Source organism: Panthera pardus, unplaced genomic scaffold (genome assembly GCF_024362965.1).
Source record: "Panthera pardus isolate Hobbes unplaced genomic scaffold, ASM2436296v1 HiC_scaffold_11, whole genome shotgun sequence".
NCBI lineage: Eukaryota > Metazoa > Chordata > Mammalia > Carnivora > Felidae > Panthera > Panthera pardus.
Window position 1 is genome coordinate 83,521,590 of NW_026526666.1, and position 70,448 is coordinate 83,592,037.

Below are 70,448 nucleotides of genomic sequence, written 5' to 3' on the forward strand. Positions count from 1 at the left end.
ACCAGATGGACTCTGTTTATTTAGGGCCCTGGCTCCCTTGTGCCGGCTGTTCTTTGCCAAGCCGGCTGCCTATCAGAACGCTCTTGGTGGCTAATTAGGCAGGCTTCCTCCCGGCGTGCCAGGAGACTAGAGTGTGAGCTCGGGCTCCCAGAGAGCCCATCCAGCAGGTAGCGGGCACACATCCAGAGTAGCTGCTCCTTACCCCCACGGGGCCGTGGGTGCCACCCAGAAGCACCCAAGGCGGGCCCACGGGTGGGTCATCCCCTTCCTTTAACCTGGCAGCTGCTTTTCCTGACGCTTTTCATGGCAACCTAGGGGCATTCCCAGGGTGCCTGAGTGGCCATGAATCTGAGCTCCCCGAAAGTCTGAAGGGACCCCTCAAAGTGGAGAACTTGCCCTGTCAGCACAGGGCGAGGTTTCCCTGTCTGCAAAGTGGGTATGATCACCCCGACGCCCCGGGGACGATGGGGCGCAGCTGGTGCCCGTCCTGGCCGTGGCCCCTTTGGGACACACCCCCGCAGGTGAGGCCTCTCGTGTGCCCATCAGGCTTTGCACATGCTGCCTTGGTCACACGCCCTACAAGCAGGCAGACAGGGTGGGAAGCTTCTATCTGAGGGCACATCCAGCGTGGCCACAGGTCAGCATTATGTCCCCCACTGTGTCCCCAAGGGAGCCTAAATGCAAACAGAGTTCAAAGCACCTTCTTCTGCTCCCCATCCTGTGTCCTCAGCTCAAAGCTGGGCCCCACCATCTCAAATGCTCTCCAGACATGGGCACCAGCCTTGACCTTCCCTCTTCCTCTGCATCCAAGCCCTGGGGGTCCTGCTTCCCAAAATGCGTCTTGAATCTACCCAGCCCCGTGGCCACCGCCTGAGTGCATGCCCAAAGCCTGCCTCCCCTGGACCACGGCTGAGTCAGCCTGGGTCTGGGCCCTGCGCCCACAGTGGACTCCCATCCCCCACCACAAGCGGCGCCCTAAGCCAGGCCTGTCCCGAGTGCCAGGTGCACAACAGTGATTGTATGTCAACCCCCTACCTTCAAGGGCCTGTCCCAGCCTCTAAAATCATGCCCCTGATCCTCTCACCTTGTCAGGCAGACAAGATAAGCTAGATAAGACAAGAGAGACGACCTCAGACTCCGGCCAGGCCCGTCGGAGTCCAACCCCAGCTCTGCCCTCCACCCGATCGTGACTTTGGGCAAGTGATCTGCCTGCTCCGAGACTCAGGACTAATCATCACACGACACCTGCCGCCCGGGGCCCATGGGAGAGTCGCAGATACGACCCTGAACTCCTCTCAATTACAGGGGAACGTGCCTGCTACCCACGCAGTCCTGAGACACCGAAGTTCCTGCTCGGGGACCCGGATCTGATTTTGCCGACTCTCCTTCCCTCTGAGAGACAGCCTGTGCGGGCGGTCCTCACCTGCCCAGCCTGCACGCAGCCCGCTCTTTCCTGGGGCTGGCTCCCTTCCGGGCATCCAGCTCAAACGGGCCCCCGCAGTGGGTCCCAACTCAGCCCTGTCAAAGGACCCCTGTGTGAGCCTCAAACGGGCCATTGATAGGGCCGTAGTGAGCGCTGCCCAGTGGATGGTGCACTGGCTTGGCTTGGCCAGGCCACTCGACTTCCCCAAACCCAGCTATTTCCTGTTTCTCGGGCCAGCCTCCTCTCGGCTGCCTGGCCACAGGGCACAATCCCACCATACAGCTCAGCCTGCTTCTTGGCTTCAGGCCAGGAGGGATGGGAGGTGGGAGGGTGTCGCTTCAGCCGGTCTTCCGGACACACGGCCACGGCCCCCTCTTGGTGTCCTCTTGGTGAGGATACAAGGCTGGAGACAAGACCAATCCCCTTCCCCCTGAGAACTCTGTCCCCAGGGCTCATTTGATGGGGGCTTCTGGGAAGCTCCTTTACAGGGATCGTCTCGAGAAGCAAGAGCTCACACATGCTGGGGCCTCAGACCTTCTTAATAGCCCCCAGCGTAGTAGAGAACAAAGGCACGTGGTCCAATCTTTGGCTGCTTTGTGGCCTCGAGAAAGCCACCGGATGTCTCTGGACCTCCATTCCTTCGTGTGCGAACGGGAGCTTGCTACCCATCTGTCGGAGCCTGCGTTGTCAGTTCCTTGGGGATCCGACAAAGAGCAGGAAACACCACGAAGAGGGGCGCCCGCGTGGCTCAGTCGGTTGAGCGTCCGACGCTTGATTTGGGCCCAGGGCATGATCGCACAGTCGTGAGATCGAGCCCTGCTTCGGGCTCCACAGTGTACGTGGAGCCTGCTTCAGATTCTCCCTCTCTCTCTCTGCCCCTCCCCTGCTTGCACCAATGCGCTCTCTCTCTCAAAAAAAAACCCACAAATAATAATAATAATAATAATAATAATATTTAAAAAATGAAGAAATGTCCTGAGAAAAGCTGACACCTCCTTCATCAGCCTTCTTGTGGCTCCCTGCACCTGCTCTCATCCTTCCTAGAGCCCAAACCCGACCCCGCAACACCCCTGTCCAAACCCTCCAGGGACTCCCTCGTCCCAGTATCAGCCCCCGCTCCTTGTGCAACATTCAAGGCTCGATCAGCACCGGTGACCAAGCCCAACTCAGGCTGCCCCAGGCTCTCTATTGACTTCACTCTCAGGCAGGCCCTCCGCAGCTCAGCCTCAGAGGATAAAGGCCAGAGGTAGAGAGAGAGAGACAGAGAGAGATCATTGAAAAATTTGATTCCTAGGTCCGACCATGCCCGAAGCCAGAAATCGCTGCACTTGTCGTTTATGTGAGCCAAGAAATATCACAACCACCTTTTTTTCTTTTTTTTTCTTAAGTCGGTTCGCTAAGGTTTCTGTTCCTTGCGACCATCTCCTTCCTGCAAATACCCTTCTTGGCTAAAGTGAGCCAGGGTGGGCTTGCGGCCAAAGGACCCTAACGACTGCCGAGGGTCTTCACGATCCAGGCCCACGACCTGGCCAGGCTCCCCATCCCCACGTGCAGCCACGCCAGCCCACCCACCCCTCCCCTCCCCACCTCTGCGGGGGCCCTCCACATCCTTCCCCTCTTTGTTTACTGCTGCCTGCCCGTCTTTCCAATCCCGCTGGGCGAGAGGTCCTCCAAGAAGCCTTCGCTGACTGTAGGGGTCTCTGGGACTCCCCCCATCGTGGTGTTGGCCGTGGGCTATTATAATCATCATGGATCTGTCTTCCCCCACCCCAGACTGTGGGTCACTGGAGGCAAGTCCGACCCATTGCGCTCACCCCCGGTTCTCAGCACAGGATCTGACTCCAAGTAGGCACTCTCTAGGTGAGTGGAGTTCACACCTTACCTGGGGAGACATCAGGGTACTTATGCGGTCCATGACTTGTGATCAGAAACAGTGCAGGGTCAAGAACTCCCAGCCCTTGCCTACACCACATTTTAACGAATCACATCAGGGGGACCTGGGTGGCTCAGTCGGTTGAGCGTCGGACCTCGGCTCAGGTCATGATCTCGCGGTTCATGAGTTCGAGCCCCACGCAGGGCTCGCTGCTATCAGCACGGAGCCTGCTTCGGATCCCCCGTCTGTCTCTCTCTCTCTCTCTCTCCCTCCCCCGCTTGTGCTCTCTCGCTCTCCCTCTCTCTCTCTCAAAAATAAATAAACATAAAAAAAAAAAAAAGAATCAGGTCAGCCAAAGAGAAGCGTGATGCTGCTTTATTGAAATTTCTTCCCCGTCACACACAAAGCAATTACCCAAGGGGGTGCTGGCAGGGAACCTCTTGCACAGCCCTCTGCCTCTGTATCCCCCTCTCAGACCCCAGAGAATGTGCCTCCATGGCCCTGTCTCCGCCTTGGGGTCAGCGTCCTCAGAACCCCGGAAACAGGAAAAAGAGGGGGTGTTGGGACCAAAACCTTCCCTTCTGCCATCACCAACACGAGCGCCCGTGGCAGGGTCTGGGCCCACAAAGAGTCTGCCTGCCTAACCTGCGGATTCAGTCCAGCCAACGGACCCGCCTGGCGTCAGGGCTAAATTTCTGCTTAAGCACAAGCACTGGGCAGGACGGAGTCCCCTGTGCCGGGACTGGTGACGGACGGGCCAGCCTGCGGAACGGACTGGCAGTCGCTGCGTGACTATAGTGACCACGTGCGGCCAGCTGCTGGTGACGACAACTCTTCGGCAAAACCATCGTGTGTCGGGACGGTTCCGTGACGAGACAACCGTTATTTCCTGGAAGTAGCTGCTGGGTGACGTCTGGCAAGTGCCTGAATGTTCATCTGCACTAACAATCGCTCAGCCGCCCAGAGGCGCCCAAGGGACCAGCGTGGGCGACCAGTTGCCGGGGGCGATTGCATGGCATAGTTTGGGGGCTAATTTGATTTTTAGCATTGTTATTATTGAATGCTGTCCCTAGTTTAAAACTGACTGATGGGCGGCGGACCGTAATTGTTGAAACAAGCCGTCTGAAGAAATCGGAACGCTGTGCTTGGTGGAGGTGGAGGGGGGGGACCAAGAGGCGATGACTGAGCGGCATTGTTTGTTGTGTGAACGAACAACGGCCTGAAAGCCAACGCGACGGCTGTTGCTGTCTGGACAAACCACCTCCCTGCACGGGGAAGCGTATTTTGATTTGACAGCCACGTGGCGAAAGCGGTCAAGTTGCAAGTTGTTTAACCAAACCCCCCCGAACTTAGAATGACGAACAGGTGAGACAGGTGCTGGAGATGGAAACGAGCCAAGGTTCATTGGACTGAATTTCTGAGGGACTCCGGGACCCACTCCGCCGACAGCGTTGACCCAGTCGTGAGCATCTCCCAGGCCCCACGGGAAAAGCAGGCCAGCGAGGGGGACACAAGCCGGTTTGTCCTGAAGTCAGCCAGGCGGCTCACCCCGGGGCCGCAGGGGCCACCAAAGCGAAGAAGCGGCTTGCGAGACAGCTCCGCCCCTCCCAGCACCAGGGCTGGGCCTGGCGGGCGTCACACCTCCGAGTAGGGGGGTGGTGCCGGGTCCCCGTCCGGGGTCTTGTATGGCAGAGACACGGCTTCCTCATAGGATGGCAGGACCGCCTGGGAGCGACAGAGAGATAAGGGCTGACGATTGGCCAGAAGGAACCAGGATGCCAACCTGGAGTCAAGGGGTTCCAACCCCCACCTCTGGCAAAATGGATGACGGTGACCAGCACCTTGCCCACCCAGGACCTTGGGTACTTACTATGCTTGACACTGCATGCACGAGACAGGGGCAGTGTCTATCCCTGTAGGGGACAGACTGGCCTCTGCCTGTTCAGCTTCAAACCCCCTTGTTTTGATAACCATGCACCATTTTCCCTGGGAAAACGCTCTCGGTCCACATGCTTTCAGAAGAATTGGCCCCACCCCTCAGATCCAAGGACATGCGCCCTGGGTGCGGCCACGCAAAGTAGAATCTCCTCCCCCCTGGCTAGCATCATTGGTTTGGGGATAGGCTTGCGACCCAAGCTGGTCCATCAGGCGTGCTCCTGGGACTTTCTGCTGGGGTTGCTGAGAGGGTGGGATGTCAACCTAGGGATTTTGGCAGCCATTTTGCCACCACAAGGAAAGGGCTACCTGAAAACGTAGCCAACACTGAGGAGAGGACAGTCCAGAGACGGAGAGAATGAGATCTCACCAGATGTCACAACTCAGCCAGCCTGAGCCAGACTTACGCTGGACGCTCAAGTCCTGGGAGCCAATAAATTCCCTGTTATCACTTGAGTCAGACCGAGTTGATTTCTGCCATTGGCGACCAACAGACTCTTGGCTAATACAACCCCCATTTTACAGAGGAGGAAAGTGGCCCCAGACGTTTAGACCAGCTGCACTTTGCCCATCACATCTCCAATCAGCCGCTTCTAAGACCGCCTCAACCCTCTGCCCAGAAGGCCCCTTCCCCTTTCCCAGCTAACTTGCATCAACTGACAGTCTAAGACTTGGTCAAGTGTCACCTCTTCCAGGAAGTCTTCCCTGATACCCCAGAGGAGACCAGGTACCTCCTCTATGCTCCCATTCCCCCCCCCAACGCTACGCCCCGAGTTGCAATCAGATCTCTGAATCTGGATTCACTCTGGGCTATGCACTCCCCCAGCACAGGGTGGCGTCTTAAGTCCTCTCTGCACCCCCAGGGTTGGATATAAGGCCACCAAAGAGTCAGAGGCAGAAAATATTGAATGCATGCATGAATGAGTAACATCCTAGACTATCAGGGCCAAAAGAGATCTTCCCATTTCTTCTGGTCCAATCATCTCACAGTGGAGAAACTGAACCCCGGGGAGGGAGAGAGGCTTGCCCCAAATGACACAACGTATGGCAGGGCTGGGACCTGACCCCCCCACCCCACAACCACCACCACCAGGCTCACCTTCTGGAGCGTCTTGGAGCCGCTCCTCTCCTCGGCTGAGTTCATGTACTTCATGAAGTTGTAGCATCTCCACACGCACTTGAACATGTAGACCTGGAAACAGGCCTGGGTCAGGCTACGCTTTGCCGGCCCTTCTTCTCGCTGACCCAGCACGCCTGGGACGGATGCTGGGCACTCCCCGGGGAGCCCCAGCTCAGCCCAGAAGGCAGCAACCGGCCACTGCTGCTCACGCCCTGGTTCCGGTTGAGGGGTGCCTCCCCGGCCAGCCCCAAGCGTTCCACACACTGTCCTTTTCACTGCCCCCACAGACCTAGCGCAGAAGGGGGCTTCTGGGGGCTTCTGGGTCCCCCTCCAGTCTCCCTGGCAATGGTCCCACAAATCAGTCTTCTCCACCCCCCGAGCTGGGAAACTCCCCACCTCCTGAGACGACCCCGTCCTTCTTGAGACAGAGCCCGTGGTGGGAAACCTTTTCTCCCAAAGTGCTTAGGATATGTCATTCGTTAAAGCAGATTACAAAACCGTGTATGCAACAGCATCCTGCGTTTATAAGGGCAGAAAAAACTATATCTACAGATGTATACATCTGGCAGATGACGTCAGCAACTGTTTTCTCTTAGCAGTTGATGTAAGAAGGGGGGGGGGGGATTTTCCAAGGTGGGGAGTGAAGCCCCCAAGGGCCTGTTCAAGAAACAATAGCCAGTAGGTCTCTCTCTACCCCTAAACCACCCCCAAGGAAGGAGAGTGGGTCCCGTCTCAGGAAGCTCTCTTGTTTTACGGAACCCCACGATGAGGACTTAGAGGTCGCAGGAATAAATAAAATGAATTCTAAAAGAATGAAGTAGGAGGGGCCTGGGGAAACCAAGCAGGTGGAGGGTGGCCAGTGAGGCAGCGTGTGGGACGCAGAGAGAGCTCCCACCCAAGGGGGTAAAGAAGAGGAGGGGAGATGGGGGGAGGGGGGTACAGGGCAGTGTGGTGGCCTTGATGTATGACGTCAACCCCCGCGCTGGTTCCCCCAAGCCTTCCGGAAGGTTCTCGCTGCACCTCACTAAAGCCCTTGCACTGGGTTCGCCCTTAGAGGGAAGGTTCGAAGGAGTGAAGTTCCATTTCCAGGCTGGCATTAGATGACAACAGAGATTGCTCAGGGCTTCCAACTGAGGGAGGCAGTGACGTCCGGTGACAGCCACCCACATGGAAAGACGGGAAGGAAATACACCCAGATATCCGGACGTGGTCCCTGGGCGGTGGTGGGTGGTGAGTTGACTGCCTCCTTTCTGCTCATCTTGTCACAGTCAGAAAAGAACCCTCTTTAAAGCCCCGTCTTCTGCCGAGTCGACATCAGCCTCCCTGCGGCTTTGGGACACGGGTTCCAGCGCTGGCCTCTGGAATCCCCATGAGGGTCCTTCAGGTATTTGAAGACAGGGATCATGTCCCCCTTGACTCATCTCTCTTCTCAGCTGAATTGCCCTGGTCTCCCTGACTCCCTCAGATGGCAGAGTTTTCTTACCTCCCCACCCTCCTGGTCATGCTGCTATGGACACACTCCAGTCTGTCCTGTCTCTCTAGGAAGTCTCTAGAGTTCTTATCTCTCTAAGAACTCTAAGGTCTAAGGGACCCGACGAGGGACTCTATCCTCTGGACCGGACCACCTCCGAGAAGAATAAAACCACTCCCCTCCCTCCCTGTCATCACCCAACCTCTAGTAACATGACCTCAGGACCCACCTACATTTTGGTGCTTGAATCACAGAAAACTGTGACGGGGCGAAGCAATATTAATTACGTCCCTTTCACAGATGAGACCCAAGGCCCAGAGAGAAGTGGCTCGAACACCAGCTACACAGCTAGCAAGGGGAGAGCTGGGACTCACATCCAAGACTTTCTGAATCTGATTCCAGACCGAACAACTCCTCCTTCCCTGGATCAGGGTCTTTCCAGGTTACAGGTTAAGTCCTTGACACCTGAACACGGGGGGGGGGGGGGGGGGGGGGTCTTCACAGATCCCCTCCGTCTCAATGGGATGTCCCTGGGGATCCTAAGTGGGGTCCAAGGAGCTGGTGTGGGAGGGCTGGAGTAAGGAGCCAAGAGCAGGGAGGACAGCAGCGGCTCCCCACGCTTCCCAGAGCCGGGGGGGCAGGGCCTCTCACCTTCAGGATGAGGACAGTGATGAAGGCGATGGAGAAAATGATCATCATCTTGATGAACTGGCTGTGAGCCATACCCTCCTGGCTGGGGAGATAGTTCTGCAAGAGATTTGGGGGCCACGTCAGCGCCTCTGCCCGCAAGGGACTCTTCCACACGTGGAGGAATGACACAGGCGTGGCACAGCCATCATCCTGCCCGACCCCTGCCAGGGGTGCGACCTACCATCAGCCCCAGGCGACAGGCGAGCTCAGCAAGCCCGCCCACTTGGCTCTTTCCTGGCTGGAGCACCCGGCCCCCAGCTGCGGTGGGGCCACGCCGATGCCCTTCTCCAGAGGACGGGCTCCCGGACGAGGGCTCTGGGAGGTACGCCCCAGCCACACCAGTAAGCCGTGTCGGGAGTGGGTCCTCCAGATCTAGTCAAGCCCTTGGCGTCCGCGGCCCCCTCCCCACCTCAGGTGTAACCTCACGAGAGACCCTGAGTGTGAACGACCCAGCTGAGCCGCTCCCAAATTCCCGGCCCTCGGACCCAGCGTGAGACAGCAACGGTTAGCCATTCCGCGTCACTAGGTTTGGGGATAATTTGTCAGACCGCTAGAGACAACGGGTATTATTTCTGCGGTGCAATTCACACAGCAGGGCTCCCCCTGGGATCGAGCGGGGCCGCCCCCCAAGTCGCGCGTCCTCCCGGCTTCTCCCTTTGCCTCCCCGGCTTCTCTGACTCCTTTTCAAGCGACGTCCTGAGAGCTCTCCTTCGAGAAATCACCCCCACCAAGAGTCCTCCTCCCAGGCCCCGCTTAGGAAGGGGGCCCAGCCTGAGCACCGAGGCACAGAGAGGGGAAGCAGTTTGCAGAGCCGGTGATGGGCGCCGCCCCCTAGCCCAGACTCACCATGTGGTTCATGGCCTTGAAGTTGAGATAGGTGGGGACTTCCATGTAGGAGCTGCAGAGTGTCAGGACGCTCAGGCAGAAATCCAGCAACTGCAGGGTCATCAGGGGGACCTTGGGGGCGCCCTTGGGAGGGCAAGGGCGGGAGGAAGGAAGCAAACCGGCAGTGAGGCCCTAACCCAGAGGTCCCGGGGCTGTGGGGCACACGGTGCTCCCTCAGCCCGAGAGACACTCAGCCAAGGATGCTGACGACTGTCCAGCCCACAGCACCCAGAAAGAAACGGACGCCCGTTTCTCAGACATTCCCGCCAAGGGCTGGTGGCAGGCCCCGGGGGGGCTCCCGCGGCCCAGCCCGGGTCCAGCAACTCAGTCTCTTCCAGGACAACAGTTAGGGAAAGTCTGAAGGTGACTTTTGGGGCGCCGAGTCAGGGACCGGCACCCTCTGTCACAGGCATTGGCCCTCATCGTTGGCGTGAATCGTCTTTAACCTCCTTCCTTCCGCTAGGTCACGAAGGAGGGACAGAGCAGGGGCTGGGGACTGAAATGGCCATGCGCCCTTCCCTGTGGTATAGCATCACGTGTGGCTGGCATTTGATTGCCCGCAAGGCGCTGAGTGCCCCGGATACACCTCCCTCCCTGAATGCCCATAACTCTGTTGATGATGTGCCATCATGCATTTTCCAGAGGAGGAGGCTTGGGGTGATCCGACGGGGCTCGGGCTCATCACCCAGGGAGGGGCCCCGGGGACTCCCACCCTCGCCAGCCTGAGCCCCTACCACCTCCCCCAGGCAAGGGGGGTGGTTGTGGGACGTGGGTCAGGGTTGGGTACTCACAACCCTGCTGCTCCGGGAGGCAAACTTGAGGTAGGAGGGCAGCTCGATGTAGGAGCCCAGCAGAGTGAGCAAGCACAGGAGGAAGTCCATGATTTGCAGGGACAGGAAGGGCAGCAGGTACTTCTCCCGGTTCTGGAAGACAGGCCCGGCACGGTCAGGGTGTCCTGTGCAGCCCGACGCCCCCAGGGACCCCCTGCCCTCACCGGCAGCTCCCTCCCCCGGGGAGTATGGCCCTCTCCCAAATCATCCCCTCCTGGCTCAGCTGAGGTCGTTCCTCGTGGACCCACACCCCGGAGTGAGATTCTGGGGATGGGGAGAAGGTAAGACCCAGGCCCTGAATGCAAGGCGTCTCGATGTCCCAGGAGACACAGGGAACAGTCCCCACCTACAGAGATAAGCGCCCCAGGGCCTTCGGGGGCAGGGTCTGACTCAATGTGTTCTCAAGAACCCAGCAAGGAAGGGCTTTGTGCCCATTTCACAGATGAGAAGGGATCAGAGAGGACTTCCTAGAGGTGGGGACACTGAGGCTAGATCTGGAAAGAACCACAAGGGGGATGGGAGGAGACAGGAGGCAGAAGGGCCGAACAAAGGTCTGGTGGTGGGGAAAAGTCTGCACTGGCTTAAATGGTGGGACCCTTCCCTAGGTGACCACTCCCAGGGGGTCCAGTCACGGTCAGAGGCCCTGGGAGGCTGAGGCCAAAGTCCCTCTCCTTCAAACTGAGGGGGCCAGTATGAGTGCATTCGAACCCGCTGTTGGGGACAAAATCGCAGAAGGGGTGGTTTTGTGGTTTCTCGGGTGGCTGTCTAAGATCACTCAGGAGGCCACCAAAACAACCCAGACTCCATCTCAGAACCTTCCAGACGCCCCGATCCAGTTTTCTAGCTGGACCACTTGCACCCCGCGACCTGCCCTGCCGAGGATAAAATCACTCCCTGGGGTACCGGGCTTCCGAAAGAGCGGCATTGGCTCAGGGAGTGAATGGTGGCAGTTCAGGCAAAGTGGAGGCATTCCAAAGCAGCCCCAAACCATCCACTGCCCCACCGCTGCTGGCCTGTGAGTCCCGGGCCACCGGCTCCCCAGGACACCCTTGCTGGGTTCTGCTCTGGTGCCTGTGTAGTGAGGCCCTGGCTTCCTGCCCCCTGGGGGCCGAGGGACAGACTGGTTCCTCTTCACAGGAGGCTGAGGCCCAGTCTCTCTCTCTCTCCCTCTCTCTCTCTCTCTCTCTCTCTCTCCTGCTAGCTGGGTGAAACAGAGCCAGAGGCGTCTACACCCCACCCCACCCCGCCTCTGTTCTGGTTCCTCTCACTGATGACAAAACCCGCTGCTTTCTCCTCTGTCCCCAGGCCTCAAAATGACCCTTCTCTTTCCCCTGTCAAAACTCCCTGCTTGCATTGGCAGCTTACGAGCATGTGGGTCACCAGCTAGTACAACCAAAGCATCCGTGTGCAAACCCCCACCCATGGAGCGTGCATTTTAACGGGGAACCAAGGCCTCCATCCTGACGAGTCTGGTACAGAAACGAGACTTTCCAAACGGCCAGGAAGCATGGCGATCTCTAGGGTGCAGGGGCGGGGAGGGGGGGAGTCTCCCAAAATACCCACCTCCCACCCTGTTGGCAGCCAGTGCTGCCCACTCAGTGGGTGTGAACAGGAAGGGGGGCAGGAGGGCATCTGGGGTTCCTTGCCAGGCCCCAGGTCCCGACCCCCGTCCCCTCCCCCCACCAAGCCCTCACCTTGACCACTCCGATCAGCAGACTCAAGCTGATGACAAAGAGCATGGTGATGAGCAGGAAGCTGGAGATCAGGTTGGCTGAAAGGCAAGGGAAAGCAGTGAGCAGCCCAGAGGTGCCCCCAGGAACCCCATGCAGGTTTCAGGGACCACATTTCAGGAGCCACTGGTGTGGTGGCTATGACAGTGAAGGAGCAAGCCCAGGCCCTGGCCTCCTGCAGTTCTCAGTCTTGGGGACTACTAAGGCAGCAAACAGAACATTTCGGGTAACACAGGATGCAGGGTGGGAGGGTGGCCCGAGTCTGCCACCCTCGGGCCCAGGGCGAGGTCAGGGAAGCTTTCTGAGAAGGTGGCTTGTGAGTGGAGTGACCAGGAGTCCAAGGAGCTGAGACGGGGCTGAGCTCGGTGTGGCCAGCACCACCAGAGCAGGGAGCAAAGGGACGCTGCAAGGTGTAGCCGGAGAGGTTCGCCGGGGCTGGATCCCACCATGGGGAGGTTCTAGTTTATTCCAGGGTCGTGGGCAGCCATTGACAGAGGGAGGCAGGAGAGTCCTGCCATCACCTCCCTGAGCTGGTTAGGTTCGCGAAGCACCAGCCTCTCTGCTCTCCCACCTAGAGACTTGGGTAGGGACAGATCTCCCTTTGCCGATGAGAGATCTGAGGCTCAGAAGGGAAGGGGCAGGGCCTCAAACCCCAGCCCGTCTACCTGCCGCCAGGGCCCCTCCCCCTCCCGGGTCCCCTGGACCTACCGAGCCTGAGGTAGCCATTCTGCCAGACCCTGCAGGAGGCCTTGCCGTGGGCCACCTCCACGGAGTGCTCGATGAACAGCAAAACACTCATGATCTGCGGGCAGACAGAGCGACCATCAGTGAGGCCCGCACACCCCCACCCCTGCTCCCGCCCACCCTGGTGGCAGGCAGTCAGGGGCCTGGGAGGAGGCTCCTGGAGAAGACGGAAGGCCAGGTCCATGGAGCATCCTGGATGAAAGTGTGGCCTAAACAGATAAGACGGCTCAAGCCCATAGTCCTCCTCCTTCCTTTTCCCAGCTGTGTGAGCTTGGGCTAGTTACACAGCCTCTCTGTGTCTCAATTTCCCATCTGTAAAATAAGGATAGCACTAGTAGCTACCTAAGGTTATCATGAGGAATAAGTCAGAGCATCCCAGGAGAGCACTTAGAACCATGCCTGGTTCTTGATAAAACAATAACTATGACTATTGAAGGTCAAGGTTGTTGGCGGGGGCGGGGGGGAGGCTCTGAGGGCTCCCGCCAGTGACTGGCCCCTCTTCTGCACCTTCTTTTATAACAGGCTCTGGGCCTTATGGGATCTTAGTCATGTCATCTGAGCATCATAAAGCTTCAAGCTCTTGGAATTCTCAACACAGGCCTGGGAGCACCTGATCCATGAATCCCTGGGGAGCCTTGTCAATACCAATCCCCAGGTGCCCTCAATTTCTCCATCTGCAAACTGGGGATAATAATGCCTGCTTCATACAGTTGTAGTGGAGCCAGATGGAATAATTCACTTGAAGCACCTATGCTTGCTATTATTATTGCTATTATTCCCACTGGACTGAAGGTTCCAGGCAGGGAAGGCTTGTGTCTCTCTTGCTCACTGCTCTAGCTATTGTATTGGATGGATGGATGGATGGATGGATGGATGATGGGTGGATGGGTGGATGGATGGATGATGGATGGATAGATGGATGATGGATGGATGGATGGATGGATGGATGGATGATGGATAGATGGATGGATGATGGATGGATGGATAGATGGATGGATGGATGGATGGATGGATGATGGATGGATGATGGATGGATGGATGGATGATGGATGGATGGATGGATAGATGGATGATGGATAGATGGATGGATAATGGATAGATGATCGATAGATGGATGGATAATGGATAGATGATCGATGGATGGATAGATGGATGGATGATGGATGGATGATGGACAGACGGATGGATGATGGATGGATGGATAGATGGATGGATGGATGGATGGATGATGGATGGATGGATGGATGATGGATGGATGATGGATGGATGATGGATGGTTAGATGGATGGATAGATGGATAGATGGATGGATGGATGGATGGATGGATGGATGATGGATAGATGGATGGATGATGGATGGATGGATGATGGATGGATAGATGGATGATGGATGGATGGATGGATGGATGGATGATGGATAGATGGATGGATGATGGATGGATGGATGGATGGATGGATGGAGGGATACATGGATGGATAGATGAATGATGGATAGATGGATGGATAATGGATAGATGATCGATGGATGGATGGATAGATGGATGGATGATGGATGGATGATGGACGGATGGATGGATGGATAGATGGATGGATAGATGGGTGGATGGATGGATGAATGATGGATAGATGGATGGATGATGGATAGATGGATGGATGGATGATGGATAGATGGATGATGGATAGATGGATGGATGATGGATGGATAGATGGATGGATGGATAGATGGATGGATGATGGATGGATGGATAGATGGATGGATGGATGGATGGATGATGGATGGATGGATGGATGGATAGATGGATGGATGGATGATGGATAGATGGATGGATGGATGCATGGATAGATGGATGGATAGATGGCTGATGGATGGATGGATGGATGGATGATGGATAGATGGATGGATGATGGATGGATAGATGGATAGATGGATGGATGGATGGATGGATAGATGGATGGATGATGGATGGATGATGGATAGATGGATGGATGATGGATGGATGATGGATGGATGGATGGATAGATTGATGGATGATGGACGGATGGGTGGATGGATAGATGGATGGATGATGGATGGATGTTGGATGGATAGATGGATGATGGATGGATGGATGATGGATAGATGGATGATGGATAGATGGATGGACAGACAGATGGACAGACAGACGAATGAACAAACCCCATCCAAATCTTATGGGCCTGAGTGTTGTGGCCCTGGTGACAGTTGAAGTCCAGCCACAAAACTGCAGTTTGAAAGGACCTTGGATGTCACCTTGCCTGTGCCCTCCGCCATCCAATGTGGGAGTCCTGTGCCATGCGGCCTCTATTTAAATACTTCCAGCCAAGGGAACTCAGTCTTCTGTACGTCCGTGTTCTTGCAGCAGCCTTCTGCTCTTCCCCACCTCTACACACAAGTCTCCAGGCACCGTCGGCCCACATTGAGAATCACAAGACTATCTCCTTCCTTGTAGTGGTTGCCCTACCTCTAGTAATATGGCGTGAGTTTACACAGGCTTTCTGGGTGGCCCTGCACTAAGTAACTCATGCTCAGCTGACAGGCAACCAAACACCCACCACCTGTTTCCCCCCTGCCGATTATGTGGGTTTGGGTTTCTTTGTTTTTTGTTTTTGTTTTGTTTTGTTTTGCTTTAGCTCAGACACAGGTCTCAACTTGTCTTCCTGCCATGTTATATTCTGTTCAAGGGGGGGCACAAAGGGATAGCACAGAAGAGTGATAAATTGCTGAGCTCCAGGTCAGATGGAGGTGGATTTCAATCCAGCTCAATACGTGGCCTTGGGCAAGTCATTTCACCTCTCTGAGCCTTCTCGTCTGGAAACTGGCAACCCCTGGATTCAGTGAGGAATGGTACTGTATTTGCAAAGCACTGAGCCTGGAACCTGCAGTGGGGGCTCATCAAACACCATCTGCTTTTGGCTGAGGGGAGCTTACATGAGGTGCTGCAGCGGTACCAAGACCAGGGTGCCAGGGGGTGGACAGCAAGCTTGCTGTAGCTGCCCTTCTACCTGGCGCGAGCTGAGCCAAAAAAAAGGCTCTGTTTCACCAGAAAGGTTGAGAGCAGCCCCGAGCGGAAGGCAGATGCTGTGAGAGCTGCTGCTGGCACCCACAGGAAACGACCCCAAGAGAAAAGAGCTGCTTCCTCAGCCCCTAAAAGCTGGGGTTCCAGCCCCTCGCACCCCCCACCCCTCAAGTTCACCTTTAAGGAGGGAAGGAGGAAGCGAGGTAGATGACAGCTCCATCCGGGACGGAACAGAGCACCCTGCAAGGTGGTGAGCTCCCCATCCCTGGGGGTGTGCGAGCAGAGCACAGATAAGACGCAGCTGGGCTTAGAAGGGCACATGGGTATCTACCAGGTGTGGCAAGAGAAGACTCTGGAAGTCCCGAACGAAGCTCAGAACCAGACAATCCCAACCTCCAGTTGCTCGAAAGAGCCTCTGCCCATTCATTTTATAAGCTCCCTTCTGCTTGTTTTGGAAGCTCGAAGAGGTTAGGTGGCTTGCCCAAGGACATACAGCAAGTTGGGGACAGAGTGGAGACTGGAGTCCAAGTCTCCCAGTGCTCTCCTGATTCTTTCGCGCACACCCCACTCCCCAAAACACCTCAGCACCCTTACTAGCCAGTACCCCAGGGGGTGCAGATATTTTGACCATGCACCTGTGTCAGTAAAACCCTTTGAACACACTCCTCTGTATTTCTTCATTTCAATTTTTTTTTAAACTTTTATTTATTTTTGAGACAGAGAGAGAGACAGAGCATGAACGGGGGAGGGGCAGAGAGAGGGGGAGACACAGAATTGGAAGCAGGCTCCAGGCTCTGAGCCATCAGCCCAGAGCCCGACGCGGGGCTCGAACCCACGGACCGCGAGATCATGACCTGAGGTGAAGTCGGACGCTTAACCGACTGAGCCACCCAGGCGCCCCTATTTCTTCATTTCAAAACCGAATGCACGTGCCACTGTTCTGGTTACCACGAACATCGTAAAACACACACACACACACACACACACACACACACACCCAGAAGTTAATAAAGGATATAGTGGAAAAGTTTGGAAATTCTAATACTGTCCTCCTGAGGTCCCAGCGGTCACCTCGGGTATCACCGTACTTTGGAGACCAATGCTAACCCACAGCCGTCCCCAACCCCTCAATTCTGGTCCTAAACATCTCTCACGGCCCCCCCATCTTGCCTGCCATCCTGCCATTAGCATCACAGTCACCCCCTCCCTCCCCACCTCCATCCTATCCAATGACCCCGAGAAGAGGAGACAAGGGCAGGGACCTTTGTGTACCCTGACCGCATGCTATCCGTGCCACCCACACCTTCCCGACGATCCTCCCAAACGCAGCAAAGGGACTATTCTGAATACTCCCACCCCCCACTTCACAGATGAGGAAAGCGAGGCTCAGAGAGGTCCAGTGACTTGTCTGTGGCCTCCAGCTGGTAATCTGTAGGGCCAGGATTCAAACCCAGGCCAACGGGCCCGAGATTGGATTCCTTCTTCCACTGTCCTTCCAGCACCTCCGAACCTCCCGCCTCTGCCTGAAGCCTGGCCCGCTTCGCCACTCCCACGCCTGCGCCGGGGGCAGAGTCAGAGGGGCCCCAACCTCCTCTCTCCCCGCAGTTCCTGCGAGGTCAGCAGGTGCCGGAAGTGGTCTTCCTTGCGTAAGAATCACCTTCTTATGGGCTCAGCCTTCCCTCCATTCCACCTTCTCAGCAGCCCTATAAGGCGCGGGAGGTAATTCTGTCCCCCAAGTGAGAGCCCCGAGGCCCAGAGAAGGCAGGAACCAGCTCAGAGCCCGGCAAACTCAGAATCTGACTCAGACGCTCTGCCGGCCCCTAGCCTTCAGCAGAAGACACCAGCCCCAGTCCAGGAGAAAGACAGGAGCCTCCGCTCCCTAGGAGATGGGAGGGGGAGGAACTGACACTTACTGAGTACCTACTGTGTGCCCAGACCTGCACACACAGGCCTCCATCGCAGTCTCCCAAAACCCTGCGACAGAAGCCACATTTTCCCCATTTTACAGATGAGAAAATGGAGGCTCCGAGAAGAGAACTCACATGGCCGCCGGGGATCTGAACCCTATTACCTGGGCTCCCAGGGTCCAGGGCTCCACCCAGGGCCCAGTGGGCCCAGCCCCTGGTCTTACCAACCTTCTGCCCACCCTCCCCCCGGCAGCTCTGGACACCTCCGACTCCAGAGCCGGCGGGTGGGGCACCAGAGGCCTCCCCCACTGCCTCACTGCTGTGTAACCCTGCCCAGTTCCGGACTCCTCCCTGCCTTCAGTTTACCCCCTCTGGTCATTGAGGAGGGTCACCCCCATTTGCACCACTGGGATGATCGAACTCCTTGCAAACTATGGCAAACTATGGCATGTGACACCGAGGCCACCCAGGGTGGCCCCCTGAAGCTGTGCTCTGTTCATCCGCAGGCCCTCACTGTTCCACCCAAGCCCCTACCCAGGAGCCTTGGCGGTTCCCGGAAAGTAACTGGTGTTCCTACAGTGTATGCTGGGAGAGGCCCGGAGACCTCAGGAGCCCCGAGGTTCCAGGCCCCTGGCCGCCACCTTCCCCCTCGCCCCCGCCACACCCCTGCTGCTACCCACCTGGACAGAGAGCTGCCTTCTCCCGGAGCTTTGAGGGTCTGGCTGGGCCCTGGCCCACGACCCCCAGGGACAGGACAGGGCTCCTCTCCTCCCACAAGCCCACTCGCTCACCTGCTCCCCCAGGGCGGCGCCTTTCTCACTGCCTTTTCTCTTCCGCGGTGAGATCACGCAGGGAAGAGCTAGGGTGCCTAGGTCAGGTGGTCCTGGGTCCAACCCGAGCTCTGTGCCTTCGAGCAAGCCACTGACCTCTCTGAGCCTGCCTCCTGGGGATATCAACCAGACCTGCCCCACAGGGTTGCGGTCAAGCCAAATGACATCCCAGCACGGGGCCAGGCGTCCCAGCAAGTGCTCCATAAACCAACACGGTTGGGCCGTGTTCGTTAACCTGTGTAGGCGCTCATTCACTCCCTCTGTTTGTTCATCCAAGAAATGCTCTCTGAGCACACAATGGCCCCAGGCCCTGTCTAGGTAAGCCACTCACCCTGGCCTGGCCCGCTGGCGTCACAGTCCCCAGGGGAAACCATGGGTGACCAGTGTGTTCAGAGTCACGACAAAGGGCCTGCAGAGGGCTGAGGGTCCCTGATGAGGGAGTGATCGCCACTGTCTGGAAGCCTCACGGAGGGTTTCACAAATGGGAAAAGTTGGAGTAGGGTTTTGAGGGTTAAGTAGGAGTTTCCCAACAGAGAAGAGAACAAAGCATTCCAGGAAGAGGGAGCATCACAATGCAGAGGCCCAGAGGCTGGCAGTGCAGATCCAGGGAAATTCGTGGGCGGGAATGCCTCTCCCTGAAGGAGGGGATGTTACCAGTGGGCAAGTGAGACCCAGAGAGACACAATGACCAGCCCAAGTCCACACAGCAAGCCTGTCGCAGAGCCGGGATAAGCCTCCTTCCAGACACCGAGCCAGGGCTCAGGCGGCAAGACCACATTAGTCCTGACCGTGCTCAGCCCCCCCGCCCCGCCACCACCCCTGCTCTCCATTCCCCCCTCTCACCCCTTCCCTCTGCTCCTCCCTGGGCTCGGTCCCCATGCCCAGCCCTACCCTGTCCCTTCTTTCTCAATAAACACAACCTCCCTAAGCTGAGCAGGCCTGGAAGCTGGGAGATTTTCTGTTTTCCTAGTGATTCTGAGAAGCAACCGACAGCTAGAGCTGAAATAGAGGCAGCAGGGCTCGTAGGGTGAGCGGCAAAGCCGGGGGGTGGGCGCGAGAGGAACGGGGTCGCTACGGAATATGGCCGTGGCCATAGTGGCGGTGACCCTGGCGACCTTGCTGGGGGGTGAGGACTGGCTGTCACGTGGCTGGGTTTGGCGTGGTGGAGACAGTTACGATGACGTGTGTGACCACGGCTGTGGCAAGGGTGGGGGGTGACAGAGGCAACTCCAGCGGACCTGCTGGGAAGTAGTCACGGACATCGTTGCTGATGTTGATGACGTGGTGACATCTCGATTCGGTTGTGCTGATGGCAGTCACGGGGAGGGTGGTGGTGACATGTGACATTCCCCGACTCTGGGGCTCAGACACCACTTCCCTGACCAGGAAGGTGGGCCTGACCTCCCGGGGCTCAGGACGCACCCCCTCAGAAGCAGGCAGGCAGGGCCCCGGCCTCTGAGATTCCGGGGGGGGGGGGGGGGCGCCACTTACAGAGACCCGCCCCTCGGTGAGCACCTACTACGTGCCAGCTGGAGCGGGACACTTTCCCGGCCTTTCACTTTATCGACGCTTCACAAATCCACGAGGTCAGACTGTCCCCCCCGCCCCCGCCGCCCCACCTACGTCCGAGGAGAGCAGGGGCCTGGGTGTGAGTTGGCTGAGTTTGCACAAGGAGTCAGGCCCGGGCTGGTCCTCGACCCTCCCTCCACACGTAGCGCAGCTTGCAAAATGGGAGATGAGTCCCAAGTGCACACCCCTTCCCGCCCCTTCTCCCTTTTCAGGGTTGCTCCAGCCAGACCCTGTGTCCTCCGGCTCTGGTGGCCTAGGGACCCAAGGGCTCCTGCATGCTTGGACCATCATCATCATCATCATCACTTTCATCATCGTTGCGCCATCACTGAAACTCACCTGCCCACTCTGTTTCCCCTGCCCGCCCCCCCCTCCCCGCGTATCTGGGAGGAGGAAGGGAGAAGACAGCCAGATGTATCAGCGTCAAGAGGAAGCTCTCCTCCCCCACCCCCTCCTCTGCCACCCCATACTTCCTGCCGAGGCTTATCGGGGCCAATGGGCGGGGGCCATTCCCCCACAGCACTACCGTCCCAGTCACCTCCCCAGCCCGCCCAGAGATCATCTGCCAGGGCCCCCGGAGTCAGGGCTCGGCTACCCTCCTGTGCCCCAGAGCCAGCTTCCCCGCCCGGAGGCTGCCACTCTGCCGTCCTCCCTGCCACCCCTGCCCCCTCCACTGTTCGCTGACCAGCAGAAGTGCCTGTGTGTGGACACCAAACCACCAGTCCCCATGGCCACGGCCACCCTATTTGTAATAGCCCCAAACTAGAAACGACCCTCCCGCAGGAGGACAGGCAAATACCTGGTGATGTATCCGTTCAGTGAAATATTACACGGCAGGGCTGCTGGCCACACACAGAGGAAGATCACAAACCCAGTGTTGAGGCAAAGAAACCAGACACAAAAAGGCACCTGCTGTGAAATCTCATCCCTAGTTAGTTCTAGAACATATGTGGGAAGAAGCCAGTGGGGCAAGGGCGGTGATGAGGAGATGTCACCAGGGGCCTCTAGGTGCTGGCCTTGTCCTATTTTGTAACGTGGGTGGAGGTGACACGGGAGTGTTCACCTCGTACAAGTTCAAGATGTGCACTTGTGATAGTTATGTAAGTTATACACCAATAAAAGGTTGGCAAAAGCCAAATCAAAGAGCGATTAGCTGGTACCTACTATGTGTCATGCTCTGAGGATTACAAAGATAAATCAGGCTTCCGGGCCCCCAGGCCCGAAGACAGGAGCCACGGGGCCCAGGAGCTGGGGGTGAGGAGCCACCCTGGGATGGGGATGACTATTGGGGGTTCAGGGTCCGGGACTGGGGGCTCCAGGAAGGCTTCTGAGAAGCAGTACGTCTTAAAGACATTTTCTCCCAAAGGGCAGTGGGAAGGGTGTTCCAGGCAGAGGGAAGGACAAGACCAAAAGTGGGTGAGCCCCATTCAGGAAACTAAGAAGTTCTCTTGGGGATTGTAACTTGGGGGCCATCCGTGCCAGGCACCCAGTAAGCCCCCAGGAAACGGTAGCTGCCGTGCGGCTGGGCTGGTGTGGGGGGTGTCGGAGACATGAGGGAACAGGTGATTTTCCAGGGGCCGTGACTTTGGGACTGGCAGAAGCCCGAGAAAGACCACTCCAGGCAGAAAGGACAGCTTGTCCAAAGGCGGGGAGCTCACAGAACATGATTCGGACGGCGCGTGCCTCGGTTTATCACATTGTAGCATAAGGATCGCCAAGATGGGAGCGCTCCGTGGGGAGCGTCTTGCTCCGGCCCGGGCTGTCTGGGAGGGCCAGCGTTCTATCCTCAGGGACCCCCTGCCCTCCACATGTAACAGCCCAGCAAGACCTTCCCTTTGCCCTCTGCCCTTTGCCCTCGGCCCTTCCAGACCTGCCCCTTATCCTCACTTCAGCCTTGTGAGGCAAGTTCTGTTTTTCTCATTTTCTCCCCATTTTGCAGGGAAAATCGAGACTGTGTCTTTACACGTGGGCTCTGAGTTTCTACGAACGAGCCCCCCCCCCCCAGATCTTACAGTTGACCCCTCCCCTGTCACTACCAAGAAGCCTGCCCCCCCACCACCACAGTCTAGGCCGTGAGCAGGATCCCCGGGCTCTCGTCCTTCATCTGCCACAGGCTGCAAAGTCGACTGGCCCCTCCAAGCCTGTTTCCTCTCCTGCCCAACGGGGGCTCCAGCGTTAGCTGCCATTTGTGGGGCGCTCGTCAGGGGCTAAGCATGTCTCCACCTGGTTTCCTGTGAGTCCCAGAATGACCCCACACTTCTGGGCCACCGGCCCCCACTTGACAGGGGGGGAATCTGAGGCTGGGGGAGAGGAGGGATGGTCTGGGCCGTAGTAGGGCCGAGGACTGGCAGGGCAGGGAGCCAGAACCTTCGCCTATGCAGCCTCTCGTTCAGCCTTCGGCCTCATTGGGCGTTCCGTGGGCCCCTTCCTCACAGGAGACCAGCACAGGCCTTGCAGTGAGCACGGAGCGAGGCTCTGGTCCCAGGACCTCAAAATAGAAGCCTCACCTCCTGGGTGACTGAGAAGACGTCACCCCACCCAGACCCGGCCCTCCAGTCATGGGGCCCAGTCCGAGTGGGGTGGACGCCCTCCTCCCAGCTGGTGCCTCCCTTAGCTGCGGCCCTCTGACAGCAGTGGGTCCTTCCAATCTAGGTGATTCCTGAAGACTGGGACCACCACCCACACCCCATGCCCAGAAGCCCCTTCCTGCCCTTCCCTGGGGCCTGAGAACCAAGAAGTGGGGAAGAGGACAAAGCCCAGCCTGGGGTCTGGCCTGTCTTCGCCCCCCTCACGGGGTAAAAAAGTTCCATCGCCCAGCCCTCCAGGTCTGGTGACACAGGAAACGCTTAACTTTGCCTCCCAGGGGGCGCCCTGCGTGCAGCCCCCCATGGGTCCAGTGGGTCTGACAGCCCCCTCGAGCAGCTGTGTGGGCCTCCAGCATTTTATAAGTTAGCAGGTGGGGTGCACATCCCCGAGATGAGGAACAGAGCTCAGTTCCAACGGGGCCCCTGGGCCACCCCCGCCCCACCCCCACCGGCCTCTTCACACCTCCAGGAAGGGCACAGAGCTGCAGGGCACAGACCAAGGCCTTTCTGCCCCACATGGGGGCACCAGGCGTGAAGGCGGAGGTTCTAACAGACTTTCATCAGGGACTTTCCCCACCTGGCAGTTGGGGCCTATTTTTAGGCCCCAGACAGACGAGCTTTCAAAGATGCAGTCTGCTCCCCCAGCCCACTCTGGGCACCAGCCGGCAGCCCCTCCCTCAAATGGGGCCGCATCAGCTCAATGCCCCAAAGCAGTCGCCCTTGAGGCCGGGGCTACTGACCCCATTTAGGAGATGAGGAAACTGAGGCCCCAGACAGCGAAGTGCCTGCCTGCGCCAGGTCACCCCGTAAGTTAGGAGACGGCTCTGTGATTTTCAATCCCAAAACGGAGCGGAAAGGAGAGCCCCTGGGGGATCTGAGAAAGACAAGTCAGGAGGGCTTCCTGGCAGAGGAAGCTTCCCGTGAGCTGGACCATAAAGAAGAAATGGGTAAGAGGAGAAGACTGGGTGAGGAGACTGGCTCCCTCCCTGTGACCTGGAACAAACCAGGAACCTTCCTGGACCTCTGCTTTTCTCATCTATAAAAGGAGAGGACTGGACCAAGCAGAGATCCCTCCTTTTGGCTATGAAGCCTGCAAGAAAAGAGGAACTCGGCCCAGCCTCCCCCCACCACACCTCACAGCCATCCCTCCCTAAACCCCAGCTTCACGAGCTTCCCCGTGTTCCAGACATCACATGGTCTCTCCCACCCCCAAGGCTTTGCTCAAGCTGCTCTCTCGACCTGGTCTGCACTCTTCTCCCCAGCACCCCCAAGCTCGGGCCTGCTCATCCCTAGCACGCCAGCCTCCTCCAAGAAGCCACCCCTAAATCTCCCCTCCCCCGTCTGTTCCGGGACTGGGATAAGGCCCCTCATCTGTGCCCCCAGAACAGTCAGCACCGTCATCCAGCAAAGGCATTGTCACAGTCGTCCTTGGGCCTGGAGCCCCTAGAGGTCCAGACCCTGGTCTGGAGCTCGGCACATAAAAAGAAGGCATGTTGGAGAACGTATCTTCATTAAGGACAGGCTCCTTCAAATAGTAAGATGGCTTTACTTTTTTTTGCCAATTTATCGGGGTTTTTTGTTTGTTTGTTTTTGTTTTTTTTATTTATTTTTGAGACAGAGAGAGACAGAGCATGAATGGGGGAGGGGCAGAGAGAGAGGGAGACACAGAATCGGAAGCAGGCTCCAGGCTCCGAGCCATCAGCCCAGAGCCCGACGCGGGGCTCGAACTCACGGACCGCGAGATCGTGACCTGAGCTGAAGTCGGCCGCTCAACCGACTGAGCCACCCAGGCACCCCTTTTTTGCCAATTTAAAAAGCAATATACTTGAGCAACCAAATAAATACAGTAGCATTGGATGATAACCCAAAGTACAAAATAAATATCCGTGAGTTTCTACTGCTATAAATAAGTAAACCGTTTCGTATTATTAACACATGAGGAAAACAGACGAATCTCCCATGAGAAATTCCAAACGCCCTCAAGAAATAACTTCCCATTCTTTAAGTGACTTTCTCCCCCAAAGGAGAGTATGAAAGGCGGGGCAGGGGGGAGGAGTGGGGGCAGTGGGGAGAAACCTGACGATCACGACTGCCGCCAGGTGACCAAGGTCACCGTCAACAGTGCTAAGACACGTCAGGAGTCCATACCTTTGATATGATGTGCTGACGATGGCCCCTTACCCCTGTGGTCTTCTTCCCAAAAACACCTGACCCAAGCCTCACCAAGAGAAAACCCTCAGACAAGTCCCATTTGATGCATATTTGACAAAACGTACGCCCAGCACGCCTCAAAACTGTCAAGGTCACCAAACACAGGGACCATCTGAGAAACCGTCCCAGCCAAGAGGAACCTAAGGGACATAAGGACTAAATGTGACACGGTATCCTGGATGGGATCCTGAGACAGGGGGAAAAAAAAAAAAAAAGATGTTAGGGAAAAGCTGAGAAAATCTGAATAGAGTGTGGACGTTAGTGCGTCGAAGGCGACCCATCAACTGTGACAGACGAGCCATCGCATAAGGTGCTAACACTAGGGGAAAACAGGTGCAGGGCGTACGGAACTCTGTACTATGTCTGTGACATTTCTGTAAATCGAAAACTGTTCTAAAATTAAGTTTACTTTAAAAAGTCATACGTGTGCATTGTACCGGACACGAAAAATACGGGAGTGTAGAAACAATTAGAGCTTTCACAACCCTGGCAGCCCAGAGACAGCCAGCCCCGGCCTCCCTCCCTCCCCGGCCTGGTGCTACAAGGTTTTGCAACCACAGCGGGTGTAAGCTTTTTCGTCCGGGCAGTGCGTTCCTAATGGGATTCCAGGTGCCTTGGAGGGGAGAAGTCAGGGAGGGAGAGATTTCTGAGCAAAAGGGCCTTCCGGGGATCCTTTCCTCTTACCATTGATTTAAGACAGGCTTTGGGTTGCAGACAAGCCGGGGCCAAAGACCCAATTTAAGCCTCCCCAGAGAGGCCGAGTCTATGAATAGCTCTTAATGTTGTCACCCATGACTGGCTCCAGATGACGACAATCTGGGCAATCAACACATCTGGGCAATAGCTTCCCTTTTTCCATCCAGATGTTAGAGGCCAGGACTGTATACCTGTCCCCCCAGTTGCTCAGTCACAAGAAAGCCCCCAGCCCCCCTGCCCTTTCTGGGAAGGAGCAGAGGACGATCCCCCCATCGGAACCAACCAAGGACCCCAGACAGCACTGCCCGGTACAGCTTCCTGGCTTCTCCTCTGTTCTCATGCTTTATGTTCTAGAACATCCCATGGCTCCCCGTGGTTCACATTACAGACACTGGGAGTGACTTAGCACCCGGGAGACATTTGGTAACGTCTGGAGGGATTTTGGGTTGTCACAACTGGGCAGGTGGGGGGAGGCTACCGGCACCTTGTAGATAGAGGCCAAGGATGCCGTGAAACGTCCCGCAACGTATGACAAAGAATTCTCCAGCCCCAAATATCAACAGCACCCTACCCCGAACTCCCAGAGTCCTCAGCTTGTCACTCGGAGCCCCTACCACCACCTGCACCCCAAGCCAAAGCCTCCAGCCTGGGCTGTGTAAGTGTCCCCTACACAAGCCACCACCCCTCAGCCTGTGCACTTTGCACACCTGTGCCTCACCACCCCCCATACGCTACGCCTCCCCTAATGGCACCTCCTCCAAGGAGGCTTCCCTGGTCACTCGCCCACACTTTCTCCAGCTCTGCGGGCAGGCACTGATGTCGCTTCACCACGTCCTGGTGAGGACCTCACGCAGCGTGGTCAAGAAGAACTCTCGAGAGTCGCGAAGCCTGGGGCCTTCAGGACAGAGGCCAGGCCCAAGCAGCCTGCATGTGGACGCGGTCCCGCCCGCACAGGGATTTCTTTTTCACCTCGAGCCGGTCGCCAACATGGGAACGCCACAACATGGGGCATAAAAGGCCGTGTTTCCTGCTTCTCTGAATGTCAGAAGAGCGGCTGCTGGGGCCCGCATTCCTGTGTGGCAACACTCAGCAGAAGCAGAGACCGAGGTCACCGCAGGTCCGCCCGCCCCACTGCGCTCACTTACGCGACCTGTCCGGCCCGTCAAGAGGCTGGAGTCTGAAACCTCTGCGCCAGTCCACATCCCCACCCCTCATTTTCTAAAGGGGACACGGAGGCCCGAGAGAGAAACTCGTCCGAGGTCACACAACCAGTCAGTGGCAGAGCTGGGGTACGGACCCGGGGGCCTTCTCCCCCACAGGGACGCCGCGGGGGCCAATCACCGTCCTTCGGAGAACGCTGCCCAGTCCAAGCTTGGAGAGGCCCTAAGGATTTCACGTGGGGACAACCAAGGCGCCATTCGCTTCTCCCAGGATCACTCTCACGCCGGCGGGAGCTGGGCAAGGCAACCTCTGAGAAGCGCCCCAAACCGGCATCACTCCAAGTGCCCGGCAGCACACCGTGTCGGAGGCACTGCTCACAACACTGCTGTGCGCCAGGCACCCCGACCCTCACAGCCAGAGAGGTATCACTGTTTTCAATGAGGAAACCGGGGCCCAGAGAGGTTAAGTCGGCGGTCCCCAGCGGCACAGCTCGGAAGCGGGGAGGCGAGAATTTGCACCCAGGAGTGGACCCCGAAGCTAGCTGTGCACTGATCCGCTGAGGAGCCCCGCCCCTCTGAAGGCCGGGCTCTCGCCACAGCCCTGCCTGTCCTGCCCAAGACAGGAAGCAGATGCAGCCAGACTTCAGCAGTTTCCAGCAGCCCACCACAACAGAATGCCGGATTTAGGCTAATTTTGAGGAAGCCCTTCTAGGCTCATGAGAGAACTGTTAACCACAGGCCCTGAGTCACCCTAAGGAGGAAGGCGCCTGGGTCTGGGGGAGCTGGGTGTGGCTCGGAGTCGTGCGGTGGGGTAGACGGGGTCCGGGCAGGAGTGAACAGAGACCCCAAGCTTCACCCACCGAGACAGAGCGGGGAGCCGCTGGCCCCAAGGGGCTGTGGCTTGCCCACAGTCGCTCCGAGCGAAAAGACAAAGGCTCCACGCCGGGGGGGCGGTTTGCACACCAGCTTCCAAAGGGGAACTGCTGGGCTGCTCCCCCTCAGTGCGGGCCAGGCAAGCCACCCCACCCCGTAGCACCAGATCTCAGATCTTCTTTGGTGGTTTGGTGGGTTGTAAACCAAGAGGATTCAGCCCCCTCCCTCCCCGCCCGGAGCACAAAGGAGAGGGTCCCACCTTCATCCCCCCGGCGGCCCAGGACCCCCCCACAGGAAGAGTCAGGCTGTGCCTGGGGCCCGACCCCATCCCCTGGCAACAGCCCCAGCCCACATTTCTCCCGAGATGCCTGGCTCCCGACGCACTTTGCCGGCTGCTGCTGCCTTTGAACCTTGAGGCTGTTCTTTTGTCCCATTTTACAGAGGCAGAAACTGAGCCTCAGAGACAACGTGAGTTCCATTCGCTCAGCATGAAGACCCTCCTCCCACCACTGCTCCACTCTGCCAGCTGCTGCAGGGCCCCCCCCCCTTTCCCGGCTTGAAAAAGGGGAAACTGAGGCCCAGAGCAGGGAAGGGATCTGGCCGGGCTCCCGCGGAGAGGTGGTGGGCAGCGGTCCTCCCACCCGAGGGGGTCAGTAGATTGGGGCCCTCTCTCTTGCACACACACACACACACACAGCCTCCCCGCGCCCACCCGCCCACTCACCACATGGTAGATGGCCAGGGCGGTGGTGGCAATGCGGACATTGAAGCAGCAGCAGGTCTGGCGGACGGCAGCCGTGCGGGGGGCCATGGTGCTGCCGTCCCCTGCTCCTAGGCACTGAGGGAGAGAGCCCAGCGCCTGGAGCAGGGCAGAAAAGAGGAAGCCGCCAGCTACCCTCTTCACTTCCTTCCTGCCCCTCAGACAGGCAGGGGCCGGGTCGTCACCACTGGGGCGGGGCGGCTGGGAAGGGCTACAGGCTGCCTCCAGCACCACAGCTGGCCCTTTGCCAGCCCCGGGGGGCTGGGGAGGGGCCTCCAGGGGAGGGCAGGTCCTTGCACCTCCATACGTACCGTTCGGTAGAGCTGGGGTTGGAGCAGACTCACGCCCCGCTTACTGGACGCTCCCCATCGCTCGTGGAAGGCAGCGTTACCATTTTGTAGACGGAGGAACACAGGGCCAGAGAGGTCAAGGCAACCACCCCAAATCGCACAGCAGTCAGTGCTGGTGGCGCGATTCAAACCCAGGTCGGCCTGGCTGCAAACGTAGCTACCGCATAGCGTGCTCCTGGATGAGTTGCTCTCATGCTCACCTCTGTCCTTTGAGGGAGGTCCCATTACGAGCCCTAGTTTACAGATGAAGAAACGGGGGCCCAGAGAGGGGGAGCGACTTGTCCAAGGTCACGCGGCCAGCCCACGGAGGAACTGGGATGAAGGGGAGCCGACTGCTCCGAGAGGTGGCCCCTTGGAGCTGGTGTTCTCTTCACTCTACGTCCAGCCTCAGAACGTGTCCTTCCTGAGCTCTGTCTGAACCAGGACAGAATGATTACTGAGCAAAGCCCTCAGTCACACGTCTGGCCCTGAGCTGGGCTCTCCCCATAGCTGGCTCCTTTATGCTTCGCGGCAATCTGGGAAGCCCTCAGTCAAGCCTCTCTCCGTGGCCCACAGGGACCCCGAGGCTCACATGCCGTCAGGGATTTTTCTCCCCCTCACTCTTGGGAGGAGTTGGAATTAATAAAGCGTGACTATTAGCAAGCTTCGCCGGCAAGGTAGCGTGTCTACGCCCTTCTCAGGCGACAAGTGATCCCTATTGCAGTAAAGGAAGGGCATACGAGGCACTTGGGAAATCCCTGCCAGAATTCTGCTCTGTGCTGATGCCGAGCTCACTTGCAATGCATAGTTCCCCTGGAGAACTCCTGGGCACCTGCCATGAAGCCCCACCCTCGCATGAGGTCCTGGAGTTCGGATTGGCCACCACGGCTGCTCATCATTTCCGCCCCGGGAGAGGTTATAAAAGGTCTCTCTGCTCCTACCCCCCGGGCAAGAGTTGCTCCCCCGGGCAAGACTCACAAAACTTGGCTGGTAGACTTGATCAAACCTTTCTCTGTTTGCCTGTCAGACCAAGGGGGCTCTGCAAGCTTGGGGTTCCTGGGTGACCCAGCCAGTCCCTCCCCTACTTTACTTTCAAGCTTGTTTAGCTGGCGTCACCGGCCTTGCTGGATCAGACGTCACGGAAGGGTGGTGCGGGGTACTTGGTTACGTGCGTGGGCTCCGAGGCTCCCGGGTTCAATTCCCGGCACCTGCCGGCCACAGAGACAACACAGAGAGAAAAGTCCTGCTTTGCCCAAGAGCGGCAGGACCAGAGTGGCAGGAGATAAAGAAAGCAAGGGCCAGAAGGGCCCCGAGGCCGAGCTGGGGAGCCAGGATTTCATTGTGCTGGGAAACCACTTGAAAATTTAATGCCCTAGCAAATGATAGCCATTAATAACATCATGATTTGATGAAACTAAGGCAGGTGTAGAGCCCGTTCCCAGAGAGAGTGCCAGAACCCACCGCCGGTGTGTGAGACCATTTCGCACGGTACGCGGATGAACACTTTTCATTTTTACGGTGATAAATTCCTTTTAATGTGCATTATAAAAATACACATAACTCGCCCATGAGTTTTGTGACTTTCCATTTGTGAGAGTAATAGAAAGCCTCTTTTTAAAACAGACGCCTTTAAATAAAAAAGCGGTGGGTCGGCTTAAAGAAAACCATCAAGCCCGCCGCTGGCCAGGAGGCAGGCAGATGTGGCAAACAGCCACGGAGCAGGATGGGCATCCCCGGTTTGGGAATTCTGGGCCGAGGGAAATCTCACGGTAGCTGTGTGATCTCAGACAAGGCGTTTGATCTCTCTCTGAGTTGTTGTTTCCGCGTCCGCGAACCAGAGGGCAGAGGCTCTACCTTGGAGAAGACGAAATGAGATCACGTGCAAACACGTCTGTCTGTTTCCTCCCTTCCGGGACATGCCTGCTCCCCACGCCCGCCCCCACCCGCAGGGCTGCTGAGAAGAGGCAAGGTTGGGACTCGAATTCTGGTCCGTCTGCTCCTGGGTCCGGGGCACCACCTCCCTTCCCAAACCGATGGAGTTCTGATTGATCGTGAGCTCCTTGCTGCCCCCACCACCTGCCGGGCCCTTGGTGGGAGGGGGAGACTCAGTCTCTCCCCCACGGGGTGGAAGCCCATTCCTCTTTATTTCCATCCCCTCCAAACCTCCTGAGAGAGGGATGCTTGTTCTGCAAAATATCAGACCTCTCGGCCAAGGCCACTGAGGTAAGCAGACTAAAGATACCCAGAGCTCAATCCCTGGATTTAGAGATTTAATCCCACGGTGAAAGGGACTTTGCAGGGGTGACTAAGACCCGAGCTGGGAAGGTTGTCTTGGAATATCCAGGTGAGAGGCCCCAGGTAAGCAAAACAGAATCATCAAAGTGTCTCGCGCTCACCATCAAAAATGTAAGCACAAGGGACACCTGGGTGGCTCAGTCGGTTAAGCGTCAGACTCTTGATTTCCTCTCAGTTCATGATTTCACGGTTCACGAGTTGGAGCCCCACACGGGGCTCTGCTCTAACAGCGCAGAGCCCGCTGGGGATTCTCTCTCCCTCCCTCTCTGCCCCTCCCCCCGCACGCTCTCTCTCTCTCTCTCTCTCTCTCACTCAAAATAAATAAATAAACCTTTTTCAGGTAGAGATTGGAACATGCAGAAGTGCTGACTCCGAAGATGGAGAAAGGAGCCGACAGCGAAGGAACACAGGCTGCTTCTAGAAGCTGGAAAGGGGCACAGACTTTTCCCTGTCCAAAGGGAATGCACCCCGCTGACCGCTGATGCCCTCTTCTGATTTTAGCCCGATGAGAGCCATGTTGGACTTCTGTCCTCCAGAATATGGTAAGGGAATAACTTTGTGTTGTTTACACTGTGATTTGTTACAGCAGCGACAGGAAAGACATGCTGCCCCTCGGTAGAGTCCACGCTGGACCCTGGGCCCCTCCAACACTCCACGGAAGCCACAGTCCCCATCCTCACACGTGCAGCCCTTGGCCTCCTCGCTGTGGACCTTGGGCAAGTCACGGGCTTCCCTGAGCCTCGATTTCCTTTTGCCACATGTCCTATAACGATAACGTCCATCTTGCTGTTTGTGAAAACGACCTAAGGAAATGCCCAGGCGGGTGGCAACCCGGCATGTGCCCCTTACGCCTCTTCGGCCCTTTTCCATGACAAACGACAAGGTTTGGGCTTCTCCAGGCTTCTTCCTAACCTCACCGTAAACTGGTGGAAACCTTGCAGACTTGTGACCTTCCGAAGCCCAGAGAAGGAGAAGAAGGTGTTCCAGATTTCCATAGCAGCAGCCCGGCGGGGATGCACCTGCCACGACGCCAACCTCCTGAGTGTCACTTCTGACAAGGGATCTTCGGGGACTCCCATCTCCTAGCTGGTCACCTTGTGTCCCCAAAGCATCCGTACCTCCAGCTGCTTGTCCCGCCTGATGTTCTTTTAGTATATATTTCAACAGACTTCTCGGTTTCCTCAAAGGCAGAGTTGCTTGTGAGCTTTCTTTGTTGGGCCAGAACATCACTGGGACTTCCCTCTTCACCCACAGGCCTGGCGGTAAAAATAAAACCCGCCACGACTCCTCCAGGTTTCTTATTCAAACAAAGAGCTGGGGAGTCTTGCCCTCTCAGTTAACCCGCAGTGTTCAGGAGGGCCTGGCTCCTAGTCACGACTCAACAGCGGGAGCTACTTTGATAGGATTGTTGCCAGGATTCTTCCTGGCATTAGCTAAGCCCTTTCCCAGCGAGTAACTCAGCTGAGCGTCCCCCAGCCCCAGCCTGGAGAGGAAGGCGGCAAAGAGGCGTCAATCGATCGGCCCCTGGCAGGCCCGGAGGGGGCAGTGGCTGGTGCACGCAGCTGGTCAGCGGCCAAACCAGAGTGTGTCCCCCTGCCTGGGGACAGCTGCTTAGGAGATGAGTGGTGCGGCCCAGGGTAGTTCCGGGGCTCTCTTCCCCAGAGGGCTCCTGCGTGCCCTCTGCAGCTCACCCGGGGCCAAGGGACAAGCTTCCTACCCGACCACCAGCCTATAATTCCCCCCTGGCTGCCCTCACCACCCCACTCCCACTTTTGAGATTTGGAGCTGGGACCTGCAGGGCCAAGGCCGGTGGCCTGGAAAATGTGAGAAAACATGCAGTACTCTTTCCCCTCTCTTTCCGCCCAAACCCGCCTGCCGGCCAGGGGCCCGGGGCCTGCACACGCAGCCTCGGGGTACCCCCCCACACACCCCTGCCCTGCAGAAGGGAGCCAGACCTCGACCTCAGAGGGTCATCCTGGCAAGGAACGCACACAAGCCCGTGACCAGGCCGTCGTCCCGTGGACAGGCAGAGCCCCTGAGGTGGTCTGGCCAACACTGGGTCGAGGAGGCTGTTCTCAGCCAAGGAGATCAAAGGTCACTGGCTGCACCCAGGGGCATAATCACAACCTGTACTGCTCTGTCATTGCTGCCGTGGGCTCCCCTGGGCTGCGGGCCCCAAGGTGATGGCACCACAGTCAGAAAAGGCACCGGATGTAAACAGTATGAAGGGCCACGCCAGTGCCCTCCAGCTGAATACCAGCACCTCCCTCCACGCAGCTGTTAACCACACCCTTGGAAAGAACCTCCTAGATCCAGGTCCCTAAAAAGTTGGTGCTAACGTGCACACCTGCCATTGAGACCACAGTTAAGAATGATCTCACTGGGGCATTTCCCCCAGATAGGGGATTTTTACGTAACCAAATAAAAACAACAACAACCAAACAACAAAAGCGACAGGCCCTGGAAGAGGCTTAAAGAAAAAGAAAGGCAGAGAACTACTATTTCGGGTTCTGGCCAATGTACTATTAAGGGACTTCTGGGAAATCTATGGTTACCCTGATCAGAAAGGGACAGGTTCCACAAATGCCTGCCCTTCTACCCTTTGTCCAAACTCCCCTATCACCGCCAGGAATGCAGGCATTCCTGCGTGGGGGAGCAGCAGCTATTTTGGAAGCATGAAGACAAGAGCCATACCCTAAGGATACTGGCGGAGAGAGACAGAGCCCGGAGTCCTGAGCGCATCACAAAGCCTCTGCACCGGCCCGGAGCCCTCTTCCTCTGGACACCTTGTGACATGAGAAACAGAAACCCTACCCAGGTCTTTTTCATTTGATATCCATGAATATCCATTCAACAAGAGGCTTGTGTTAGGTGCTCTGGAACGCAGCAGGGGACGAGACAGACATGGTCCCTGCTCTCACGGGGTGAACGTTCTGGGGGGGGGGGGCGGGGAACAAACAAGGACCGGCAGAAACAAGGCCATTTCAGCAAGTAAACACTTCGCTCTGCGGCCTGCACCGGCCTGGCTTCCCGTCTTAACTGGAGAACAGACTCGCCGTGGGACCTGGAATGGTCATCTCTCAATCCACCCCGACTCCCCGTCCGTAACACCAAGGAGGCATCCCACGCCACACTGTCTGAGGCCTGGCGCCCCTTGGCCAGGCCCCGGGGCCAGGCAGGTCATCTACTCGGAGCAGCTGTACCCGGCGCCTGGACACCCTCCAGCCTGACTGCGTGGCCTCAGATTCCTTGGCACTGACTAAAGAGCCGGGGGGCCCCGGTCGGCGGGCCCAAGCCTCCTGACTGCAGCCCTTTAAGGGCCGCCAATAAATCTCAAGCAACTGCTGAAAGCTCGGTCCCCAGCTGGCTGCGGGCTGAAGAGGCCAACTGCGGCCGAGGCTTCTCCCTGCCAACACTGGGCACGGCCCTGGGCAGGTGGGCAAGCCGGGCGGCGATGAGGCAGCCCCACTGGACTCTGCTGTTTCCCCAGGGGCCACCACCCCTGCTCTGGTCACCCCCCCCCCAGTGGCCGCTAGCCACCTGCCCGGGTCAGCTACTGAGCCTCACCACCCCCAACACAGCCTTGCGTGTATATGTATATATACATATATGTGGAGTGATATATACACATATATATGCGTTTATGTGTGTGTGTGTGTGTGTTCTTCAACAATTAAAAACACTGGACAAATGAGGAGACCACTGAGGACCCCTGCGTGTCCCGAAGGCCACACCACCTCCCACAGAATCTGCCCAGAAGCCAAAAGTCCGGCGCTGTGCTCGTGAGGCTGCCCTAATAAGAGGCACCTGTTCAGATCCTGTGGCTGCACCCACACCGGCCTGAAGGTCAAGGGAATCCAGGCCTGCTGGAGGTCTCCCTCTAGGGAACAGAGCAGCTGTGTGAATCTGCCAGGCGACCGCATCACTCATTTATCCATTCAACAAGCCCGTATTGCGTGCCCACCATCTGCAAAGCTCTGAGCTAGGCCTTGGGGACAGAGCAGCGAGCCACACAAAGGCGCTGGCTGCAGGGCGCTCCTATTGCCCGCCAGATCTCAGCCCCTCATAAGAGTCAGAGTGGGGGCCTCCTGCCCCTTCGGGGCTCCTCCAGCCTGGGCCAGGCCGGGGCCACAGGCAGCAGCCCCAGCGACTCCAGCCAAAACCCAACTGGGGAAGAAAAAGGCCAGTCACAGTCATGACATTAGTAAGAGCAGCACGGGGACGGGTAACAATACCACTTCTTAGTCAAAGGCATAATGCAGATGCACCTGTGATCTAAAAAAAGCTGTCCCCTCAATGAGAGGGGTGTCAGGTGCAGGGGAAGTCCGTAGACCCTGGAAGGGGGCACACCCAGGTTCACTCCCCATCTTTGCCCCTAGCAAGCTGTGAGGCCAGCCTCACCACCTCTCTTAGTTTGCCCATCTGTAAAACAGGTGTAACAATAGTCTGCCTTTCTTGCAGAATTATTATAAAGATCAAGATAACGATGGGGATGTTGGATTGGACATCAGTGGGGCATCTATTCTTCCCCCGATCCATTGCCGTCCCTCCTGCCAACCATACTTCTTAAAGGCTGATTCGGACAAGCCCTGTTTGGCTCAAGAACATTCAGCGGCTCCCCATAGCCCGTAGGATCCATTCTCTGGCAGCCGCTAATCAGAGGCCGTTGCTCTGTCCACGCCACCCTAGTAAAGCCAAAACCTTCTCTGAGGTCTTCCGGATCCATCAGAGTGGGGCAGCTATGAGGCCCAGAGCCCCGACCATGTTGTCCCCGCCCCCCAAAGGTACCTGGGCCAAGAGGGCTGGGGAGGGGTACAAGGCCTAGAGACGTCACCGGCTTCACCAGCCTCAGCTCCACCCCATTCGCCTAAAACCCCACTACCCTGGAGGGAAACGTGGGGGTGTTTGTGGTTGGACAAGTGTGCTATTTCCCATGGGGCTAATCTGATGTTGACATTTTCCACCCCACCCCCCCAGCTGTTTTGCTAAGCTGCTCCTGCTGGGGAGGCGGGGGAGAGGGGAGAGGGGGCCGGGGTCTGCCCCCGAGGGGGTTCCCAGGGATGACAGAGGGCAGCGCTGAGGGGGCAGCCTGGCAGAGCACCTCCGGAGGGTTGGCTTTTCACATGCGTCGTCTCATTGAACCCCCTGAAGGCGCTGTTCTTCTCCCCATTTTACAGACTAAGAAACTGGGGATTCCTGCGGTGAATCGGTTTGCTAGGAGTACGTTCAGGCTTGAAATCCTGTATACTTTCCACCACACCACGGGACCACCCGATGCTGCTCAGGACTCAAAAGAAATGTTGAGATGCACGCAGGGTGGAGACCTTCTCCTCTTCTTCGTTTCCCGTCCAACGACGCCTGAGAGTATCCTGTCAACCCCTCTCCCTACGGGGAAAGCAAAACCCTCGCCATTCAGTTTTGTAATCGATTTTGAACAGCTAACAAAGGTACGTGGCACCACACTTAAAGTCTACGAAAGACTATAAAATGAAAAATAAGTATTCATCCCCCCCCCCCAGGGCAACATTATTACCCGGTTTCTGATGTTTCTTTCCAGAGATTACTATGCCACACACATACCATTACCGAGAATGGCAGCCTATCTTCCTTAAACACGTTCTGCACCATGAGTTTTTCACCGAAAAATACGTTTGGAGCTTGTTCCGTCTAAGCACACGAAGAGCGTTCCCAGTCCGGATTATGGCTGCATCGTCCTCCTTCGAGTGACTGTCTCACGACTAGAGAACCTTTCATGGACGTCCAGTGGATGGGAGACTGGTCTCCAATCTTTTGCAAATCACAAACACTACAGCAATATGTATCCTCGTATGTGCATCAATTTCACACTGTTCAAATACATGTGTGAGACAAGTCCCTAAAAGCCGAATTACTCGGCTAAAGAGTATGAGTGTGCCAGTTTTGATCAAAATGGACAAAGTGGTCTTCACAGAGGCCGTACTAATATATGTTCCCACCCGTGACGTAAGAGAGCCCCCGTTTCCCACATCCTCACTAACACAGTGAGTTATCAAACTTTTAATCTTTACCGATGTGAGAGATGAAAACATGGCTTGCTTTGTGGTTCATTTCACAGGTAAAGAATATTCTCACGTGTTTCGGAGCCATTTGCGCTTCCTTTTCTGTAAACTGGCTGGATCCTTAGCCCATTTTCTTCCGTTGGTCGGGGAGTCTGTTTCTTATTGATTTGAAGTCACTCTTTACGTATTCAGGAAGTTAATCTCTGGTCAGTAATAGACGTTGCAAGCATTTTGACACAGTTTATCTTTTGGCTTGCTGGTGAGTTTTGTCACCATTTTTAAAGGAGCCTCGAATGTGTTGATATTGTAAGTGACAGCATCTGTTAAAATGTCAGGTTATAAACATATTCCTACCTGGGTTTTTTTGTTTGTTTTTTTTGTTTGTTTGGGGTTTTTTGCCGTTGTTTCTGTGTCATTTCCTCTTTTGAATTACTTGTGTGCCCTGGGTTTGGTAACATTTTTCAGGCCCTGATGATGCCGTCTCTTCTTCCTGTTGTGTATTACTCTGGAGTGGAGGCTGAACCAGGCAAGGTGCAGAGCGGGTGTCCATAATGCTTGTCCACAGGCTGCCTGGGCTACTGGAAGGGAAGGAGTACAGACCACAGGAGGCCATGCGCTATACTGGGAAGAGCACTGTGCCGGGGGCCACTTCTATTTTACTGGCTTTCTGTCCTGACTTAGTCTGTGCCTCCGTTTGCTCATTCATGAAATAAGGCGAACTTCCCCCATGGACCTTCAATGGTTATATGTGGCAGGACGTTAAACGGAAAAAGCAGAGAGGTTGCACAAGGAGGAACAGTAGAGACCTCCAGAACCGTCTCTGCCCCTAGGTCACTGTGCCACCCGACCCAACTCCCTCCTCTTCTCTGAGCTTCAGAAGGAGAAGGTGTTCTAGACGCTTGCCAAGCTCCTTTCCTGCTCCCCCGTCTCTGTCCCACTGCCAAACTATTCCTCCTTTGAGTCTAGAGGTTGGAATTGAGCCCGGGCTGTGGCAGTCAAGAGAGACCTCCAGGAGGAGGCAGGAGGCAATCTGGGAGCCAAGCGAGAGAGGAAGGGTGTGCAACCGAGCCCCTGCTTCGTAGCACACGGGCTTACCTTACTTGGCCAGTCCTCACAACAACCCAGTGATCCAGCAACACTGGATTCCCATTTTACAGATGAGAAAAACGAAGCTTCGGGAGGTTAGTTTGCCCAGGATCCTACGGCCAGTACACAGTAGGGCTGGGGCTCAAATGCTGGCTTGTTCTTGGCTTCTTTGAGGGTTGCAGGGGGTGGGGGCGGCTGGGCCAGGGTACAGACAGTGGTTGCCAGTCCGTGGCTCTCCTGTGGCAGGAGCGTGGATGGGGGAGGTGGCCAGAGCTGGGAGACAGGAGGCCCACGGACAAGGCAGGAGGTGGGCGGGCTTTGTGTATGTCCCCACAGCCGGCCCCATGCAAAGGCCAGAACAGGGCCAAGCCGCTCCCGGGCCCGGCTAGGCCCACTCCTCGCTCCTCGGGTCGCATCTCAACTGAGCCTTGCAAAGCCCGCAGCGGGGTTTCCCCTGGGCCTGGGATGCCGCAGCCCCAGCCAGGCCGCCGCCATCTCCACTGGGACAGAAAGCAGGGGTCTGTCCTTCTGCCCCATGCCAGCCGCTCGGGGAAAACAGTTGGAGGAGCCTACCAACCCCGTGCTTCCTGTGGCTGCTGCACTTGGCCTTCTCGCAGAGCACACGCCTCCAGTCTGCACAGCCCTCGCCTCGCCCGGCACCTTGCAAGCTGCTCGCGTCGCACGCTCACCTTCGGCACCTGGCCCCTGAACACCTGAGTTTGAGGACCTGAACGAGCAGCGTGGAGGCACTGGAGGTCAGTGTGCTGGGAGAGGGGAGCTCTGAGATCACGGGGAAGGCAGCGGACATCCCGGAGCCCCACCGTGGAGCACGCAGCGTGGGGACTAGAACTCGGGATTCCTGACTCCCACCGCAGTGCTCGCTGACCTACCTCCTGTCCCCTCCCCAAAGCCCCGGGGGGAGAAGCCGAAACCCCCAAAGGAAAAGAATGGAGAAATGAGTGTTCTTCTGCTGGCCGGTCCCGCAACTCACGCTGTGACCCAAGGCAAGTCCCTGCCACCTCCAGGCCTCAGCTTCCCCATCCACACAGAAGGAGGTTGGACCAGTGACATCCTGGGCTTCTGGGAGCAACTGGGTCCACCTCTCCTCCTCCCTCCCAGAGACCACAGGGGACAAACGACACGTTCCTTGGGCCCGTTCCGCACGAGCTAATATTGACCCAGGGCTGTTTCCTTTGGCCACACGCAGGGGCTGTGTTTGCTCTGGCGGGACCCCCAGCCTTGCCCGCGCCCCTCTAGGCTCTGGCTGTGCTGGCCGAGGCGGGAGGGGCCGGGTGGAGGACGCGTGCCCCATGGGCCAGGAGGCGAAGCAGAAACCACTGAGAGGCCCAGGGCACGATCCCATGACCCCCACCCACCCAGCTTTGAAAGCTTCTAGTGTGTTTTTCAAAAATAAGGACTGCCCAGATACCGTTATAAAACACCTGGGTTTTTTTGAATGCTGTGTTTCATAAATAAACTCTGAGTGCACACCTAACATGCACACACACGGCACGATAACTGCACGTTCTGCCTCGTTTGGGAATCACATGGAAAAGTTAGGCCCTTCCTTGAAGAAACGGCTGACGCCAGTGTTGGGCCAGAGACAGAACAAGATAAAGAAGGTCATTTGGGGGCGCCTGGGTGGCTCAGTCAGTTGGGCGTCCAACTTCGGCTCAGGTCATAATCTCACGGTCTGTGGGTTCGAGCCCCACGTCAGTCTCTGTGCTGACGGCTCAGAGCCTGGAGCCTGCTTGGGATTCTGTGTCTCCCTCTCTCTCTGCCCCTCCCCCGCTTGCTCGCTCTCTCTCTCTCTCTCTCTCTCTCTCTCTCTCAAAAATAAATAAGCATTAAAAAAATTTTTAAATAAAAGAAAGAAAGAAAGAAAAGAACAGAAGGTCTTTTGGTGCCAGAAAGGTAGGAAGTATTCAAGAAGGATGGGGACACAGGAGGCAGCATGAAAGGCCTCTCCAACCCCTTTGGGGCAGGAAAATAAAAAATAACAGTAATCCACTGTCATCCCCTGAACAAAACAGGTAGCTGTAAGTCGGTACTGATATGAATAAGTGAACAAATGAATTGAAAGTTTGATGAGGGGGGCGCCTGGGTGGCTCAGTCGGTTAAGCATCTGACTTCGGTTCAGGTCATGATCCCACGGTTTGTGGGTTCGAGCCCCACGTCGGACTCTGTGCTGACAGCTCAGGGCCTGGAGCCTGCTTCGGATCCTCTGGATCCCCGATCCCCCTCTCTCTCTGCCCTTCACCCGCTGGTTCTCTCTCTCTGTCTCTCTCTCTCTCTCTCAAAATAAGTAAATTAATTTAAAAAAAAAAAGTTTGATGAGGAACGGACAATTTACATGGACTCAAAGTCCCTCCCTGCAAAATGCTTTCTCATCATGAAATGGGGGAAGAGTAACATGACAGTGGAGAAGGGCAGGCTGACCCCGGTCAGCATATCCAGGGGATTTTATCAGTGTTGTGTTTGGGGGGCGTGGCAGGGGGGGAGGGCGGCGACTCATGAATCTGTTTCAAGCCCAGATACCCAGAAGAGGCCAGGAAGAGAAACAAACTGCCTTGAAAGAGGCCAGGTCCTCCTACCTCCTCCAGCAAATGAGAGATATGGACATCCAGAGAGGGCACAGCGTTGCCTGAGGCCACACAGCAAGTGGGGCAACCAGGCACCAGCGGCTCCCTTCTTTGTGCGTTTCTCTGTCCCTGCTCAGGCTTTCTGAGGCCTCCCCTGGGATTCTGGGCAGCAACTGGTCCCCTGGGGCCGACGAAAGACAGACACAGGAGCCCTGAGCGCCAGCCCTCACCCGCCTTGACCTGCGCACTCTCTTAAGTGAGTCTGTTCCCGTGTCTGGCCCTCCAGCCCCCATCTGGTCCAAGAGACAAGCTCAGTCCCTCCTATGCTCTCACTAGTGGCTTTCTCTGCAGCTGGGAGGGGACTTGGGCTCGGCCACTCCAGCCTCTGACCCGCTGGACAACCTGGGCCAGGTCACTTAACCTCTCTGTGCTTGTTTTGGTGTCAGCACGTGGCAGGATAACATGTCGAAATGCCCACCAGTGCCTCACTCCCCAGAACTCCCAGGGTCCCCTCCCCCCATCCCCCCTCCCTTCCTCCCCCCACCCCCCAGTCCCCACAGCTGGGGGCAACCATGCTGCCAAAATAAGGAATATTTCCAGTTCCCTGCCTTCTGAGTTTCCAAAGTCCAGACCCTGCCATAGTGTAGAAAATGTGGGAGCCCACGTGATGAGCCGGAGGCGTCCTCCTGCCCTTGAGGCCAGGTGGATCTCCAAGCTCCAGAGGAAGGACGCAAGGAGCAGTGGACAGAGCTGGGAGGCCGGGGGTCCCCGAGAGCCCTCCTCTGCAGTCTGAGTTGTCCAGATGGCTCTGGACCCAAGACAGAGGGAAGCCCCGGGATGTGGTGAGAGTGGAGGTGCCGCCTGGCACAGGAGCCAAGGTCGTGGCCCTTCCTGGGGGCAGATGCGGCAGCCAGAGCCCCGCCTCTCGGAGGGCGCCCAGAGAGCTCTCCCCTCAGACGGGCAGGTGCTGTGCAATGCCCGTCCCTGTCCCCATGGCCACACATGCCCAGCACCTACGTGGCCCCAGGGAGCCAGTGGCTCTGAAAGGGACTTTGTGATCAGGAATGAGGGAGGATTCAGCAAGACTGGACAAGAACAGGGACAACGCAAGGGAAGCCAGAAGACGACAACATCGGGGTCTAATGTGTCCCTCCCCACCAGTGTCCCCGGCGAACCCCCCGGCCATAAGCAAAACCCCGGGACAGGGCCAGGGGGCCAAGAATGGCTAGAGGATGACGTTTTCATGACTCGGGGGGTGAAGACCTCAGGAGGTAAAAAGAAAGCTGCTCTCCTCACACATCTGTGTTTGCACATCCCAAGTGCTCCCCAGCACACGTTCGTGAGCAAGCGAGCAGAGCAGCGGCCCCGTTGGAGCAGGCCTCCGCCCCCCTGCGGGGCCAGCTGGGCCGAGCGTTCCCGACGGCCCTCACAGCGACCTGATCTGCCACCCTGGCGGTCACACGGACACCGAGGAAATTGGCAGACACTAGCGGTTAGTGATGCTGTGGCCGCTGGTTTTGTTTTCCAGAAACTCTCTTTCCCAGCACATCCGTGACTAGAACCTCCCCCACAGGGGGTCGTGGGCACAGGAAGATTATGCAGATTGCGTGCCACCAGGCACACACTAGATGTAAAGGGAAATGATGGCTGCTGTCGCTGCCCGAACAGAGAGACAAGGAGGTCCGGCCTCACCTCCGAGCCTCGTCCCTTCCCCGTCTCACTGCCGGAGCCGGGCTTGGGGGATCTTGCAGCCCTGCGAATCATCAAAGCTGTCCCGTGTGAGGGACCCCCCCCGAGAAAGCCTTTACTTACTACAAGATGTATAAGGACGGAGGCCTGCTCGGGGGAGGCAGGTGGCACCTTCTCAGGCCCGCCCAGGGGAGCTGGGAACACCGGTCTCTGGGCAGGACTCAGAGCTAGCAGCAGCGTACTGAGCCCCTGACTGGGGGAGCAAAGTGGCAGCAAAGAGGGAGAGGGGCCCCTGGACACCTGGACGCTCAACTTAGCCAACTTCGTTCAGAGCTAACGCACTCCATGGGGCGCCCGTGTGGCTCAGTCGGTTAAGCGACCGACTTCAGCTCAGATCATGATCTCATGGTTCGCGGGTTCAAGGCCAATGTCAGGCTCTGTGCCTACAGCTCAGAGCCTGGAGCCTGCTTTGGATTCGGCGTCTCCCTCTCCCTGCCCCTCCCCCGCTCACGCTCCGTCTCTCTGTCTCTCAAAAAGAAATAAACATTAAAAAAAATTCAAAAGAAAAAAGAGCTAAAGCACTCCAGCGGGAAAATTACAGACTCGTTTTGCCCCGGCCCACGGGCTGTGTGTGTGTTTGTCATCAGCGGACAGGAAAACGGTTTTCTTCCTGGTCTCAGGCTCAATCGAATGCCCGGTCACGCACCGTGGAGGCCCCACCAACAGGTGACACTGAGTTTGTTTATGTTATTTTATTTTTATGTTTAATTTACTTCGGTTCAGGATGCCCCCGCCTGGTCCCGAGACCACACTGGCATGACCAGATCAGGACACTTCAGGATCCTGAGCCGGCTCCACCCAGCCCGGGTTTAGGGAACCCAGGGCATACGCCAGATTCCAGCCACCGACCAGCCACGGAGCCGAGCGGAGTGGTTCACGAGGGCAGGAGGGGGATTTCCAGGCCTCGCTGGTTGGGGCAGTTTATTTGGATGAGGCCCAAGGAGCAGTGGCCAGGTGTCCCAAAATAACTCACGTGGCCAGGGCTGGGAGCCAGTGCCCCCATGGAAAATTTAAATTAATTCTTCTTGGCTGCAAGTCCGGGCCTCCGGAAGGGCCACCCAGAATCACCTGATGGCTGTGGTTCTGATGGTTCCAGAAGCCCGAGGAAGCCAGCCCCCCGGTATCTGGGCTCCCTCACACAGCCAGAGGTCACGATACGCCCAGAGATGGTCGACCCAGCCGCCAACTCCACAGACTGTCCAGAGGCCCCACTGCTAGCTTTGTACAGCTGGGGAAACTGAGGCCAGAGTAGGAAAACTAAAACCCTAAGAGCAGAGGTGAGGCTTGTCCAGTGCTTGTGTGGGTCAGGCACTGTGCTGAGTGCAGATGAACACCGAAGACGGCAGCTGGGCGAGTGGGGGGGGGGGGGGGGGTGGTGAATGCTGAACAGGTGAGTAGAGGGAGGGGGCCGCAAAAGTTCAAAGAAAGGGAATCCCAGCATGAGTCGTCGGAGACGGGCCTTGAGGGGGCCACGCAGGTGCAGTTTGCGCCCAGGAAAGAGGGGAGGCTGAGAAAGGTACGGGCACGGCAGGAGCAGGGCAGGCAAAGGCAGAGGTGGAGACGGCTGTCCCCCAGCACCCGCCTGGCAGATAACAGAGCACTCGAGGCACAGGTCGCGTTTCACAGCAAAAGGCCACCCTCGGGTCACACGGTAAGAAAGGGGCAAAGCCAGGGCTTGAGCCTCCCCGAGGGGTGGGCCCTTTCCATGACCTGAGACTGCCCACCCAGGGGCTGCAGAAGCCAAGAGCGGCCCCCAGGGGCCCCGGCACCGCCCTCCAGCACCCTGCACTTGGGCCTCGGAGCGAAAGGGTCTGGCCTTGGGAATCTTCTGAGGAGAGAGCCTGGGGCCTCCGAGTCAGACCGACGGAGCCGCTCCCAGCTCCACTCGCGGTTTGCTGATGGTCATGGCCAATGCCGCTGAGCTCCCACCTGCCACGTGCAACATCGCATTCAACCCCCGACACTCAGAAGGGAGCCCTGGTATCATCCCCACTTTACAGATGGGAGGACTGAGGCACAGAAGATTATTAGCGACCGGCTCAAGGTTGCCCAGTATTAAGGGGCCAATCCAGGAGTTCAGCCCCAGGTCATCTGACCCCAAGGTTGTCACCCCTCCCGGCTCCCATCTCCTCACAGCCACAGTGGCCCCTGAGGCGTAGTGGGGAGCTGTCAGGGGAGAAGTCAATGAAATAATGAAATACTGCTTCTCAGGGACCTGGCCCTTTCCCAGCCAGATAGCTTACATACCCCCAGGCCCCCATCCCCTTGACCTTCCCCAGGGTCCCTGGCACCAAAGACAAGGTCTGGCCCCTCCAGCCCATCAGGGGTTCAGGGGAACGGGGCTGCTCCAGGGGCCCTGGTGAGGGCAGGGACTGGGCAGCCAGGGGCACACCAGCCTCAGCCTCCTCCTCAGCCTCCTTCCAGCCATCTGGACCCTCCCTGCCCCCCTGGGCCCCTGGGGACTTGGGGTTTGCATACATCTGATTAGCATAAATTAGCAGCTGCCAGCAGGAGGGAGGAATGTTGTATTGGGGAGGGTAGTGGGAGGGGCAGCAGTCTTGTTTTTGGAAACCTTATGGAGTTCTGCTGAGGGCTCCCCTTGTTCAGAAGCCCCTGGATGGCGGACCCGTGTTTGTGTACCCAGCAGAGGCCCACCCAGCCCCCGGTGAGCCCACGGCCGGCAGGCTCCAAGGATAACACAGAGGGAAAGAGCGCGATGCCCAGGAGGGGGCACGATGCCCCAAGGAACGTGGGGTCTGCAGACTCCAGACCCTCAGCTGGGGCTCCTAACACACACAGAGAGGCCTCTCTCCAGGGTAGTGGAGAGAGGTAGTTCTCGGAGGGAGGGACTCAATGGCCTCCTCCAGCTTGCTCCCGGCCGGGGCAGCATCCACAGAGCCCTTTCGGCTGGGTGCACCAACCCGGTTCCTGGGGGATGAAGCTGATGAGCTCTGACTCTCCCAGGAAAAGAAGGGGGATTTTTCATCCCAAAGAAGCCCCACTGTGTGCCAAGCCCAGCGCTGGGTGCCTTCTGTGTCATCAAGGACCCCGTGGGCGATAGAGGGCATAGATAGCTTTTGTCTGCCAGATGGCCCTTCCCTCTGCCTCTGATCACTTGGCAACCTTTAGAGTCATTCTCTGGGTGACCCAGCAGCACGAGCTCTGGAACCAGACTAGGTTCATATCCCAGCCTCACCGCTCACCAGCTGTGCGCCCCTCTGCCTCCGTTCCTTTGCCCATAAAACGGGGTCGCTGAAGGGAGCATTCAGTGAAGTCCAAGATCAAGGCACCTGCAGATTCAGTGTCTGGTGAGGGCCTGCTTCAGGGTTCATAGGCGGCTGTCTTCCGGAACATCCTCACATGGCAGAGGACAAGGGAGTCCTCAGGGTCCCTTTGACAAGGGCACTAGTCCCATTCCCGAGGGCTCTGCTCTCCTGGCCTAATCATCTCTGGAAGGCCCCACCTCCTAATACCATCAACTTGGGGGTTAGGTTTCAGCAGGCGGACTGCAGGGAGGGGGGCAGGGACGAGACCATTTCCTCCAGAGCCTGGAGTGCCCTTGGGGGCAGAGCTGCTAGGTGATGGAACCAAAAGCCATGGCCTAGATCCCAGGGTCCAAGGAGGGAGGGAGGGACGGAGGGGGGCCACTTTCTCTCTTCGTCTCCCCGTCCCTCCTGGGATGCCACGCTGGCCCTCTGTCGGATGGCTGCCGGAAGAAGGGAGAGCCTGGGTTTGAACTCCAGCCCTGCCATTTTCTGAACAACCCACATGTCTTCTCTGAGCCCCGTCTCCTCATCTGTAAACCGGGGAGAACAGTCCTTATTCCACTAGTCGGTGGCAGCATAAAACGGATTGTCACATTGAGGGCGCCCCCCGCCCATTTAGCACCCAGCTTAATGCTCGTTTTTCTCTTCCCCCCAGACAAAGAGCAGATGGCCTCAACCCTCCAGGAAGCCAGAATGCCTCAGGCGTGAAGGAACTTTCATGGTCTCAATGGATCCTCAGGACGGGGATGGTAATCCCCATTTTAGAGATGGGGAAACTGGGGAGTCAGAATGGTCCAGTAACGTACCCAAGGTCACACAGCTTGTTAATGAGATCTCTCAAGCTTTGACCAAGTTGCCCCAAGTACCTGCCCCAGGGTTCTTTACAGTCAGGGCTGAGAGCCCACATCAGAGAGGCGAGGGTCTGGCAGGTGGTATGGGACTCATAGGGGGTGAGCCCTGAGGGCTCTGCCCAGCTTCCAGAGGCTTCCAAGCTCTGCCCTCCCCACTCCTTCCAAGCCTAGACTCTGGGTCCTGGGTCGAGGGCTCCCCATGCTGGCCATGAAAGGAATGTGTCCCGGGCTCCTGGAAATCCCAGGGAAGGCACCTGGTGGGCAGGCTAGGAGCTTGACCTCAGACTCTGCATGACTCCTACAAGGTACCTCTCTGAGCCCTGGTTTCCCATCTGCTAAGTGGGGATGATAACAGTCTGCAAAGGGCCTGGCACCATGCCCAGACGGGGAGTTCTCAAACCTGAGTGTGCATCAGAATTACCCAGAAGGTTGGTTAAAACCCAGATTGCTGGGAGTTTCCCATTCAGTCGATCCTCCCTCGATGGGGACTGAGAATTTGCACTTCTGACAAGTTCTCAGATAATGCTGAAGCTGCTGGTCTGGGGGAAATAGTGTTAATTCAAAAAAGACAAGACTGATAAGCACAGGAAAAGATGCTCAACAACATTAATCATTAGAGAAATGCAAATCCAAACTACAAAGTACCGCTTCGTACCTGTTAAGATGGCCTCTAGAAAAAAAGCAAAAAGGAAACCACAGGTGTCGGTGAGGCTGTGAAGGATCCTCGGTGCCTGCTGATGGCAACGTCAAATGGCGTGACCAACCGTGGAAAGTGGTATGGCGGTGCCTAAAAACCAAAACCAAAAAAATCAAACCCAGAATTGCCATATGATCCAGCCAGTCTCACTCCGGGGGATCCACCCAGAAGAACCGCGAGCAAGGTCTCAGACGGACAGATATCTGTGCACCTGCATCCAGAACAGCATCATTCACGACAGCCAAAAAGTTAGGAGCCACCCAAGTGTCCGTCCACGGATGAACGGATAAACAACATGTGGGGTACACATGGAATATCGTTCAGCCTTAAAAAGGAAGGGAATTCTTGAGCGCCTGGGTGGCTCAGTCAATTAAGCATCTGACTTAGGCTCAGGTCATGAGCTCACGGTTCGTGGGTTCCAGCCCCGCATTGGGCTCTGTGCTGACAGCTCAGAGCCTGGAGCCTGCTTCGGTTTCTGTGTGGGTGTGTGTGTGTGTGTGTGTGTGTGTGTGTGTCTGCCCCTCTCCTGCTCACATTCTCTCTCTCTCTCTCTCAAAAATAAATAAACGTTTAAAAAAATTTTTTTTAAGGAAGGAAATTCTGACATACGCCACAACATGGGCAAACCTGGAAGACATCATGCAGAGAAATCAGCCTGTGATTTCTGTTTCTATCAGGCCGCTCGAGTGGGCAAAGTCACAGGGACAGAAAATAGAATGGGGGTGCCAGGGACTGGGGGAGGAGGAAATGGGGAGTTAGCGCGTTATGGGTGCAGAGTTTGAGTGTGGGATGATGAAAAAGTTCCCGCGATGGATGGAGGGGGTGGCCGCACAGTGAGTGTACTTAAGGCCGCCGAAATATACACTTCCAGATCCTTAAAATGGTCCATTGTGTTATGGGTAATTCACCACAAATAATAGCCGATAATAGATAATAACTTGGCGCTTGAGTTGGGACCTGCAGGATGGGCATCCGTGCCTCCAAAGATGGGGAAGAGCGTCGCAGCGGTGGGAATGGAAGCCCAGCCTGGGAGGCCAGCGGCAGACTCATCCCTGAGACCCCCGAGTCTCAGTCTCCTCTCCTCAGAGAGCAGGATCCACCCTCCTCACAGAGACAAGGTACCCGGGTGGGGTCCGCAGAATCGAGAGGGGGGAGGGGAGCCAAACCAGGAACTTGGTTTCTCTGAGTGAGGTGGGGAGGTGGCAGGCAGGGTTACATTTGGGGGCCCAAAGCTTCCCAGGAACTATAGCAACCCCACCTCCACTCATCCCCCCAAAAGGAAACAAAGCTGCTTCCCCAGCCTCCCCCCCCCACTCCCCTGTTCCCCGGTACCCGCCGCCCCCCAGCCCCGCAGAAAACTCTAGGAGACCAGGGCCTCCACGAGCAGTGTTCCGAGAAGCCACCAGGGGGCGCACAGCACCCGCAAACCCGGCTCTCCGGACAGAGACAGGGAGGTTGACTGTCCTGGGGCATCTTCCTGGGCAGGGGCCTCCGAGGTCTGTTGAAAGCTGCCCCTGGGCGGGGGACACCCCGAGTCATGGACTCACAGCGCGGAGTCGCAAGGGGCTTAGAACGGGGACATTTTTACGGAGGGGAGGAACGCAGAGAGCAGAAGGCACCCACCCATGGTCACATGGCAGGTCAGGGGCAGAACAGCGCTGGAACCCCTGGAACCTGCCTCCCCCAGTACACTCACGCCAGCTCCTCCCGGGCCCCTGGAGAGCTCAGCCCAGACAGACCAGGGACCAAGGCAAAATGGAATTGGGCAGAGGCGGCTACGGTGCTCCCACCATCCCCAGGATGCTGAGTCATGGGGACACTGAGACACAGAGAGGCAGAGCAGGCCAGCGCCCCAGAGTGGGTCCCAGTGAGCCTCGTCCGCTCCTCCAAGGGGCGTATTCGGGGACAGTGCTGTGGCTGGCCAGGCAGGCCAGGCCACTGTAGTCTCTGGCTCAAAGCCCAGCAGAGAGCTATTTCACGGGAGCTGCGGTGGGAGAGCACTGGGGGTCAGGCCATTACAGGCCCATGGGGGACAGACCATCTGATGGGTCCCTGGGTCCCTCTCCGGAGGTAGCGGGACTCGGAGGGGAGATGTCAAGAGCTCCACCGGCCCCTGCCGGGCCTCCCGGCGCTGGTGGCTCCCGGTCCCACCTCCCTCCTCAAATGTCGACTGAAAACAGCACCTCCTCCCTGTGGAACAAGACCCTCCAAAGGCCCTCACCCTTCTAGTTCATTCTCACTTTCCAGCAGGGGAACCTGATGCCCGCGTGGAGACAGGGAGCTGCTCAGCGGGGCCCCCACACCTCAACCCCCCGCGGCCCAGGCCCCGTTTCACAGATGAGGAAAATGAGGCCCAAAAAACAAACCGTCCTGATATTGAAGCTCTCTGGGCTTCCCGTCGTTGCCCAGACCTTGGACGCCACCCATATGGGAGGCACCCATAAAGTCCCTCCATGCCCCATGTCTGCCCCGGGTCAGAAGTAGGACTGGGCGGGGTACACTGAGCAGGTGAAGAGACCTGCACGGAAAGACCACAACTGAAGGCCAAGCAGGAACCGAGGGTGGCCCCCAACGCCTTTCCCAGCCACTCTTTCACTGACATCTGAAATGCTAGAGGCTGGAAGGCTAAAGTCTCGTTTTCCCAACTACCTTCCAGCCAAGGGTAGCCGGGGGAATGTTCTGGCCCAGGAGACCTAAGCGGGAGTCTGCTGGAAGGGCTTCACTTTCCAAATAAAAAGACAGAGCTTCCCCAAGTTGGAGACCTCTTGTCCTTCCACTACCTTTCTGCCTGGAATGCAAATGAGAGCGCTGGAGGTATGGCAGCCGCTTTGGAACGATGAGGGCAAAACCCACAAGTTAGGGACATTAGAGGGGAGACAGCCTGTTCTCTGACAATATTGCTAAGCTGCTGTACCAGCCCTATATTTCTAATATGTGAGAATGATAAGCCCCGAGTTCTTTCAACGCTGCTAAGTTTCCTGTTGGTGCAGCCTACCGGGTTTGCACTCCCATCTGATATAGAGCAGCACCAAGTAGGGGGTTAAGAGTGTACTCAAAATCTTAGCCTACAGATTAGCAGCCATGTGACCTTGAGTAAGTGGTTTTGTGGTCTCAGAACCTCAATTTCCTCATCTACTAAAGGAGCACACGTGTACCTACTGCAAACTGGGTGCCTCCAGCCCAGGACAGCACACACACATAAAGGTCAGCTCTTACTAGAAAGACAGAAAAGGACATGAGAAGAAACAGAGACTAGATGCCCTCCCCTCAGAAAAGGACGTTTGGAAATGAGATTTGACGGAGGGAAATTGAACAGCAACTCTTGACAGATCAGGAGCCCCAGGCCATTGACTCCCCTCCCTTTTAATTAAGTGCAAAGCTTAGCAGACTCAGTTTACTGGGCCACCAGGCAAGGGGGCTGTTTTCAGTTCAGGGCGGGCTGAACTGAACACACTGGGGATGTGGGAAGGACCCTCCCACACCCACCCAACTTCAGCCTTCTAAGTCTCTTCTCTACCACCTATCACAGTCAGGCATTCCACTATTAGAGATTCATTCCTTTGGATATAACAGCTTGTGGGAGTTGGCTTCCGAATCTCCAAGGTGGGACTCGGGGCATGGGTCTTTGTATAATTTTCTAGGTGATTCGGGCTGGCGCACCCCAATAAAAAAGCTATGGTTGTAGGGAGGCATCCAGAGGCCACTATTGAGGTAAGTGCCTTGAAACATGTCACCTTCCACGCTGTGGTAAACACGGCACCTGGGAGCAAAGAAGCGGAAGGAGAGGCACTCACACCTCGAAGCCATGTGTTAGAAGAGGTAAGGGGCGTGCCCAAGGTCACACAAGTAGCATCGAGGAGCTGGGATTCACACCCAGGCCTCTGCACTCCATGGCCCAGCCCCACCCCTGACACATGAACTTGGGCCAGTTCCCGAACCCCGCCATGCCTTCAGGTGCCCGTCTATAAAGCGGGGGGGAGGAGAGCAGTCGGGCCTTCCTAGGGTCCTTGTGGGAATGAACACAGAACCCACACACGGAAAGCACCTAGAGGGGCCGTATCTGGCACACGGTGAGAGCCACCGCTGCTTTGGCACCCTAGTCACTCCTGTGGGCGGGGAGGCCCCAAACAGGTGCCCCGGAGGGGGGAGGCAGGAAGCAGGCTGGGGGTGGCTGAGGCAGAGCCCCGCAAAGCCAGGGAGGGAAGTCGTCCCCAACAGTAATCACAATATCCGTGACATAACAGTAATCGAGGTCCACCGGGGCCCAGGGCCCTCTGATGGTCCCACAAAAACGGGGGGGGGGGGGTGGTAATAAACCCCAGCTCCCCACTTCTCGGCCTCTCAAAGAGACCCTCTGTCTGGGGGCATCAGAGGCCGTTTCCGGCCCCACGAGGGCCTGATCGAGCTCCAGAGCTGACCCAAGACAAAGGGCCCTCACACGGCTCTGCCCAGGACACGCCTGCCGTGCCCCAACTTCCGCCGCCCGGGTGGCCGACCAGGGCCCACGCACACACGCACGCAGCCTGGCCAAGATCAGAGGCTGTGGGGCCAGAGGCCGGGACCCACAGGGCAGCGGGCGGGTCAGAGGGCACTGATGACGGGGGCAGCAGGAAGGGGCCCGGCAGGGTGTGCTCAGAATCAAAGGCTTCTGAAGTTCCCCGTTTGAGAGCCAGACAGCAATTTTAGAAATAAATAAATAAGGTGCTCCAAGTGTTCTAGAAGCTTCCACCATCCTCCCCCAAGCTCTGCCCCTGGTGGCCTGCCTGTAGAACTTTCCTCTCTGACGTCCCATTCCCTGCTCCCCACTTCTACTCAGGCCTTGCTGAAAGACACATCCCCAGACTGCTGCCCTCTGACCCCAGCTCTTCTCGGGCCCTGTTGCCAACCCCTTCCCTCTGGGGCCTCCGCTCCACTGCCCCCACCGCTCTCGTCCAGGTCAACAACCACCTGCCTGGTGCTGAGCCCAGAGGCCAAGCGCCAGCCCTTGGTGCATGGGACCGGCCCTGGCATGGACGCGGGGGACACGGCTTTCTCCTCTTGACTTCCGGGGACAATCTCTCTCCCCTCAGTCTTCCTCTTGCTCGAAAAGTCGGGGCTCTGCTCTGCCCCCTCGCCCCCTCTCCCGGTGCCCATGCAGTCTCGGGTCTAACCCCCTTCTTTCTGCTGAAACTCACGCCTCCAGCTTCGACCTTTCCCCACATCTCCAAATTCCTGTGTCCATCCTGGCCTCCAGCAGGGGTCCACGCGGCTAAGCAAAGCCACCAGGGAGCCCCGCCCTCCCGGCCCACACGCGACGCCGTCCCACGGTCCCCGCTCACCCTGGCCCTTCCTGCAGCTCTGCTCGGCTGACCCCCCTCCGAGCCTTCAGGTGTCTGCGTAAACATCACAGCTTCCGTGGCCACAGACCAGAAACCACCAAGGCACCCGGCTGACTCAGCCATTAGAGCATGCAGCTGTTGATCTCGGGGTCATGTGTTCGAGCCCCGCGTTGGGTGTAGAGACTCCTTAAGGAAACTTGAAACACAAAAACATGTCCCCCAGCCACACTCCCTCTCTCTCCCTCTGGGCTGGGTGTTCTCCATAGCATTTGTCACCCACTGAGGTCCTCTGCACCTGCTGCCCTCCCCCGCCCCCAGTCCGCCATTGCTGCCACCACCGGGTACGGGCTCCATGAGAACGGGGACTTCACCGGGTCAATGCCAGCACCTAGAACAGTGCCCACACATGGTAAGAGGGCTCCAGAAATATTTGCTGAATCAGTGAATGAGCTGAGCCAAGGTCTGAGGAAGCGTGTGTTCGCCGGGTGGGTGTTGGGAAGAGAGGCCAGGCAGAGGGAACAGCGTGTACCAGACGGGGGCACAGAAGAACTAAGGTTATGTTCCAGGAGGCAGGGAGGGGAGGTGTGCAGGGCAGAAGGTGGAGCGTCTGAGTTTAGGGCTGGGGCGTTAGGCAAGAACCTGGTCACAAAGGGCATTTGCTCATTCAATTGTTCATTTAATATTTACTAAGCCCTGTGCGGAGCCTGGCCTTCTGCTCATCGAAGGGGGTAGGTAGGACTTAATCCTGAAGGTACTTGGGAGCCATTGAGAGACACAGAACAGGGGCAGCACCTCTCACTGCTGGTCACGATGTTCCAGGAAACGCCAGGGTGCCCCCGGATCTTCCCCCAGGGGAGGCTACTCTACCACTGCCTTTGCCCCGGGGCAGCCCTTTGGAGGTCTGGGGAGAACTGTGCCCACTGAGGTTGCTCCTGGCGATGTTGCACAGCAATGGAGTCTCCGGACGAGCCAGCCCTTCCACCTGTGACCCTCCCAACCCAGATGGGGAACTTGAACTTCCCAGGCTAGAAGAACCTCAAAGAATCCCAACTCTTTCATTTCCCAGATGGAACAACTGAGACCACCACAGAAAAAAAGGACTTGCTCAAGGTCACGCTGTGTAGCAGTCTCAGCTCTTTTGTTTACAAGTAACAAGCACCCAATTCAGATGGATTTGGAGGAGGAGGAGGAGGAGGAGGAGGAGGAGGAGGAGGAGGAGGAGTGGAGATTTGGCTCACATAACCAGGATGTTGAGAGTGAGCTTCAGGTACAGTTGGATCCAGCCCTCAGAAAATGGCTGGCTCAGCCTCAGACACACGCTGCCCCTTGATCATTGGGCCGGGGGTCTGTAGAACTCTCAATGGCCAAGCCTGGGTATAATATGCCTACCTCTGAATGGGTGGGGCAGGGTGGGGGGAGGGGGGGAAGCAGTGTCAGCCTGCCATGACATCCCAAGACTGAGAAAGGGCAGAGTGAGACCTCAAAGGAAACCCGGAGTGCCAATCCGAGTAAAGGGGGACGCAGAGGTAGATGTGGATCCACCACACCCAGGAACTCAGTGACAGAACACAGACCAGAACCCCGGGCATCTGACTCCAAGCCCCTCACACATCCCACTTTCTCGAACCACGTCAACAAGGTTAACTAGACCTCAGTGTGGGGGAGGGATTGGGCCGGAGGCGGGGGGGGGGGGGGGGGGGGGGGGCTGCGGGAGCTGGAGGCAGGGGGCCAGTCAGGAGGTCGTCTAGACAAGAGGTAATGAGCCCCTTGGCAGAAACGAATCAATCTCCTAACGCCCTAACCCACTCTCGCACTTCAACATTTTGCTGAGGGAAACGCCTGTCACTTCTTCAAGATGGGTGAGACGTCGCCACCATTATTAACGTATTTTTAAGTGGTGTTTAGAAGCCACTTCATTTGAAATCAAAGAAAACGACATAGATCTTCCCTGACTTGTGTGGACCCTAGAGGCACTGGCACCTCATAGCAGCTGCCTAAACAGTGTGATGTGCGGCCACGTTCCCCCAGCAGGTGCCCAGAGCGGGGCCCACGACAGCCAGTAAGCGCAGGTACACAAAGCCCCTGGCTTTGTGGGACACCCGATGCTGGGGGGGGGGGGGGGAGGAGGGGAAGCGAGACGAAGAATTTCCTCTACTGCTGGCAGGACTCAGTGCCATTTTTCTGGAAGGACATTTAGCAGGATGTTTTTGTTGCTTAAAGGAGGTTCACAACCTTTGGCCCGCTCACCCCCCACTTCTCGAACGCCTCCTGCAGGCATCTTTGGAGATGTGACCCAAGCTTGGGGTGCTGAGGATGTTCGTCACGGCCTTTTTTATGACAGAGAGAAACTGGAAATCACCTCGATGTCCCGCCAGAGGACAGGGGTAGCGTAAACGAAGACGGGTCCGCTCGGCAGAACGTTTCATGTCTGTTCGAGAACGTTGCCAAGGAAGATTATTGACTTGAGATGATTTGATTGGAAAAGCAGGAACTGAAGGAAGCTCAAATCAAAAGGAAGATTATGTAAGTGCCAGAGGCATTCCCCCACCATCGGGCTGCCGGGCTGCCGGCAGCACAAAGGAGGGAACACAAAACCCACCAGGTCCCAGGGCCGCCTGTGTCCCCTGCGCCCCCAGGCCTAAGACAGGGAGGAGACGGCCCAGGCCAAAGCTACACGGTCTTTTCTAACCTAATCTCAGCAGTCCCATATCTTATTGGTCACCAAGCCCAACCCTGGTACAACCCCAGGACCTTGTGGACGGACGGCACCAAGCAAGGGTGTGAACACCGGAGGATAGATTGTGGACCAACTCATTCTGTAACAGTGGTTTCCAATGTGTATATGCTGGTGGGGGCGGGGAGGGGGGGGGCGGGGCCTGGGGGGGCTCAGTGGGTTGAGCATCCGACGTCCGCTCAGGTCACGATCTCACGGTTCGTGGGTTTGAGCCCCGCGTCGGGCTCTGTGCTGACAGCTTGGAGCCCGGAGCCTGCCTCAGAGTCTGTGTCTCCCTCTCTCTCTCTGCCCCTCTTCTGCCCTCTCTCTCTGAAAAATAAATAAACATTAAAAAAAAATCAGTGTATATGCTGGCTCGTTGTCAATATTCAAAATCAACTGAGGGGAAGCTAGTTGAAAAGAAAGCTTTTTTTTTATTATTTTTTTTTAACGTTTATTTATTTTTGAGACAGAGAGACACAGAGCATGAACGGGCGAGGGTCAGAGAGAGAGGGAGACACAGAATCAGAAGCAGGCTCCAGGCTCTGAGCTGTCAGCCCAGAGCCCGACGCGGGGCTCGAACTCACGGACCTCAAGATCATGACCTGAGCCGAAGTCGGCCGCTTAACCGACTGAGCCACCCAGGCGCCCCAAGAAAGCTTTTTTAAAACATGACTTGCCTTTGATTACTTCTACTGGGTCATTAGGGGTCCCGACGGAGCCAGGGGCAACCGGACACACCTAGGGGGCAAGGCTGAGCGATGCTCCACATCCAGCCATCCACGTGCAGCCACTAGGTCACAAGATGGCAGCAGGACCAGATTACTTTGGGTTCAGACACACGTGAGGCGTGCCTGGCAGACGAAAGGCAGACACCCAGTGGAAGCCAGGAAGGACCGTCAGGAACCAAGGAGAAACCCTTCCTAAGAGAAAGCACAGAGTCCGGGTGGCAAGCCAGGGGCCTCAGGATGGGGGGCGTCTTGGGTCTGGATCCATCCTGCCGGCTGGTTCCTGGACCTGTTACAACCCAGTCACCAACCTTGGGAGGAGGAGGCTGAGAGCAAGAGAGGGAGCTGTCCTATGAGTGGTCCCAAACAGCCCTGCTGGGGGATCCCACCCTAGAGGAGCACTCTTCCCCTTAGTGACCCGCAAACAGGGAGATCCTGCAGCGATCTAGAAGCAGAGGCAGGCGGGACCTGGCAGGACAGGACCGTCATGGAGAAATTGAAGGGGGCAGTGGAAATGGCGGTTGATGGGGACAGAGGATGACGCAGGTGGCCGTCTCCCCTGATTCGTGAGCACACAGGATTCGCCCACACCCTTGAGAGGGGAGAGGAACTCATGCAGGACGTGGCTTCCCGCGGGGGAAGGTGGGGGTTGGAGCCAGCAAGATGAGGATATTAAGAATAATGCTACCAGTGAGGCTTTCATCATTTAAGATTCTTAGAGCCACAAAGCTGGAGGGAGCTCATTAAAATCTAGTCCAGGGCGCCTGGGTGGCTCAGTTAAGCATCTGACTCTTGATTTCGGCTCAGGCCATGAATCTCATCGTTCGTGGCATTGAGCCCCACATCGGGCCCTGCCCTGCCAGTGTGAAACCTGCTTGGGATTCTCTCTCCCCGCCCCCTCTCTGCCCTTCCCCTGCTCATGCTCTCTCTCTCTCTCTCTCTCTCTCTCTCTCTCAAAATAAATCAACATGAAAAAAATTGTTTTTAATCTAGTCCAAACCCATCTGGGGTTAGGATCCTTGGTCCACACATCTCACCCAGGCACTCAAAGCCTTGAACACTCCCAGGCATGGTGGGCTCACTACTCCATTAGGAAATTCATTCCCTAATTGGACCGCGCCGACACGTAGAACGCTCTTTCCGAACCTTGAGACAAAGTCAGCCTCCCTCTGGGTGACATCCTGTGACCATCATTTCACATCTGCCAGAACGGCTAAAACTGGAAAGCCCGACGAGAGCCAGTGGTGGTGACGATGTGGAAGACTGTTACCCGCATAGGCTGCTGGTGGGGGGGTAAAAAGGTACGACCGCCGTGGGAAGCAGCCCGCACGACCCAGCCTTTCCATCGCTAGGTATTTACCGAGAGAAATGAAAATTTGTGTGCACGCAAAGACTGGTACGTAAATGTCCCTGACGGCTTTATTTGTAACAGCCAAAAACAGGGAGCAAAACCAAATGTCCATCCAAAGGTGCGTGGAAAGACAAACTGTGGAATATCCGTACAACAGGACAGTACTCAGCAGCACAAAAGGATACACGACTGCATGGTACATCTTCAAAAGGCTGTGCTAAAGGAAGGAAGCTGGACCCCAAAGCCTTCACATGGTATGATGTCATTTATATCAACTTCTAGAAAAGGCAAATCCATCTACAGTGACGGAAAACAGATCACTGTGTGCCTGAGAACGGGCGGGGACAGCTGGGGAGGGGCAGGTTGTTTTTGTGTTTTGAAGGAGAGAGAGAGAGAGAGAGAGAGAATCTTAAGCAAGCTCTACACTCAGCGCAGAGCCCAGCCCAGCATGGGGCTCGATCTCAACAACCATGAGATCACGACCTGAGCCGAAATCAAGAGTCAGACACTTAACTGACTGAGCCACCCAGGCGCCCCCCCGTACGACGTATGTTAAGTCGTTCTTTACAAACGAACATGTGAATTCGTTGATTGAGTGATATAACAAACCGGGGCCAAGCTGAGGGCCTCCCGGGTCTGGTTGGAGGGAACCCCTTGTCATGAGCACATGGAGGGACCTGAACAGTTTCTCCTTAGCAGGTTTAGACCCATTAAGGTCTGATTCTGGAAACTGCCTTCCAGTACTCAGCAGAGGTCATTCAGCAGAGCCGGGAGTTCAGCCCAGGCCTCCTGATTCTCGGGCTTCTTCCCCACGACGTAAGAAGAAATGGAATCCAAGGCTATGGAGAGCTTCGCTTCGAGGTTCTCCAAGCTGCTTGACATCTGTAATCTCATTTCCTGGATTAATCCCATTTAACACAGTTGAGTGTGTAATAGATCAGACGGGGGCCGGGAGAACACATACCGCTGGTTTATTTACGGCAGGCGTCTATCCTGATGGCCTGGGGCCGGGCCAGGCCAATTGTTAAATGTCTTGAATAACCCTCCAGGGTTAAGTATTCAGGGCTTTGGAGTCAGACAGACCTGGGCTGGAATCCAGGCACTACCGCTCACGACTGGGACAAACCATCCAACCCCTCTGAGCCTCAGTTTCCTCCCTTGTAAAAAGGGGATATTAGCAGTAACTGCTGCTTAGTGCTACTAGGAAGATTCAGTGGGATTGCAGTTTCCAACACATAGTGAACACTCGAAGTCTAGAAATAATTGCAATCACTAGAAATAATTGCTACCATTGTTTCTAGTAACGCTCACAATACCCTTATGAAGTAGGTCCTATTATTATCCCCATTTTACAGATGAACTGAGGCTCAGAGAGGCAAAGTGGTTTGCCCCAGATGACACAGCAAGTCCCCTATATGGCTCCAAAGCCAACTTTGGCTCCCGTGTACCACACTGCCACCTGCCCAGGTCGCGGCAGGTGCAGCGAGGGCTATAAGATGGGAGGGTATGAGGGGCGCCTGGCCGGCTCCGTTGGTGGAGCAGGAGACTCTTGATCTCAGGGTTGTGAGTTCAAGCCCCATGCTGGGTGTAGAGATTACTTACAAATAAAATCTTAAAAAAAAAAAAAAAAGATGGGAAGTTATGATCAAATTCCCCTCAAAGTTGGCCAGTGCCTATTGTTGCTGAAGGAAGCTGAGGCCCGGCAGACTGGCAGAGCCAAGGTCAGACCGGGAGTCCCCTTCTGGACCCTACAGGCTCTGCCACCAGGACAGCACAGAGAAGAAAGTCCACAAGGAAGGGTAATCTCTCCAACTCGAGCACATCCCTGAGAATGACCGGGCCTGCTCCTTCCAGCAGTGTCCCCAACCCACAAGGTCAAGGTCATCGGAGTCTGCACTCAAAACTGCCACAGGGTCAGCAGGTAACCTTGGGCAAGTCCCCACCGACAGAGAGCCCTACATCCAGCCATAAGCTAAGGGCACCGGACAAGAAGACCTACAATCACTTGTCCAGCTCAAACCATCTTCGTTTCCAAAGCAACAGTTATGCCTGGGATGCGGGTGATACTTAACTCCAGGTGGAGTGGGGCCTTTGAAAGTAGAAATGGGGGGAGGAGGGGTCCCAGAGTACCCGGGAGCGAGGTCCTGGCCCCAACAGGGGGTCGCTGATCATCCAAACAGGCAGCCTCGGGAAGGAAGAGAACAGCTTTGGAGACAAGAGGCCGGGACCCAAATTCCACTCTGCTATTCACTAGCTCTGTGAGCCTGGGCTTTTCCTTGCCTGCTGAGCCTTAGAGGTCTTTATCCACAAATAGGGACAACCACACCAACTTTATAAGGTCATGTGGCACTTAAATAAAATCATCTATCTTAAAGCACCTGTAAAGAATAAATGGCGGCTGTTTTACCCACTGTTTCCCACCTTCACCATTAGAAGCAATATTCACGCAGCTTCCCCAAGGGTCTGAGTCCCCAGATTTCAAGGAAGTCCACCTGGAAGTTCTTCCAAGTATCAGGCCACGGTCCCTGCTGCTGCTGCTGCTGCTGCTTGAATTCACAGACCCACTAAGCAGCTGGAACAGGATCGAGACCAAAATTTAAAGAGAACTTGAGTCCTGATGCATAGAGGCTAGAAAAATGGTCACCCAGGGGATGTATCACCTCGGGAGGGGCACGAGGGAGCCCCTGGACCCAGATGATGGTCCCTCGGTTGGACCTATGTAAAAATCCTAAGCTGTATACCTAAGATTTGTGCACCTTCCTGTATGCAAATTACACCTCAATTTGTAAAAAACCCTCAAGTTTCCCCCAAACGTCCAGGAACACAGGCGCACGGCTGTGCACTCTCAGGCAGTGCCCACAGATAGGCACCCCCCACACCGGACACCCCAGCCCAGCACGCAGACACGTCTCCTTGTGCTCAGACACGGACGCGTGTCCCCTCAGCCCCCCACACAGTGACCCACGTGGAGCCACACGGCCACCTGAGCAGGTGCACTTGAGCAGACGTACACACGACCTCTGTGCGCCAGAGGACTTTGAAGCAGAGGCTGCTGGAAAAATGTGGAAAGCCGTCAGCAGCTCCGCCGCCACAGCCAGCTCCCTGCCAGGATTTCCAAAAGGGAGCAAACACTGACCTCACGTCTGTGGCTGGGCTGCTGGAGGCGGGCCCTGGCCTTGGTGCTGCTTCGGCAGGTGTCGCATCAAATCGGCAGGTCTCTAGCACAGCCTGGAGCACCAGGGGTTCTGCAGAGAGGAGAAGCCAGGTCCCGGGAGGAGGAGAAGCCTCCTCCCTGGCTCACGCTCCTTCCAGGCCAAGGCTGTGCCAGACCAGCCTTGGGGTCAGCCGGTGAGGGCATGAGTCCCCAGGAAGCCAGGATGGGGGGTGTCCTGGTGGGCAGGAGGCTGGACAGAGAGTACGGGGATCACTGTGGCAGGATGATGGAGTGGTCACACAAGAAGTTTTGGAGCAGGCGAGCTCTGCTTTGTCCCCCAGCCCCTGCCATTTATTAGCTGTGTGGCCCTGGACAAGTCACTTAACCTCTCTGGACCTCAGTTTGCCCACCTATCAAATGGAGATAATATTACCTAGCGGGGTGGTATTACATGATGGGAACACCAGGGGGGCGGGGGGCAGAGGCAGTCAATTGACCTCACACGTGCCCTTGGACATAGGAAGTACTCAACAGTGTGAGTCACTTTTATCAAGGCGTCCAAGGACAGGAAGAGGCCTCCAGAGAGCAAGCATCCCATGGATGGCAAAGTGACAACCCACGAGCCCAAAGGCAGCCCACACATGGAGAACTGTTCTCCAAAACCACACAGTGTGTTTCTTTTTTTTTGTTTAAATTCTCATCAACATCTCAAAGTCAAATTTCACATCAACATCCCAATTTTCTGGCTTCTCTCGAAGAGTTCAAACATTTGGCAACCTTGGGCCCACACCCCCACCTGGTAACTACCAGCCAGAGCCGGTCCCACCTGCCTGCCCTTGCCCCTGCCCAGCCCTATGGCACTTCCTGGCTTGGGGATCGAGGGGGGACAGGCACCCACCGGGAGCCACGCGGCCAGTCAGTGGCAGAGCTGGAAGCAGAATTCAGGTTGCCAGATTCCTCGTCCTCCCTGAGCACCGATGAGTTGCCCGGGAGAGAAACCGGCTGTGTTCCCAAAGTTCCTGTACGCACGGCCCTTACTAGAGAGACAAGGTCATCACCGGGCAGGTGACTGACTCCTCTGAGCCTCAGTTTCTTCCTCTGTAAAACAGGATAACAATAATAGTCCCTTCCTTGGGATGATTGTGAGGATGAAGTAAAGTAAAAGAGGGGCAGGGACCACAGAGCAGCTCTCAGCACCTGCTCGATCTCATGGCTTCCTCGAAGCGACTGTGACGGTACCTTACTTGGCCCCACCTGACAGATGGGCAAACCAAGGCCGGGGGGCTAGGGAGCCAGGCTTTGGAATTGGAACCCAAGTTCAAGCCAGGACTGTCTGGCTCCACACATCAGCTCTCTCCAGGCATCAGAAGCCTCTGCGGACTTCACAGATAATTCCTGAGGGCCTCCTATGTGCTCGGGCACTGTGGCAGGCAGAGGGGACACGGCACACAACAGCACGAGGGGCCCAGCCTGAAGGAGCCCAGTCTGAGAGGCAGGGGTGGGGCAACGGTCAAATGAACAAATCACCAGGCTCTGGCAGCAAGTGCCAGGCAGAAAAAAACAGGAGAGCACTATGGAGGGTGGGAGAGGGGCACAGCGGGGTACCTTAGCTGGACCAGTCAGGTGGGGCCCCCACCCCCACCCCCCAGAGGTGACATTAAACAGGAACCTGAAGGTTGGGAAGGAACCGGCCAGGCGACAACTGAGCAGGAGGAAGGATCACTGCAAAGGCTCCCTCCTGGGACTAAGGGAGGTGATCTCCAGACACGTGAGGAAGGCCAGCGTGGCCGCAGCAGAGCAAGGGAGAAAGGCACCGGGGAAGTGAAGTCAGAAAGGCAGGTGGGGGCCTGATTACCAAGCAATGGAGCACCCCCATTTTTATTATGTTTATTTATTTTTGAGAGAGAGAGAGAGACAGACAGAGTGTGAGCGGGGCAGGAGCAGAGAGAGAGGGAGACGCAGACACCGAGGCAGGCCCCAGGCTCCCAGCTGTCAGCACAGAGCCCCACGCGGGGCTCGAACTCACGGACCGTGAGATCATGATCTGAGCGGAAGTTGAGCCACCCAGGCGCCTCTGTGATGTTAATTTATTTATTTTGAGAGAGACAGAGACAGAGCGTGAGCAGGGGGAGGGCAGAGAGAGAGAGAGAGAGAGAATCCCAAGCAGGCTCTGCTCAGTCAGCACAGAACCCAGCGTGGGGCTCGGACACACGAACCGTGAGATCATAAAACCAAGAGCCGAAACCAAGAGCCGCACGCTTAACGGACTAAGTCACCCAGGCGCCCCAACAGAGCACCCGATTTAAAAATAACAGTGCGCCCCACTCACCTCATCCTCCCCAGTCACCCGTGAGCCACAGCTCCCTGATACTGTTTGTCGGGTAAAAACACTGAGATTCCCAGAGAGGCAGAGACTTGCCTGAGGCCACCCTACTGGGGGTGACGGGTGCAGGCCTGGAACTCCCATCTGAACCCTAAACCAGACTAGGCCAGGCTGTCACCATGTACCCTCTATCAGGGGACAAACCAGGGCCCCCCAGTCTCTGTGTGACCGGAACAGGAAAGGGAGTGAAGGGTCATTGCCCAGCCCAGGCAACCTCTTCCTGGGGCAGTAAGGCTCTAGAGGCCCCCATCCCTAGTGACACCAGGCTTCCAGCCCACGAGGACGCACGTGCGCAGCACAGACACACATCAGACGCCCACGCACACGTGCACGTGTGCACGTACACGCATGCGCAGCTGCCCAGCCAGAAAGAAGGGCTGGGGAGGGTGCAAGGGGACAGTCAGGAGGACACAGTGCTCTCCATATGCAATGAGCTTCCAGGACCCAGGTGGCTGTGCGCAGGTCCCCCCAAGCTGCTCATCTCATTTGGAGGTGCAGCCCATCACCCAGGCCAGAAGCCAGGGCAGCACCCTCACCTCTCGTCTCCCCGACGCTCCCCGCCTCCGACCTGCTACAAACCGCCCCCCCCCCCCCCCCGCTCTGACATCCATCCCTATCAGCGACCCTGGCTCTAAAGGCAAGAATCTTTCCAGCGTTCGTGTCCCCTCCCCCGCCACCACCTTATGCTGGAGAACCAGGGGCAAGATGGTAATGGCAGATCTTGGGGACTTGGGGGTGGGCTAACCGGTTTAAAAGACCGGAGGGGCTCCTGGGTGGCTCAGTGGGTTAAACGTCCGACTTCGGCTCAGGTCATGCGTGGGTTCGAGCCCCGCATCGCGCTCGGTGCTGACAGCTCGGAGCCTGGAGCCTGCTTCGGATTCTGTGTCTCCCTCTCTTTCTGCCCCTTACCCCACCCATGGTCTCTCTCTCCCTCTCTCTCTAAAAAATAAACATTAAAGTTTAAAAAAAAAAAAAGAAGAAGAAGAAGACCAGAGTTTTAGTACAGTGATGTCACTAGCCCAGGACACCTGCTGATAGACACCAACGTCACCCCTTGAGACACACACACACACACACACACACACACACACACACGCCTTGAGTTCCTTTGAGTTCCTATTTCATAGCTATCAGGTTGCATTGACTCTGCTGCTCTAAAACAAAACAAGAAATCCAGCGGCTGGGTCGGCCAGATGGGGCGAGGGGCTGAGAACATGAAACCGCTCCGCTCCCCGCCAGTGATCACCCCGCATTCCCCACCCACAGCCAGAGCTCAACTCCAAGGACCCTCCCAGGGGAGGAGCTCACCTCCCGGGCCCAGGCATTGGCAGAGCCCCCTCTTGGATTCAGGGCCCGAATTCCTGCTCTGTGCGAGCTCCCTGCCCCACACAGGGCCTCCTGTCTCCATCGGTAAGGCGTGGGTGGACGATCCCTGAGAGTCCTCCCAGTTTGGATACTCCACCTTTTATGGACATTTTGGTTCCCAGCCTGTGGCCGGCCGGCTCCAAAGCCGAAGGTGCAGTTCACAGGAAGGCCAGCTGGGGGCGCGCAAGCCTCGTTGACAGGAGGTCCGCTCCTTCAGAGGGAGGAGGTGGGGCTTAGAAGGACCCTGGAAACTGAGTGTTGACTCGGACCCCTCCCCACTCTAGTCTTCCTAGAAGTCCGCATGGTTGCGCGACTGTCCCCACTCCTCTGGGCAGCCGCCTCTCCCAGCGGCTGCAATGGATCCACGGTGCGGGTTGCAGCTCTAGCCATGAGCTGGGAACAACACGTTGGTAGATGGATGGAAGGGAGTGGCTACAAGCAGCCACACTGCTCTCCAAAAGCAGTTAACACGGCGAGGAAAACCTCTGGGAAGGAAATCATTTCATTTTTTTAATTTTTTTAATGTTTATTTTTGAAAGCGAGAGAGACAGAGTGCAAGCAGGGGAGGAACAGAGAGAGAGGGAGACACAGAATCCGAAGCAGGCTCCAGGCTCCGAGCTGTCAGCATGGAGCCCGATGCGGGGCTCGAACTCACGCACTGCGAGATCATGACCTGAGCCGAAGTCAGATGCCCAACTGACTGAGCCACCCAGGCGCCCCGGGAAGGAAATCATTTTTAAAAATAAAGCATTTTTTTGACACCTGGGGAGACACCTGTACCCGGTATAATGAATGATCTTATTAAACCGACCAAACTCCTTTGGAGGAGGTAATAATACCTCCATTTTACAGAGGGGGAAACAGGTTCAAAGAGAGCAAGAACACTGACCAAGTTACTCCGCCAGTAAGTGGGAGACGCAGGATTTGAACCCACATCTGTTCACTCCTCATTCTGCTGTTAGACGCAAACGTCAACTCTGAGCTCAGGTCCCCGCCCCCGACCACCCAGCGGAGTGCTCTGTAGAAGCAAGCACATGCAGACAGCCCCCACCCCACCCCGAGCTGACCGGCAGCCCTGGGCCCAGTTTTTCACGAAGTTCTCCCCTGACTCTCAACGTGGCCCCAATTCTGGAGAACCTAATTCTGACCTCGCTAATAACATCGAGAACCTAATTCTGACCTGGTTAATAACAGGAGAACCTAATTCTGACCTGGTTAATAACAGCGAGAACCTAATTCTGACCTTGTTAATAACAGCTAACATTTACAAAGTGCTTACCTTGTGCCAAGCACTGGGGATACAAGATTTGTGACCCTGACAAGAGCCCAACATGAAGCATATCAATCCCCATGCTATACATGAGGAGAGAGATTCAGGAAGGTTACAGGCTGGGCCAAGGACACATGACCCACAGAAGAGATGGGATTCCAGCCCCGGGCTGTCGTCGGTTTCCACACCCAAGCTCTTAACTGTCACTTACACGCACTTCCTCCCATTCTCCAAACGGCCTCTCCGGCCAAGCCTCAGCTGCTCTCTCATCCTGAAGATGTGATGACCCTTTGCATGCCCCCTGACAACCAGAGTCAAGGCCACGGCCCCAAGCCCTGGCTTCAGTTTGATTTTCTGGGATTCTCCTCTGCTTTGAGGAAAGTGAAAGGAGCCCCTATCCCCTCTCCAGAAGCACTGGGGTCCCCAGATCCTTGGGCTAAACATGCCCTGAATCACCTCAATCCTGGCTCTGCCACCACCCCCTCGGGGCTTGGGAGGGCTCCTGAAGTGCTCTAAGCCTCAGTCTTTTCATCTGTAAAATGAGCTAACAGTATCAGCATCCCAGGGCGACCAGGGGCATTCCTGGCACACTCGGGGGGGGGGGGGGGGGGGGGGGGGCTCCTCCACGCTAGTTCCCTTCCCTTGAACCTCCTAAGGCTGATCCAGAGACCTACCCTTGGGAAGACTCCCATTCATTCACCCAGCAAACCTCTGCGCACAGCTGACACGCTGGGCTCTGCGCTGGGAAGAAGGAGGCAGAGAGAGGGCTGGTTCTGCAGAGAGACTGGCTGTGCCACGTCAGTGCATATGACCTTGGGCAAGTCACTTTGCGGTCCGTGTTTCATTTATCATCTCTAAAATGGGGGTGAATGTGGCACCTACCTCCGGGACGGTCAGGGGACCTGGACATCACACAGGTAAAGCCTTAGCACGATGGTGGCAGCTATCTGGATATTATTGAAGTGTTTTAAAAGTCTGGTCGGAGAGGGGACCGATCATCAAATCATTGCCGTACAATGGGATCCCTGCTACTACCAGACCAAACAAGGCAGTGGGGGCACACGGGGAAAGGAGCAGCTCGTCCTGCCGGGGAAGTCAGGGAGGGCTGCCCAGAGGAGGTGCCATTTGAAGGATAAGTAAGATTTCCCCATGAGGATGAAGGAGGAAGGGCATTCCTGGCAGGGAGAACAGCAGCAACAGAGGCCCAGAGGCTCTTGGAAGCACAAGGAGGGGCTCACCGAAGGGGTGCTTGTGTCTGGGGATGTCTGGGGACACGCAACTGGAGAGGGGATGGGAGGTGACGCTGCACAGCCTTGTTGGCCTGCCGGGGGAATTGGGACCCTCTCCCGGGGCAACAGCGGGCAGGAGAGAAACCAGATCCAATTGGTCTTTGAGAAGAATGATCCAAGTGGCAGCAGGGTGTGGGAGAAGGGCACAGAGACAGGACAGGAGGCAAAGTCTGGGGAGGCTGCACCTGACCTGGGACGAAGGAACCTCTGCAGAGGAGGGGGGAGGCACGAGGGGACAGAGGAACAGTGTTCAGACTCTACAGCCCAGAGACACTTTTCAGGAAGAAAGGGCTGAGGCAGGGCGAGGGGGTGGGGTGACCATGACCCCTGTCAGCCAGGACCAGAGTTGAGGCTGGGGGTTGGGAGGGGGCTGCCAGCACACTGAGTCACTCACTGGCTTATTGGATTTCTGAGAAATTGCTCTCCTCCCCCACAGCCCGGCATCCAAGGCCCCTCCATTAAAGCTGTGCTGTCCTTCAGCCGAGGAGGAAAAGCCCAGGTCGTGAGCAGGGATGGGCCGGCACAGAGGGGAGAGATACGGGACCCCAGGAATTGTCAGAATCGGCCCTGGAAGGGCTGATGCTCGGAGCTGATCCCACGGGGAGGCAGGAAGGGGAAGGGAGGTGGTGAGGGGCTTGGACGCGGGAGCTGGCCAGCCTGCTTCTAATCCTAGTTTGGCCTTTAATGGCTCTGTGACCTGAGGCCACTTCCTTAGCCTCTCGGTGCCTCAAATGGGGATCATCAGAGGCCCCCCCTGGGGCAGAGAGTTGGTCTGAGGGTTCCTAAATAAAACCTGTCAGGTGCTGGGCACGCAGTCTTGGCGGGGGCAGGGCCGTACTCTCTGCGCCCTTAGTGCCACCACCCCTGTCTCAACCCTCAGCTCTGAAAGGCTCGCCGAGACAAAGTCCATGCTCGGCATCGGCATCGAGGCCGTTCACCGCGTGCCCTGTTCCCCTCCCCAGCCTGCCCCTGCGCCTACCATCGTGAACCTCCTAACGACGCTTCCTACAAGTTATGACGGTTCACACTCCCACGCCTTTGCCCAGGCTGGTCCCTCTGCCGGGACACCCGCACCCCGTCCCCTCGTAAACTCTCTGCTGTTTCCATGGCGGGCCTCAGCTAAGAAACCCTGCCCTCTGATTTGGGGTGTCCTTCCTGCCCCTCCATCCCGGACCATCAGCAGTGGCTCCCTCCTCTAACCTCCCTCTCGCAGTTCGGGGCTAACGCTTGCCAATTACGGTCTACACTTGTGATCAAGATGGACGACCCCCGAGGGTGGGGATTGTGTGCAAATTCCTGGTCGAGGCACATCTGTGGGCATCAGCTAACAGTGGGCAAATAGAAGAACGCGCGAGCACTACCCAGCCCTGACAGGAGCCTCCGGTTGGTGAGTAAGCACCTCGATCGTCACAACAGCCCCCTGGAGCAGGGAGTGCTATAATGCCCACTTTACAGATGAGCAAGTCGAGGCTCCACGCCGAGTGACCGTCCAAGGCCACCCAGGCAAGAAGGGGCAGAGCACGGATGAGAATTCGGGTCTGACCGGCCCTCTGCCCAGGTCATAACCCCCACCTCCCCACCCTGCCCTGCTACAGAGGTGACCTCAGATTCTCCTACACACCCCCCAAAACCTGCTGCCCAGCTCCGACCTGATGTTTCCAACGGTAATCTGCACAATCATCTGCCATGGACACCCCCCCCCCTTACAGATGGGGAAACTGAGGCTCCAAAACCTGAAATGCCTTGCTTCAACGTAACAGCAAAAGTTACTGTTTTCAGCACCAAACCAGTACCTTCCCCAAGATCATTCCCCAAAGAGTTTGTTACCCTTAAGGTAAATGCATCAAGGTACCACCCTGCTTACCCTAAATGCATCAAGGGACCACAGCCAACACTTATTGAGTACTCACTGTGTGCGTGTTCTGAGCTTTACTGGGACTGACTCGTTTATTTTCACGCCAACCCTAACGTGGGTGCGATGATTACCCCCAGCGGGAAACTGAGGCGCGGGTAGTTTAGGCGCCCTCCCCAAGGTCGCACTGCTATTAAGGGGCTGGGCCAGGATCAGAACGCGGGCGGGCTGACCCCGGACACAGCGCAGGTGGGGAGTGAGGTCGGGCCCCCCAATCCAACCCGGTTGTGGAGCGCGGAGACCTGGAACCCGAGCCTGGGCGCCTCCCCCGCCCCCCTCCCGCCGTTCCCCTCCCCCGCCCCCAGGCCGGCCCGGTAGATCCGGGGACTCGGCGGTGGGCGGGACAAGAGGACGCCCCTCCCACTGCGCTCCAGCCCCCCCCGGAGGGGGGGCCCTTGGCCGCTGGCGCGCGGGGGTGGGGACCCGGAGCCCTGGCCTCGCCGGAGGCTTCCTCGGGCCGTCCCGGCTCCTGCCGCTCAGATATCACGTCCCCTGGACGCGTCCTTAGCGCTCCTCCGGCGCGCCGCGAGCGGCGCGCAGCGGGCTGGGCTCCAGGCCACCCTCGATCCGTGCACTGACAATGACCACGGCGCCGAGGACGCCCTTCGGTAATGAGATTAATGAAGATAATAGCTCACGTTTGTGCCACGCTTACCCCAGTCGCCGCGAGCATGCTTTGCACACATCAACTCGCGCAGTCCTCCACACGTCTCCAGAGGACTACCAGCTACTGTCAGCTTCACTTGACAGGCCAGGAAACTGAGGCCCAAGGTCATGCACAGCAAATGGGGGGGCAGCCATTTTCTGGACATTTCCACCCCGCTGAAGGAGGAGAGCAGTTGTCATTTTAAACCTCACCACCCTTACCGAGCATCAGAGAAAGTTAATGAGCTTTTCTAGGTTTTGCCTATTAAATTGGGGAGGGAGAGACTCTCCGAATATTGCCACCTGATCTCCTGCGGGGGTGGGGGGAGTCGAGGGGGGCTTCGAACCTGGAGCTAAACTTGATACCCAAATCTCATTCTTGCCACTTGTGCAGAGGCCTTTGCAGGAAAGTGTCATGGATGGGAGCTTCCAGGCATGGGAGCACAAGCAGAGAGATACCAGGAGGGGCTCCCTAGACTAAGTGGTATCTGGACTGGGTCTTGAAGGATGCATAGGAGTTCACAAGAGGGAAGGGAGAGAAGCAACAGCCTGTGCAAAGGTCAGAATCCCCGGGGACCAATCCTGATTATCCCTCTTAGTTGCTGGGTGATTTTGTCAGTCTGTTCACCGCTCTCAGCCTCAGTTTCTTCGTCTGTGCAATGGGAATGATAGTCCCGAAGGTGGCAGGATGCAGTGAGATTCTGGAAGTGTAAGTGCTTGATCACCTGTCACCAGGGGAGGGGGAAGGTACTCCGCATGGCTGACCACCTGCTGACTCAGTACAGGCTGCACAGGAGGGTTTATCAGCTCCTCCTGGAAATGATGCTTCTCCACTCGTGAAAAAAAAAAAAAAGCAGATAAATGATATTCCTATTCTATCAATGAGGAAACTGAGGCCCAGTGAGGTTAAAGAGCAGACCCAGGGTCTGCAACTGGCAGCGTCAGGATTTGAACCAAGAGTCACCTGACTACAAAGCCCATCACTCCCGCTGTCACAGCTCCGAAGGCTGCCCCACATCCTATGGGCTGACTGTCACCATAACCTCTCTGGTCACTGCACACTGAAGCAGTTTTCACTTTTACATTCTTTTTTTTTTTTTT

The 70,448-nt window shown here is 56.8% G+C and overlaps 1 protein-coding gene across 1 annotated transcript; it reads right to left on the bottom strand.

Annotated features, from left to right (window-relative positions):
- Window positions 1-3,655: 3,655 nt before the first annotated feature.
- LAPTM5 (lysosomal protein transmembrane 5) lies at window positions 3,656-28,461 on the bottom strand. The gene is made up of 8 exons (XM_019429894.2): window positions 28,291-28,461; window positions 12,666-12,759; window positions 11,922-11,998; window positions 10,189-10,320; window positions 9,359-9,481; window positions 8,474-8,569; window positions 6,331-6,423; window positions 3,656-5,021 (listed from the first exon to the last, which is right to left on the bottom strand). Exons 1-8 carry the CDS (start codon window positions 28,375-28,377, stop codon window positions 4,932-4,934), a joined length of 792 nt encoding a protein of 263 aa, XP_019285439.1. The 5' UTR covers window positions 28,378-28,461; the 3' UTR covers window positions 3,656-4,931.
- Window positions 28,462-70,448: the final 41,987 nt, after the last annotated feature.

Bases quoted from the DNA above. Each gene is read 5' to 3' on its own strand.
- LAPTM5 (XM_019429894.2), bottom strand. From the start codon at position 28,377: ATGGCCCCCCGCACGGCTGCCGTCCGCCAGACCTGCTGCTGCTTCAAT. The intron at 12,760-28,290 runs GTGAGTGGGCGG...GTCTGCCCGCAG, and splicing joins CCCTGGCCATCTACCATGTG to ATCATGAGTGTTTTGCTGTT. The intron at 6,424-8,473 runs GTGAGAGGCCCT...GCCTGTTTCCAG, and splicing joins TCACTGTCCTCATCCTGAAG to GTCTACATGTTCAAGTGCGT.